This window comes from Schistocerca cancellata, chromosome 5, assembly GCF_023864275.1.
Source record: "Schistocerca cancellata isolate TAMUIC-IGC-003103 chromosome 5, iqSchCanc2.1, whole genome shotgun sequence".
Lineage (NCBI taxonomy): Eukaryota > Metazoa > Arthropoda > Insecta > Orthoptera > Acrididae > Schistocerca > Schistocerca cancellata.
The window spans coordinates 332209469-332281557 of record NC_064630.1 but is presented as its reverse complement, the minus strand read 5'-3'; the positions used below and the strand labels follow the sequence as shown (position 1 = coordinate 332281557).

The following is a 72089-nucleotide window of genomic DNA, read 5'->3' as shown; positions in this document are numbered from 1 at the left end:
AAAATACTGAAAATCTCGGGCGACGTCCATGCGCTGTAAGTACTTTATGTAGTCCAATTTGAGGTTTCCAGACTTGATATCCCACAACTGTCCCTTATCAAATTGATTGTCTCAACTTCCTATTCACTACTGTGGTACATTGTAAATTATGACAGTGTTTGAATGATACAGAAAGTAAATAAGAATGTACATTAAATGTGTTCTACCTCGTTAACTATTCGGAACAGGGCATACGAAGTAGGGAGATTTTATTCAGAATCACTAATATCACCACCCCTCAAAGCACGTACCTTTCCTCCTGACTCACTCTCTATTTCTTGATGGAGTGTAACTCGTGGCGTGTAAATTACCCTGATTGTATTCATCCAGGATTTGAGAATGAAAGCGCTTAGCAACTTCCGCCAGTCAGTGTTTCTGGCTAATATGTGCCACACCCCCACACCCCGTTTCACAAAATAATGGAAGGAAAAAAGTGTATCACTTACGACATTCTCGCTGGCCATGTAAATCTTTAGCATTTAGCAGGAAGTTATAATTCTTTATTTCATTACTACTAATTCTATTCGCTATCCATTTTGCAGATATTATCGACGTATAATACTGAATATACCTACAAATTTATATCACTGTATTGCACTGAGTTTGCTTTTATAACTATTGCTATGATCAAGTCTAAAATAAACGAAACTTGCCGCAAAAGGCAAAGGTTCCGAGTTCGAGTCTCGGTCCGGCACACAGTTTTAATCTGCCAGGAAGTTTCATTCAGCGCACACTCTGCTGCAAAGTGAAAATTTCATTCTGGAAACAGCCCTAAAATAAAGGGCCTGACATTATCCGCTATTTCCTTAAGAGGTGGAAATGACCATATAACGGACAGTCAAATGAAAATCGAACACCCGCCGCAACGGGACCATGGAATGGTTCAAATGGCTCTGAGCACTATGGGACTTAACATCTGTGGTCATCAGTCCCCTAAAACTTAGAACTACTTAAACCTAACTAACCTAAGGACATCACACACATCCGTGCCCGAGGCAGGATTCGAACCTGCGACCGTAGCAGTCGCGCGGTTCCGGACTGCGCGCCTAGAACCGCTAGACCACCGCGGCCGGCACCATGGAATGGCTCCATTCAAACGTAATCACCACACATGATAAGACATATATCCCACTGGGAGGAGAGACGTACAGTTCCAGTTTGTAGACGAATTCACAACCGCACCTACTCTTGTACTTCCTCATCCGACTGAAAAGTCGCCAGAGATGTGAAAATCACGCGGTGAAAGATCAGGGCTGTACGGATGAGAACGCCCGTCCCGACATTGCCGATCGAAAAGAAGGCTACACCTCAGCGATTTGCTTGGGAAATACTTCAACATTCTCCCTGCATCCCTGATCTTCTATCGTATGATTTTCACATCTTTGGCAACCTGAAGAAAGACATACGTGGAATTTGTCTTCAGTCTGTTGGGGAAGAGCAAGAATGGGTGCAGCTGTGGATCCGTCAGCTGCCGACCGCGTTCCACGAAACAGGAGTTGATTGTCTCGTCACCCAGTGAGATAAAAGTCTTACCACGTGTGGTGATTACTTTTGAATGGTACCGTTCCATGGTCCCACTGATGCAAGTATTCGTTTACCATTTGACTGCAAAATGGTTCAAATGGCTCTGATCACTATGGGACTCAACTACTGTGGTCATAAGTCCCCTAGAACTTAGAACTACTTAAACCTAACTAACCTAAGGACAGCACACAACACCCAGCCATCACGAGGCAGAGAAAATCCCGGACCCCGCCGGGAATCGAACCCGGGAACCCGGGCGTGGGAAGCGAGAACGCTACCGTACGACCACGAGATGCGGGCCCATTTGACTGCCCCTCATATAAATGGGTTATCAACTGTTTTACGTTACCAGCTTTGGTTTCAAATTTTTCAGAAATCTATAGGTGGACAGTGCGAAAGTAACAGAATCAACATAATTAGGGTTTTGCGCCATTAACCATCAAGACGTTACATGCTGAATGTGTAACTTATTACTTCGTGAAAGTGACTGGTTACGGCCTTCCTCTGTTACCGTCGAATGATGTTCGTCAGCTGAAGGTAGAAATTTCTTTAGGCAGTTAATAAATGAAGATACGCATATTGTGTGAAATTCGTTCGTATGTGCACGTAACCAGGAGGCTGGGCGCCGCGTTTCTACAAGGTGAGGTGACTGACAGCTGGTGGTCGCCATACTACACTCGCCGGGTAGGCAGTTGTTCCACGGAGGATTGCGCCCCTTCTCAGAAACACACAGACCTGCAAAGAATTCTGAAGGTCGCCACAATGAATGGTGACGCCACGAGGACAGTTGAAGGGCTCACTATGTCTTTACCCTATCATGTGGAAAGACCTATTAATGTATTGAATATTATTGGTTAACTACATGAAAGCCTCAGAAGAAATGTTTTCGGTCGTAACATCGACTTAATATATGAAGTTTTATGATGAAGTAATCCCTCTTATTTCGTAGAGTCGAGCGATAGTTTGGATTTGTGAGATTTTCTGTCTGTGGAGACGAAGTCGTGCGACAAGAGTAAGCACGGCACAGAAGAATCGCAAGCTGAAAAGCGGGCTCGGTGATCGTGCTAGTGACCCTGTACCTCCTCAGCTTAATTTCCTTTCTGAGATTAGCTGAGGCAGAATTAAGGAAACACTTTAGTGCCTAACGTAAAATATTTAAGGCATTAACTTCCTATAGTAATCAAACATATGAAGCTGCTTTTTACACGATCCCTGCAAGAATCGTTGGTGGGAAGGATGGAGATTACTGGTGTATCCTATTCCTGATAACCATTATAATCTGGAACTTATCATCCGAAAAAAGTATCACAGAAATAGTATGAACAGGTACTGGGTGACCACGCTTACAACTTACGCACTTTTTTTATTTCGTGAACAGTTTATGATATCGAAACAATGTTTCCATCAAATTATAGCAGTCAGAGGGGTACGTAATTTAGATGTATGGGTAACACTCTTAACGGCCATTATAAAGCTCATGAAAAGATTAGTTCAGTAGTACAACGCTCGTTAACATTGGCGATGAAACTTTCAGATTAAGTATGCTGAAGTTGAAAGATAAGTCAACTGGAGTCTGCTATTGCAGTGTAAATACCGCCAAGCTGCGCTCTTATGTTAGGCTTCGTCATTGTATCCAACGAGAAGACAGACCCATACCATTGAAGTAAAACGTATTTCCACTGCGCCCTACTTGATTCGACGTCGGTACAAAATTATCTACGACTGTTGTAAATGGAACGATATATCAATTTCTGACTGATAATAGGAGGCTTAGGAACACGATGAAGCAAACGTCTTTTGTATATTATTATTATTATTATTATTATTATTATTATTATTATTATTATTATTATTATTATTATTTGGGTCATCAGTCTACTGACTGGTTTGATGCAGCCCGCCACTAGTTCCTCTCCTGTGCCAACCTCTTCATCTCAGAATAGCACTTGCAACCTATGTCCTCAAATATTTGCTGTATGTATTCCAATCTATGTCTTCCTGTACAGTTTTTTCCCTCTACAGCTCCCTCTAGTACCATAAAAAAATCGAAAAGCTAGATACAACAACAGAGCCTGTCATACATGAGAATATGCAACTTAACTTCACTTACTTATTTCTCTGTTCCCGAAGTTGGCTGTTACAGTTTGCTTATGGTAAAAAGAGTCAGGCCTGGTGATGTAGTGTTATGGCGCATCCCTGGAAACCGAAATGTCACGAGATCAAATATCGATCAGTCCATGGATATTTCAGTCTACCTTAAACCTAGCCTTCACCTCCCAGTGATCTGAAGATACGCCATGATCGAGTCGTTCAGATTCCAAATTAAACTGTAGGTCCCCTTTCCCAGTACAATTATTTGAGTACTTTAGGAACACGCACGTCTCCGAGGAAGAATATTGTTGAAAGGCACCTGGTCGTTGAACCACACGGATTTATTGTGATGGTAAAAGTGGCTGTAGCTAAATGTTTTGGCAGGTTTACTATATGGGTTTTCTATATGGGTTTTTCAGCCTAAATTTCCATCAGTATGCATACTCAAGAACATTCTGCTCGGTTTATCATTTTTGGTGGTACACTACGTCAGTACGAGGTAGTGTGTTTCTTACAGCACATAACACCAAATTCTAAACGTAATCCATTTGCGAAATAATTCTAACAGATAAAAAGTTTACTGTTTTAGCTGCTGATGCTCCTTTAGCACATAAGACAATAATGCTTGAATCATTTTATTCAAATAAAACGGTAGATCATTAACAGAGAACAACAATAGCAATGGGCCCATCATCTAATCTTGCGAAACACCCACTGTGATTTCGACCCACGCAAAACATTTGATACGCCTATTCCTATAGCTCTAACATTATAGCGTAAATTTCTGCCCCCTGTTTCTCAAATAAAAACAAACGCAGGCATCTGATTAATCATATATCCGGTAAAATCTTAATTTATATTTTAAAATTAAAAAAAAATTATCTGGAAAGCGACCTTGTAATAAAAATATATTATGACCATTTACGGTGGAATATTCACCAGAGCAGGCTTTCTGTTTTTACATTTGAGCTGGTCTGTGTGGAACGTGAGCTAACAATCAAAAGAATTTTCTCGTGTTGGAACTCAGGTCTCCCGTCAGTTTTTAAATCATGCCAGTATCTCCCGACCGCTCTGTCAAGGCTCTCTTTCTTTCGTCTTTCCGTCTTCTGTATACATTTTCTGAATCCCCCGCAGTTTCGTACCATTTGTTTCAGTTCATACCAGTTTTCGATTTTGTTTTCTGGGACACCAACTTTTTGTAGATCTCTTTGCGTTCTCTAAATAATATTGGTTTTGTTTTCTTTATATTTGTAAAGTGATACTTCTTTTTAGACAGCCTGTCGTTGTTCATTCCGTATTTGTGCCTATTTCACTCATATGTAATTACACACGAGGTAAAATCATAGGATCCATTAAATAATGTTCAGTGAACATTTTATCCTTTATAACGAGGTAGAAATTAATTTGTTCGTAGTTTTAATTATTGATATTAAGGATTCAAATGTTGAATCAACCTTATAGTAACAAATTCGAAATAAAATGGTAATTTACGTTGTCGTGACTGTGAGGATGATCATTAACGATCGGAACTGAAATCAAAATAAGGTGCTTCGTCGTAGCAGTGTCGGTGTGTTCAACATAACCTTGTGCAGATGGAGGTGCTGAACCAGATGTTTGGCTACGATATTTCAAAATACGAACAACTTCCTGATATGATATGATATGCTTCCTTAACCTTCTGTAATGTTAATAAACGCTTTACTTTTCTAGTAAGAGACAGAAGATCGAAGGCAATGGCTTTGACAATCACTGGTACGCATTTAATGCGGCGTGTAATACTGAAGCCTTGTGGGACTGATTGCTCCGCAGCAGTTTCGGTACAGCTCTACGTCAACCGCGGTATATGGTCGTCACAGATGAGAGAAAATTAAAGAGAAAATACAACAGCGGGGCTGCGCCCATCACGTATCGAGAAGCGAGTAATCGTTTTTTGTCCGCTCGCTTCTCAATAAACGAGATTTCATGTGCCATCCATACGGCACCACAGCATTAAAGTTTGCTTTGACGTCACAGTTTCAATTATGGACGCTAAAAACAGAAACGTAGCTTTCAAAGCTGATGACTAGATTATGAATAACAGTCTATACCGATTTAGAACACTGACACAATAATGTCAATAATGACATGTGATTCACAGTTGTGCATATACGTCATAAATATGAAATGTCGTAGCCAGTCTTTATAACTAACTTCCTCGCTCCCACTACATTAACATTGTCGTAATAGAATAATATTCACGACGTCATTATATGTGGAATGTGACTGAACTTTGATCGTATCCTCGTTATACTGGTAAAAGGGACTTCATCGTTAATAAAATAATAAATAATTATTGTCAACGACATAATTTAATATTTTGTAAAAAATTCTATCTCAGACAATACCCATGTAAAAAGATGACAATCTCAATATTTTGCTACCTATGATTTTTGTAGTAAAATCCTTCTTCTTGTTCGAACTGTTGTACTGATAAGTTGTGATTGATGTCTCGTAAAAGACTGCACTAAATTATTATTGTGTTGCTCACTGATATTTGAAAGTAGAGACTGTGTATTACTGAAATCAATCTTTTCGGCTCAGCTAACAAAGAGCGCAGCCATTAGCGCTATTGATCTACAGTGCAGTTTATTGGTAAATGCTGAATATTAATGTGTCACGAAACATTTAGAAATATTTTCAAATGTTAATGCATATCGTGACGGTGAGAAAACATTTAATATGTATTATTTATTACGAGTAAAATACAGTCTGAAGCAGAATCAATAAGTGACTGTCTTGTGTTAGTCGCCATCTTCGTGAAATATTGCAGCGGCAGTTTTAAATTGATTTTCTATACATTCTTAAATATTATTGGCTATAATTGCAATAATAATTGTGTACTAGTGGCCGAGGGCCCACTCTGACCTAATAAATTCCCGTTAGACTGTGAACATATTGTACTTCTATGAATGCAAACAGCATCTTACGTGATATAAATTTTTATCTACTGATGTATGAAGCCCGGTAATTTCCTAACAACTTTTATGAAACATTTCGACAGGAAAATACATTAGTCCAGAATGAGATTTTCACTCTTCAGCGGAGTGTGCGCTGATATGAAACTTCCTGGCAGATTAAAACTGTGTTCCCGCGAAAGGAAAAGGTCCCGAGTTCGAGTCTCGGTCTGGTACACAGTTTTAATCTGCCAGGAAGTTACAAACACATTAGTGTTGTGTACGTGTGGTGTTGTGTGACAAAACTGTTCATTTTGCTTAAAGAAAAGTGTTGCCACCTCGAGATAACAGTAACGTTAATTTTTATAAACGATCTGCAATTAGCAAAGAGTCTTTTAAACAACGGCACTGAAATTACTAAAACCATTACTGTTGTTTAGTTCAGATTACTTATCATACATTTTGCTTGTTTGTTGGTTATAAATGATTACTTATGTGAATGGTCTTAGTGACATTTACACTGTTTGACAGACAACATTGCTACACGTTCCCAGGTGGAGATTTCTGTAACAAAATAACGTTCATTAGCCCGGAAAAGCAGTGATTAAATAAAACCTCATGCTACATTAATAGTAAGTAATTAGTTTTATTGTAATCTTACCGAAATTGTACAACACAACACACGCAATTACACAATACTGCACAATATGCATGTGTATCTTACGAGGTGCGTTCAAGTTCTAAAGCCTCCGATTTTTTTTCTAGTTAACTACTCACCCGAAATCGATGAAACTGGCGTTACTTCTCGACGTAATCGCCCTGCAGACGTACACATTTTTCACAATGCTGACGCCCTGATTCCATGGCAGCGGCGAAGGCTTCTTTAGGAGTCTGTTTTGACCACTGGAAAATCGCTGAGGCAATAGCAGAAAAAAAATCAGGGGCCTCAGAACTTGAATGCACCTCGTATTGTGCCAGCGTCAAAGAAGTGTGTTTAGACAAATAATTCTTCTTGCTTAGCTCCATAGAGAAGGACGTTAATCCTCTACAACCAAGGATTTCGAAATTTCCCTTTTCAGAATACAGACAACTTCCACCTCTGTACATGTATGGATAAGTACTTCACTCAATTTGAGGTGTGAAACAATTGGAAATTTTATTGGAACTGTTATCACAGAGGTTGGAAAGTACAATTAGGTAACTATGAGTCAACCTTGTGTAACCGAAGAAACACTTCAGTTGATTGAGGAAAGAAAGAAGTAGAAAAACATATAGAGAAGTCAAAACTACCTTTGTTGAAATTAGAAACAAAGGGGTGAACGTGAAGAGTGCAAAAGGAATTCCACTGATAACCGCAGGGAAGAGAGCGGGTAGGTGAACAGACTACGTAGAAGGACTCTGCGGACGGGAGAAACTGTCTGCCGTCGTGATAAAAGAAGAAATGGCAGTCGACTGAGATCAAATGAGGCACAAGGGATTCGAAATTCTTAAAAATTGTGGGTGAAGGTATAACAAAACGACTATTCAAGTTGGCGTGTAGAATCTGTGAGGCTGGAGAAATAAGATATTGGGAGAAGTATTATCCTCAGATACGGAAGGTAGTATGGGACAGCTATCCAGCTATCGTACAATCAGATTAACAGCTCATGCATCAAATTTGCTGACAAGAATAAAAATATAAGAATGGAAAAGAAAATTCAGGAACTGTTAGATGATGGCAAGTGTGGCCTTAGTAGAGGTAAAGGTGCTAGTGAGACAAATACTCTTTATAATGTTAGCAATACTTAGGAAAAATAAAGTTCGTACCATTTGCCGACCTAGAAAAAGCCTTTGGCAAGGAAAAATAGTGCAAGATGTTTCAAATTCTCAGCACAATGAATGTAAGCTATAGCGAAAGACGGGTGATATCGTACAGTATAAACAAGCACCATATGGGAAGAATAAGAATAGAAGACCAAGAACGAGGCGCTCCGATTAAAATGTATTACAAAAGTTGCAAGACACGGATGGAGTCTTCCTCCCGTATCGTTCAATCTGTACATTGAAGTAGCAACGACGGAAATAAAAGTAAGTTTCTGGAGACGATGTAAATTTCAGGGTGATGGATATCAGTGATAAGATTCCCTGATAACATAGCTAGTTTCCAGGAAAGTGAGAAAGAAAAGCAAGACCTGTTGAATGAAATAAACACTCCATTGTGCACAGAAGATGGACTGAGATACCAAAGACAGAAGGTAATGAGGAGTAGCAGAAATGCGGTTAGGGATAAAGTTAACACCAGAAATGGGGAGTTTTAAGAACACAAAGTGAGGAAATTCTCTTACCTTGGAAGAAAAATTACGAGTGATGTAAGAAGAAGCAAATAAGCACAGGAAAAGAGAGCATTCCTCATTGACGGAAGTGTACCAATATTAAACGCTGGCCTTCTTTCAGTAAGAAATTTCTGAGAATGTACGAATAAATTAATTTATGAAAGTGAATTACGGATTGTTGAAAAATCGGAAAAGCATGGGATGGAAGCGTTTGAGATGTTGCTGGAAGATACTTAATAGATTCAGAAAACATGAGGAGGTTATGCACAGAACCAGAGAAGAAAAAATACATGGAAAGTATTAACTACAAGGAGAGGGAGCCATAGAAGGCAGAAACTCTAGAGGAACACAGTGATTGGAACATAAACGACAAGTAATTTAATACATAGGTAGTAAGTGTTGCTCTGAGATTGAGAGGTTGGCAAAAGAAAGAGAATCGTAGTGGGCCGCAGAAAACAAATATGAAGACTGCTGAGACAAGAAAAGGGAGTGTTATTTGCTTATTACTAAAAATACAATCAACAAGTCAGTGATTAATATGTGGAGTGATTTTGCAAAGTATCGGTACGTCTCCCTGTTTGAGCAGCGTAGACTTTCCTTTAGTAAAAACCAGTAACCCCTACCCCCAACCGCGATTCTTTAGAGAATCTAGCTCCCACGCATTAATCTGCTTCATAGTCTGATTACTTTACCGATGTGTTAATGTGTTAAATATTTGACGTATGCTTATGAAAAGTTTTCGTTTCAATACGCGAAACGTAATTACACTGAGGTGCCAAAAGTCATGGTATAGAGACATGCACATACATAAATGATGGCAGTATAGTGTACACAAAGTATAAAAGGACAGTGCATTGACTGAGCTTTCATTTGTATTCAGGTGATTGATCTGAGAAGGTCTCCGACGTGATTATGGCCGTACGACGAGACTTAGTTGGCTTTGCGTGTGGAATGGTAGTTGGAGCTAGGCGTACGGGACATTCCATTTCGGAAACCGTTAGCGACTTCAATATTTCAACATCCACAGTGTCGCGAGTGTGCCGAGAACACCAGATTTCAGGCGTTACCTTTCACCACGCACAACGCAATGGTCGACGGCCTTCACTTAACGACCGAGCGCAGCGGGGTTTGCGTAGTTGTCGGTACTAGCAGATAAGAAACACTCCGCGAGATAGATGCAGAAACCAACGTCGAACGTACGATGAACGTATCCGCTAGAACAGTGCTGTGAAACTTGTCGTTAATGGGCTGTGGCAGCAGACATCCGACCCGAGTGCCTTTTCTAACAGCACTACTCGTACTTCAACTGCAGTGCCTCTCCTGAACTCGTGACCATAACGGTTGGACGACAGACGACTGTAAAATCGTGGCCTGGTCAGATGAGTCCCGATTTCGGTTGATAAGAGCTGATAGTAGGGTTCGACTGTGGCGCAGACCCCGCCAAGTCATGGACCCAAGTTGTCAATAAGGTACTGTGCAAATTGGTGGTGACTCCATAATGGTGTAAGCTTTGTTTACATGGAATGGACTCGGTGCTCTGGTCAAACTGAACCGATCATCGACTGTAAATGGTTATGTTCGGCTACCTGAAGACCATTTCCAGCCAATCACGGACCTCATGTTCCCAGACAACGATGGACAGTGCGCCTTGACACCTGCCCACAGTTGTTCGAGATTGGTTTGAAGAACTTTCTGGACATTGCGGGCGAATGATTTGGCCATCCAGATCGCCTTACATGAATCCCATCGAACATTTATGGGACATAATCGAGAGCTGAATTCGTCCACAAAATCCTGCACCGGCAAAACTTTCGCAGTTACGGGCGGCTATATAGGCAGCGTTGTTCGATTTCTGCAGGGGACTTACGACGATTTTTTGCGTCCATACCACGTCGAGTTGCTGCACTACGCCGCGCAAAAGGAGGTCCGACATGATATTAGGTGTCCCATGAGTTTTGTGAGCTCAGTGTATGTTCATCTTGTTATTTTCAGGCGTTTCAGTGAAAGTATAGGCTCTCTAATTCGTGCTCCGTTTTAAGAACAGCTAGTCTTCTACATCATATATCCTTAACTATATACACTCCTGGAAATTGAAATAAGAACACCGTGAATTCATTGTCCCAGGAAGGGGAAACTTTATTGACACATTCCTGGGGTCAGATACATCACATGATCACACTGACAGAACCACAGGCACATAGACACAGGCAACAGAGCATGCACAATGTCGGCACTAGTACAGTGTATATCCACCTTTCGCAGCAATGCAGGCTGCTATTCTCCCATGGAGACGATCGTAGAGATGCTGGATGTATACGCCCTCGCTCAAAGTCCGTCAACTGCACATACGGTTCACGTCCACGCTGTCGCGGCATGCTACCAGTGTTAAAGACTGCGATGGAGCTCCGTATGCCATGGCAAACTGGCTGACACTGACGGCGGCGGTGCACAAATGCTGCGCAGCTAGCGCCATTCGACGGCCAACACCGCGGTTCCTGGTGTGTCCGCTGTGCCGTGCGTGTGATCATTGCTTGTACAGCCCTCTCGCAGTGTCCGGAGCAAGTATGGTGGGTCTGACACACCGGTGTCAATGTGTTCTTTTTTCCATTTCCAGGAGTGTATATCTTACAAAGATGAAGTTTTTGGAGTAGAGTTTAGTATATATGGATACCATTTGCAAAATGCGATGCAAGTAGAGTTTGTAGCAAAGTAAGTAATATTACGTGAAATATAGCGAGCGAAAAAGTTTTCGCTTTCATTATTTTCTGTGTGGGGTAGGGGGGGGGGGGAGAGGGTATTCAGCAAGAGGAAGTTCCGGGAAGGTTTTACGTTATTTATAAAGTTTGTTACAAGGCACTAAATGCTTCAATGCTGAATGCATAAAGTCTGGGTAATTTGCTCGCCTTGTATTACGCTGTTTTAAGACATATACACAGTTTCTGACTTTAATACTTGACCTACTGTTAAACTGCAGCGTACGATTGTACCTCTTAATGAGGAGTTTATAATAGTGTTTTATTTTTTAAATTCGGAAAGTAATTATATGAAATTCTGAAATCAAATTTTGAGTACCGCTGAAAGTGGTTATATACGCAACCTGCGACTAGCACTAGGGGCTCAATTAGCTGTTTAGTAATGTGTTCTTATGCAGTCAGTGTGTAACACTATTATCAGTATTACCTATACTGACACTATCTAACTTCTTTGTCTGTCTTAAGTTAATGTGACTTTTGTATAACCATGCTCTTTGATGTTAATATAGAGGTAAATGTTTTTTCGTTATTTGTGATAATTTATGTAATTGTAAATAATTTACGGATGCAATTTAAAAAGCACTGTGCTGTAAGAGAATGTAAAGAGCTAAAAATATAATTGTAATACTGGTTCAAACATAAGGAAACTAGGTTTTCAATCATATAAAACCTGGAGGGAAGTACCTTCGCAACGGAACTGGCTAGGCGGGAATAGAAAAGGTAGATCTGTCGGTCGAACTGCAAGGCATGAGTCAGTTGGCGGCTAGCAGGGAAAGAGAGGGCATCTTGTGAACTGAAAAAGGCAAGGAGAACTTCAAGATTAGATAATATAGCTTCGGCTGCCGAAGTAACGGGCCTTATTTTTCATTGTATACGTTTGTTAGGTCTTTACTATGAAAATCCCACATTAAGAAGAGAACTTTCAGAGCTTGTTACACAAGAACATAATTTTGCCGCGCTTTTTTCAATAGCGCAGGAGATTGAGGCTGCACCACATTCATCTCAAATTATGAGTTGAGTACTGTAAAACTGCATGGACCAGTTATATGGCTTCGTTTTCAGTAAAAATTTAATGTTCTGTGAACTTTGTGTTGAGCCACCGTATTTCATCCTTAGTCATTTACCCAGACAGGACCCTATCCCAAGTGCTATATTGAATCCAAGTATCCTATTTTACTGAACTGAAAAGTAATTATTTTCCTTAACAGAAGTTGACAAACTTTGTGGTGTTTATAAAGTACATAATTATTTAGTGTGTATAAGTTTTGAAATACTCCACGTAGTATTCAATAATGGGCAGTTAAAATATTCAGTTCAAAGATCCTTTTAATTGAAATAACAGTGTTTACAATTTCATGCGTTATGCAGTTAGCATTGTTTCCCATATGTGTTGCGAATAAAATGTTTAATCACGATCTGAACCTACCGATAAATTAGTTTCTGGGTCCCCAGGTCAGTTGTTGCGCCAAATTTAAATGGTAATTTAAATAAGCAACTAGCTGCAAATATTCAAACTATACTAGGATATAAACAAAAGATAAAATTACTTCATATTTATTTCAATAGTAGTAATTTCCTATAATTAAACTAATAAAAGAACCTCTTGTCCAAGTCAGTCGTGCTCCGCCATTTGCAAGCTTTTTACCTATACTTATCATTATCTTCCTACTGTAATGTATAGATTGTAAGCGTTATTGAGAGCCAGTGGTTGCCTAAACGCATTAATAGTCCACCATTGTAGTTCAGACCATATCACTGGTACATAACTTGCTAAATTCTGTTACTGTCTGGTATCTTAACAGCAAATAGGAGTTCAGTACCAAGTAAAGCCAACCCCAATAGTTAAATTTCTTTATGAACCGTGACGGTACTGAGTACAACTTTGTCTAAACAGGTTGTCGACCGTTTACTTGATTGCTAAAGGAACCTTGGTTCGATTTCCGTTTACTTTGCTACTGCTTTCTTTCAGTAAAAACCGTTAAGGAAACAAATTTAGTACGACACCTTTCCATTACATACAATCACGGTCACAAAACGAAAATCCTTTCACAGAGCTGACACTATCGGCACATTACTATTTTAATAGCAGTCGGTAATATTATAAGTCGTATAGTATACTGTTAGAAGTTTCAGCTACGGCAATCAGTGACGTGCCGTCGCAGCCCCTTCCGTCAGCGGCGAAGCGGTGGCGGTTTTCTATAGTGTTCATGTTTTTCCAGTCTCCTTCCGCTAACCGACAGTGGTCGACACTGTGCTGCTCTCAAAGAAAAGTAGCTCTTTTAGTTTTGCGAGCTTCCGCACTGCATTATTTCGTTACTTTAGTTCGTCAATGAGGGACCACTCCAGAATTTTTTAGTATTATTAAACATATTTTCTGTCTCTTGGTGAGGCTGTCTTCTGTGGCAGCATTATCAAATTAGCTTAACTTTTATGTAGCCTCTGAGGTATAAGCTTCGTGATCAAAAGTATGCGGACACTTAGCAGTGGACATTAATATTGCTTACATTCACCCTTCGCCTTTATGACGGCTTGAACTCTGCTAGGGAGACTTTCAGTAAGATGTCTGAATGTCTGCTGAGGGATGGCAGCCCATTTTTCTTCAAGAGCCGAAACCGGAGAAGGTAGCGATGTTGGACACTGGGGTCTGGAGCGAAGGCGGTGTTCTAATCATCCCGATCTTTTATTAGTCTCAGGTCGGTACTCTGCGTGGTTCAGAATATTTCAGGAATGTTATTATCAGCACTCAAGGGAATGAAAAAATTATGATGAAATAATAGAAATTATTCAGATAGTTAACGTAAACAAAAATTTAATTATGATGGGGAATTGAATTCGATGGTAGGAAAAGGAAGAGAATAAAATAAAAGGTGAATATGGACTGGGAAAAAGAAATGACAGAAGAAGCCGCCTGGTAGAATTTCGCACAGAGTATAATACAATCATCGCTAGCGGTTGGTTTGAGAATCATGAAAGAAGGTCGTGCGCTTACAAGAGTCCTGGAAAAATTCAGGTTGATTGTATAAGGCTAAGACAGAGATTTCTTAACTAGGTTTTAAATTTTAAGGTATTTACAGTGGCAAATGTGCATTCTGGATTGAGAATTGCGGAGTTATTGGTTATGAACTGTAGATTAAAACTGAAGAAATTACAAAAAGGTAGGGAAGTAAGGAGATAGGACCTGGATGAGTTGAAAGAGCTAGAGGTTTCTGAGAGTTTCAGAGGGAGGATTACGCAACGATTGGTTAAACAGGGGAAATGAATGCAGTAGAAAACGAATGGGTAGCATTCAGAAGCGAAATAGTGAAGGCAGCAGAGGTTCAAAAAGTAAAAACCCAAGGCCTAGTAGAAAACCTTGGATAACACAAGAGAAATTGAATTTAATTGATATAAGGAGAAAACATAAAAATGCAGTAAATGAAGCAGGCGAATGGGAATATAAACGTCAAAAAATGAGATTAGCTAAGCAGGAATGGCTAAAGGACAAATGTTAGGATTTAGAAGTATATATCACTAGGGAAAGATAGATAGCATCTACAGTAAAATTAAATAGGCCTTAGGATAAAGGAGAAGCAGCTATAGAATATAAAGAGCTCTGACGGACAACCCATCATAAGCAAAGAAAGGAAAGCTGAAGGGTGGAAGGAGTATACACAGGGTTTATACAAAGGTGATGTACTTGAGAGCAATATTATACAAATGAAAGAGGGCGTAGATAAAGTTGAGGTGGGAGGTATGATAATACAAGAAGAATTTGACAGAGGACGGAGCACTGAAAGATCTAAGTCGAAACAGGGCCCTGGGAGTAGATGACATTCCATCAGAACTACTGATAGCCTTTGGAGAACTCACCATGACAGAAGTCTTCCATCTGGTGTGCGAGATTGCGAGCTAACATGCCATAGATGTTCGGGCTCACGTGCGGTTCCTCTTCGTCGAAATGGCTCAAACTCGTCTAGGGGTTGAACCGCAGGTGTCGCATTAAATGCCCTAAATTAGACACTTATGACCCTTTGAGTAAATTGTCTGGATGATGGCAAGTTTGTGAAATACAAAGTTAACATAACATATAATATCAGTAATAATAATATCTGGAACTAAATTAATGACTCATAAAAGATGTACGCCGCACAGTTGCGATTTGGTTAGAATAATGTTTATTCAGAAAGCAAATTAATAGCGAAACTGGTCGTATTTAGAGTTACTGTTACACTCGAGCGCATATCCATTTGACACAGTTCGATCATTCACAATCTCATGGCGAAACATAAGTACGATACTCCACACGAAAAGTCAGAGTTCACACCAGGCGCACGGCTGGTCACCGCTCAGAGCCTAAGTCCAGCGACACCACACAACGCGAAATTTTCTGTTTCACTTCCTAACTGCCTAAAGACCAACTGTCCGCTTTCGCGTCTCAATCCGAACTGTACCCTTTGATGTCTCCAGCCGAACTGTAGTCTTTGGTGTCTAGACCAGAACTGTCTTTGCCCGTCTCCGGCTGCGTTTCCCGTGCGCCAAATATCCTCGCTCAACTGACTAGGGCAGTTCCCTTTTCTGAAGCCGTCCATCTGATTGGCTACAACTTATTCTACATTCCACCTTCACGTTCTAAATAAAGTAACAATAATATCCATTACATAATAAACGCTAAATTCTTTTACATAAAACCAATCCAATTTCCTTCTTAGCTTTGAATGTCACGGTCAGTAGCCTTTCTGATAAGTAAATAAAGAACAAAAGTAACTGTTATGAACTAAACTTTACAACAAATATTCTATTACCTAATGATTCAATAAGGTATCATTCTGTCATCGGTCAGTGTGTTTTGTGTGGAGAAAATGATGATCTGATGCTTAACTGAAAATACTGATAATTTAAATTTACTATATCTTTCAAACAAATAAATTTACAAAGTTGATATTTACAACATTTGTCATTGTAATGATGCGCTTCTATATGAAATGTCGGTCGTCAAGATCGGCCAAAGCATTCAGATTTTAGCATTTAGTTCTTTGTTACAAAATTTGTGAATTTCATTTTCACAGTAAATCCTAAACTATTATAGATATGATCAATATTCAAGTTTTATTGGGATCACCATGAAAATTTATGAAGGATGGCTGATTAAAATTACTGTGGCTTAATTCCCTGCATTACTACAGAGTTAAATAGTTTTCATAAATGTTTCCCTTTATGGCAGATCTTAGGTCCTCCATATTTAATACTCCTACGTCTCCTTGGCCACAAAGGTTTCTTCTGGGTTTCCCTATGACGTAGGTTCTCGTCTGTCTCACTCGCACACTACAGCGCTTAGGTCTCAATAGACAATAGACCCTGTCAGTTTCCCCATCTCGTGTGAATCTGCGCACTTTGTGGCACGTGGTCCTGGACGACAGGGTTCGTTTCACAATTCCTGTAGGCTGACTCTTTCGGCCATATATTTATATGAGAGCGCAATGCTCGTTAACTCTCATGATGAATGAGACAGGTGAAATACCCTCAGACTTCAAGAAGAAAATGTGAAAAAAGTTGGTTCTGACAAACGTAAATATTATTGAAATATCAATTTATTAAGTCATGCTTGCAAAATACTAACACGAATTCTTCACAGAAGAGTGGAGAAACTGGTAGAATCCAACCTCGGGGAAGATCAGTTTGGATTACAGAGAAATGTAGGAACACGTGTAGCAATACTGACCGTACAAGTTATTTTAAGTTAAGGAAAGGCTAACTTACGTTTATAGCATTTGTAGACTTACAGAAAGCTTTTGACAATGCTGACTGGAATACCCTCTTTGAAATTCTGAAGGTAGCAGGTGTAAAATAAGCGGAGCGAAAGGCTATTTGCAGCTTGTACAGAAACCAGACGTCAGTTACAAGAGTTGATAGGCACGATAGGGAAACAGTGGTTGAACAGGGAGTTAGACAGCACTGAAGACCCTATGTACAGATATTATGCTAGCGAGATCGCTCGTAGCCTTTTTAACTCATGAGCGATTCATTCAGTTGATTTCATGCGATTTTTACTGGTGTGTCCTGAGTGGTAGGCTTCACTCAGTAAACTATGTACCACGTAAGTGACGCATTACTAACACAGCACATTAAGAGTACGATTCAGCACAATGTAAATTCTGAATAGTGTAACTGATATGCGTCCCCATGAGCTGGTATGAATGTTGCAAAGCGAAGAGTCTCTCGTGATCTGTATGTGACGCGAGTCGTGATGGTAACTGCTAGGTACGAGTTCACATAGAACAATATCGGTTCCGGGGGCACTGAATCTGGGCAAGGCCAGCATCAGACACGCCAAGGCTCCAAAGGTGATGGCTAGTGGATCGGTCTGGATGCAGTTCAGTATCTCCCACGGTTGGTCGCTGACATGCCAAGTTCAGAGAAGGTCAGCATCGGAAGTGGCGAAGGGTCGAAGGCTACGACTGGGAGATCAGTGTGACGCGGCGAGCGAGAGCTGCGATTGATGGGCTGGTATGTGCAGCTGGCTTAAGCTTAGAGCTTGTGCATAAGTGTGAGCTTTTGCGCTGCCTGCTTGCTGCTTACTTTTTTTCTAGTGTGTGTGTGTGTGTGTGTGTGTGTGTGTGTGTGTGTGTGTGTGCGTGCGTGCGTGTGTGTATGTGTGCGCACGTGTGAGTGATTGCGTGGGGAGGGGTACGGATGGTTTGAATTCCTATGATCTCAGGCGTCCACTATATCATCTCAGGTTAGGCAGGATAGGATTTCTTTCTTCGCTTTGGCGGGGTTCTGGAGAGCCTCTGAGGTCCGTAAACCTACCACCACTGGTAGTATTAATGAACTGAAAGCGTTAATTTTGCAGAGTAAGCATGCGCAGGATTCTGTAGCGGCGCCAAGCCCTCCGCCACTCCCATGTCTCACAAGTGTCAGTTTTGTTGGTATCTCTTCGTTGATATCGCTTCATTAGTGGTGTCCACGTGTGGAGTTCTGCTGTACTGGTGTAGAGGTGCGCACTCAGCATCCCGAGAAGGCAAGTATTCTGTAGGATCTGTATCTAACCTCCACATCGAGCTGCCATAGAGAATCTTCGCCAAAACGATGAGTTTGGTGACCGTGCCTAAATCGACACTATTTAAGAAAGGCCTCTTGTCTCGTCATAGCCATGATCTTGGTGCATAGGTCCTTGACGTAGTTGTGAAAGAAGAGTAGGACGCCAAGGTACCAAATGGAGGGGCTCCACAAAAAGTCATTGTCTTGCATCCAGGGGTGATCTAGCCACGATGGCCTATTTGTGCTGAAGTGCAATGCCACTGTCTTGTAAGGGTTAAGCTTCACCTTACTGTGATGACACCAATCGTTGGTCAAGTCCAAATGCCACTGAAGTTGTCGTATACTGGTCGCACGGAGTGGACCCATGATGAAAAAGGCGGTACCATCAGCAAATTGGAACAGCTGGACATCAGGGGCCGTAAGCACGTCATCGACATAAAGGGCGAACAGAATCGGTGATAATACTTAGCCTTGGCCGGCATGGCAGTTTTTGCATCCAGTCCCCTGTTGGCAACCTCCGCAATCATGTGCGTGTTGGAAAGAAAGCTGGCGAGCAGTCTTTGGTAGCCGTCAGGTAGTGCCGTCTATTCTTATGTCTTCCACAGAAGTTACTCACGACCCCATGTCAGCCCGCATCTCGTGGTCGTGTGGTAGCGTTCTCGCTTCCCACGCCCGGGTTCCCGGGTTCGATTCCCGGCGGGGCCAGGGATTTTCTCTGCCTCGTGATGGTGTTGTGTGCTGTCCTTAGGTTAGTTAGGATTAAGTAGTTCTAAGTTCTAGGGGACTGATGGCCATAGATGTTAAGTCCCATAGTGCTCAGAGCCATTTGACCCATTTGACACCATGTCACACGCAAATTCAGTGTCAAGGAAGCGCGTGGCTATCAACCGAGTTAAGTTTAAGTTAGTAGTGATATTTGGCGTCAGACGGAGTAGTTTCAATTCGATGGATACCTTCTCCTGAAATCCGAATTTCTCGGGGCTGATGGTGTCGCCTGCAGCTAGAAGTTCTCCAATGCGCTCCAGTAGCTTGCTCGGAGTAAGTATATTGGACGGCTGTCTTGGCATAGGTGCGGTCCTTCACCTTCTTGGAAATCGAGAGCCTCCTCGCAGTCGAGCAACATCTCATATAGGCAGCCAGTGGAAGGATATCCGCAGGTTGAATGATGCGCACGTGACTCGTGGGTGTAAAGAAGTGCCGCAACTGCAGCGTCACTATTGCCTCTGGCAATTTGTGACGAGATTGGCGCCTCTGGCGACGCCTGCTGCAGAATGACTTGTGTCTGCATTTGTTGACTGTGCTATTGAGAAACCCAGGATGGGGACCCAGTATGCTATAGAATTGCTCGGCGAGTACCGACTTCGGTGGAGGAGCGCCTGAAACAAGACTAACCGCTGGTCTCGGGTGTTGGCCGGATACTGACGTTTACGATTACCCGCAAAAACGCTCGACGGTCCGTTTCAGTCAGTAAGTAAGGTCTGCGTGATCTTCGTTTAGCTGTGGTTATTTAAATTCCACTTCACAATCACATCACCAACAGTCTATGGGTCTTCACAAGGGCTAATATGTCCCAGGTATATTTGCTACTTAGGCGACATCCACTGACTAGTCCATGAAACTTCCTGGCAGATTAAAACTGTGTGCCCGACCGAGACTCGAACTCGGGACCTTTGCCTTTCGCGGGCAAGTGCTCTACCAACTGAGCTGCCGAAGCACGACTCACGCCCGGTACTCACAGCTTTACTTCTGCCAGTACCTCGCCTCCTACCTTCCAAACTTTACAGAAGCTCTCCTGCGAACCTTGCAGAACTAGCACTCCTGAAAGAAAGGATATTGCGGAGACATGGCTTAGCCACAGCCTGGGGGATGTTTCCAGAATGAGATTTTCACTCTGCAGCGGAGTGTCCGCTGATATGAAACTTCCTGGCAGATTAAAACTGTATGCCCGACCGAGACTCGAACTCGGGACCTTTGCCTTTCGCGGGCAAGTGCTCTACCAACTGAGCTACCGAAGCACGACTCACGCCCGGTACTCACAGCTTTACTTCTGCCAGTACCTCGCCTCCTACCTTCCAAACTTTACAGAAGCTCTCCTGCGAACCTTGCAGAACTAGCACTCCTGAAAGAAAGGATATTGCGGAGACATGGCTTAGCCACAGCCTGGGGGATGTTTCCAGAATGAGATTTTCACTCTGCAGCGGAGTGTGCGCTGATATGAAACTTCCTGGCAGATTAAAACTGTGTGCCCGACCGAGACTCGAACTCGGGACCTTTGCCTTTCGCGGGCAAGTGCTCTACCAACTGAGCTACCGAAGCACGACTCACGCCCGGTACTCACAGCTTTACTTCTGCCAGTACCTCGCCTCCTACCTTCCAAACTTTACAGAAGCTCTCCTGCGAACCTTGCAGAACTAGCACTCCTGAAAGAAAGGATATTGCGGAGACATGGCTTAGCCACAGCCTGGGGGATGTTTCCAGAATGAGATTTTCACTCTGCAGCGGAGTGTGCGCTGATATGAAACTTCCTGGCAGATTAAAACTGTGTGCCCGACCGAGACTCGAACTCGGGACCTTTGCCTTTCGCGGGCAAGTGCTCTACCAACTGAGCTACCGAAGCACGACTCACGCCCGGTACTCACAGCTTTACTTCTGCCAGTACCTCGCCTCCTACCTTCCAAACTTTACAGAAGCTCTCCTGCGAACCTTGCAGAACTAGCACTCCTGAAAGAAAGGATATTGCGGAGACATGGCTTAGCCACAGCCTGGGGGATGTTTCCAGAATGAGATTTTCACTCTGCAGCGGAGTGTGCGCTGATATGAAACTTCCTGGCAGATTAAAACTGTGTGCCCGACCGAGACTCGAACTCGGGACCTTTGCCTTTCGCGGGCAAGTGCTCTACCAACTGAGCTACCGAAGCACGACTCACGCCCGGTACTCACAGCTTTACTTCTGCCAGTACCTCGCCTCCTACCTTCCAAACTTTACAGAAGCTCTCCTGCGAACCTTGCAGAACTAGCACTCCTGAAAGAAAGGATATTGCGGAGACATGGCTTAGCCACAGCCTGGGGGATGTTTCCAGAATGAGATTTTCACTCTGCAGCGGAGTGTGCGCTGATATGAAACTTCCTGGCAGATTAAAACTGTGTGCCCGACCGAGACTCGAACTCGGGACCTTTGCCTTTCGCGGGCAAGTGCTCTACCAACTGAGCTACCGAAGCACGACTCACGCCCGGTACTCACAGCTTTACTTCTGCCAGTACCTCGCCTCCTACCTTCCAAACTTTACAGAAGCTCTCCTGCGAACCTTGCAGAACTAGCACTCCTAATAATATGGAGAATCTTTGGGTTCACACGAGAAGAGGACAGCCTGAAGACATCGAGTTGCTCAATAACTGACACATTTTTTCTTCTTTCTATCCATTTTATGGGCAGCATCTGTTCCAGCACCAAAACTCAAATTCCTCAATGCGCTGCCTGCTCTGACCTTAAGGACCCATGTTTCGCAACAATAATAGAAGGAATATGGGTCTGTTTCAACAATCCGTATCTTTGTGCTGTTCGTAATCACCCTTTCTGCCAGATCTTGGTGAGCCTTTACAGTGCTACTCCCCCAAGCGTAATCCGTCTTTTTAGCACATCTTAACAAGTTCCCATGTCGCAGGTAGTGGACCCAAGGTAGATGAATGTTTCCACGACTTCCAGTTCCTTTAAGCGATATGTGAAGGCTGTAACCTAACTTCGGTTTTATAACATTGTTGACAAACTACACTCTGCGGCGCCGGACCTGAAGGTGATCTGCAGCGTGGATTCAAACCGATAGTCGGTTATAGGAAGTTGTGACCCAGATAGTGTTTATTTAAATTTGATTTTAATGAGACTCTGAAATTCAGACAGGTACATTTCGACGTTACAATAAAATACAGTATTAGTGCGCTCTACAATATACAGGGTGTTTCTGTAAGAGCGTGCAAGAATTTAACAGGACTTAGAGGATGCTCCACTGAAAAAACTGGTAGGGAACGTGGGGTGGGGGAAGTCATCTTATGGAGATAATTGGAATAAAAGCACATTACTGGGTATTTTACTTTTTTATTTATATTAACTGCAGTTATTTGCAAATACCATCATTGACACAATGAACCTACCGTTTGTTCCGTATCTTCCAAATGTACTGAAATTGACGGGCATCAGCCTCGTTGCAAACATGACATCGGCGAACAAGATTCTGACGCACCCTGACAAATAACCCTGGTGTGTTTCGAATCATGTGATAGGAATCTACAATTCTGGCAACTAATTCCATCTCCGTATCAGTTGGGGTCTTCCACACAAATGACTTTAAATATCCCCATAGGAAATAATCGAGGGGATTCGGGTCAGGTGACCTCACGGGTCATGGAATATGACCTCCCATTCCAATCCAGCTACAGGAAATACAACACTGAGGTGGTTGCGGATATCCTCACTGATGCGGTGGACCGTCATTCTGTATCCATATGCACTCACGAACACTGAAGGGTTCGTTCTCCAGCAATTCATGTAAAACCTCGCACGAACCTCAAGAACAGGTGACCATGCAGACGTCCAGGTAGAATTCCTGGTAATCAGGCTCGTCCTACTTGTTTTCTTGCAGGAAATGAAGAATGTACATGTAAATAAACAACACAATGCGTGTAAACTTGTACGCATGTTATTTGTAAATAAGCTGGAAAACAGTAATGACAAAACGGAAGGCAAGTTTACTTCCACATCCCCTTAAGCTGGCTTCTCCGACCCCAGGTTCCCTGTCTCAAATTGTTCTGTTCCTTTACGTTTTTGCACGCTCTTACGGAAATGCCCTGTATATCTAGCACTAAAAATGACAGCCTACATTACACATAGTGAAAAAACAACTGACGAGAAATACACGCATTTGTTACAGTTCTGTCAAATTCTAATTAAGGGTTTCGTTTGGTAGTAGCGTTTATTTGATTGCTAGAAATATTGCAGAAACGATTGTCGCTCTTTAGTTTACAGAATATTGCAGCAAATTTTGAACAGTTACTTCCAAGAAACATTACTGTACAATAGCATAAAATTGTTTCAATGAAGAAGAAATGCTTGAGTTGTCCGCCTTGCTAACACTGCTGTTTTAAGAGGATGAAAATAATATTTTTAGTAAGGATGCAGAAAAGAAGTCCTGGACTTAGAAGTAACATATACCAATTTGACGTGAAGTGATTTGGGGAGGAAATTGCAATGGCGGGAAGGGAGATATGAGTACTGATTTTTCCTATACGAATTCAGTGTCATAACCAGATCGCCACTACGGTCTGTTACTGTGTCGTAGGTGAACATATTTTGCTCTGTATTCTATTATTGATCTACGTAACTCGATTTGTAAGTATTGTTAATTGTCTCATGAGCGCATGATACTGCAGTCTTTTGAATATCTTGCTGACATGATTTGTTTTTACTGTCAAACTCCACCTGCCATTTCCCAAAGGGTTTTTTTGTCTGACACATCATCGTCAGGGGTAACCAGTCAAAACCAGCTAAAGACCGTCAGTTCCAATCATGTACAATCTACCAAAATCTGTTAGTAGAGCCAGTGCACCTTATAAACGATGGGGGAACTTTCACACGTTATGAATTTTGAGAGCCTATGAATGCAACCTATGGGTATACAGTTAGCCATCAAAGCAGTCTGAAGACCTATCCAGGGTGACACTAGTGTTTACCCCAGAAAAAGAGCTGTAGACAGAAGCGAAGTGCACATCAGTATTTTCACGAGAGGAAAGCTGTCAAACACCGCACGTCTAGACACCGACCTGCCGTTTTAAAACACACAAGAAAAGTACATTTATCTTAAGCTAGCGGCTCAAAACGTTTCGTTGCCAGTACCCGTAGAACTATCTTCTATCGTCGTTACCATCACCACCTGCGTAATTGTGTCTGTCATCTGGCATTTCACAAGTGGACAATAATGACAACTTTTCTTTTAGACTGACGATGGCTGTTATTGTTATATTTACCGTTACTTTGTTCATCAAAGCGTCTCTTCATTATGAGCCAAAAAACGTTTTCTTCAGTGTAACGTAAGCTTTCCTAGAATATTCCAATACCTGAGCAAGAAATATATCAATTGGAAATTTCTCAATTTCGAGAGCCAAATGTTTGACATATTATCATTGCATATCGTATTCTTTGCAAGTTCGCACATCATTACAGTGTGATTTAGGTTTGAATACTATGACGCTGTTCCTAATGAAAAGTTCTGATTGTTTTACAAAACTGAAAGATCGGTCGGAGAAAGTGTTCACCTACAGTCTGGTATAGGTGAGTATGCACACGCTAACTATTGTGTTTTCGAATGCATCCCACGCTGTTAATAAATTGCTCCATTTGAAACGCTAGAAAGGACTGAATACTATATAAATTTCTGTCTTGTTATATTTATGACCTAGTCTTTGGATTGAACCAAGATATAATGTGCGATAACTTCCCCCGATCACTTGAGTTATATTAAGGGATATAAAGAGTAAAGTTGGTGCTCTTCAACTAATGCCAAAAGTCCGGCTTTTCTAAACCTTGAAATACAGAATGTACAGAAAAACACAACGTTTAATATGTTGTGCGGAACCATAAATTATTTTTCAAGAATGATTTCCTATACAGAAATGTACTGCTTAACTTTATGGGATGTCGAAGTTTGAGGATGGTGGTGTCAAAATTTCGTAGCACTGTGCTTCATGCTGTAATTAGTTGCACCATTAACCACGTTAGTGAGGTGAAGTCAGTAACTGTGGTGAGGGAACGCTTAATATACTGAGTGGAGCGGTAGGCTAAACATTTTTCAAGACAGATCCCTTAGAGGCATACACACGGTGGAATGCATGCATTTCTGTGGTCAGTTACAGCGTGAGCTAGGGAAGTATTCACCATAATCTTTAAATTACTCCACAGAAGTCAAGAGGAGTAAGATCTAGAGAACGGTGGCCATGGGACACGATCTCCTCTACCAGTTCATCATTTGGGCACGTTGTGAACTTGTGATCTAGGAAAATTGAGTTGGAGTGAGTTGGAGCTCAGTCTTTTTGAAGCTACATTATCCGAGACACACACATTGAAATTTCATCCAACAGGGTATGAGAAAAATGAGGTAGATCGATCTTGTCAGTCTGACATTAGATACCAGCCAGCAATTTCGTCACAAATTATCACAGCCTATACGATCGCGGTGAACCTGTGGTCGTTACTTCTAAAGGCGGGGAAATTTTCATCTTCCAAAATATGAATGTTATGCGAATCCATTATGCCGTCCTAACTGAACGGCCACTCGTCAGGAAATAGCACCAAATTCCAGTGGTGAAAGCACTGTACGAAACGTATTTGTGTGTAATTCACTCCTGTTGTGTGGACTTTCTGCATCTGGTATGGATATACGAGGTCAACACTGCTCATGTTAGCACGGCATGTACCTCCGCTTGTACCACATAGCGAGTGCCGATTTCGCCTCCCAAGTTTCTAAATGTTCAGGTCAAAAGCAACAGTTTGAACTGAGAGTGAACGGCAGGCATCCGTTTTTGCACCTAGTACTTTACAGAAATACGAATAATTGATAAAGTAATCAAGAAACCTTCACACTTATACACGACAGTCTTACTTTAAGTACATTCAAATATAGCAAAAAGGGAAAACACACTTTGCTTTACATATAGACCGTACTTTTAAAGACACTTTTCGAAATAGAAAATACGATACTTAGTTGTCACTTTATGGCCTCCCTTGATCTTCCTCCAATAACTGCTCCGAACATAGAATGATCCGGACTATTTCTACAGGGAAGCCTTTGCGGTACCATTACGCAGCAGCCTTTGCTGTCGCCATCAGCTGTGCCGTATAGAAGCAGCATTACGACCACTTCGATACTTATGTATCGCTACATGCCGTAATGCTGTCAACAATGTTACTGCATTCGTACGTAATGCAGCTATCCAGTTATGACGAGAACGGAGGACCATAGGAAGGAACAACACAAGCGCAGAGAGGCTGTTACGCGTAGCCCGTGAATCGACGCCAAGCTGATTGCCAACGTGTTGCAGAATTAACTAGAATATCAAATACGACTCCAAGAAACATGACGCACACTGCTCAACCTTCCACGCTCGGCAGGGCCCAAAATATCAATTTCGACACAGGGTTCTATCTTGAAAAATGAAATTTGCCGTCCCAATCGTTTCTTGTGTTTGTCCTATACACCCGGTACTTCATTACTGGCGAGTCAGAACGAAAGTAAAATAGTTCATTCCCCCACTTCTTTCATTACGAACTAAAGACAGAAAGGTATCCATGGAGTTTCCGGGCCGTTCGTACTCCTTAAAATGTTTGTTGACATTTGTGTATGAACACTATCCGCACCTACATCTGTACTTTGAAAACCACTGGGAAGTGCACGGCGGAAAACATTTCCCATTGTACCATTTATTAGCGCTTCTTCCCATTCTTAAATATCTCAGTGTGGTCTGTGAGTCGTCCACTCTTGTCTTCGCGGTGCCTGTGGGTGCGATATTTGGGACGTCTCTCATATTCCTAGCTTTCTCTGTCAATACTGGCTCTTCAAACACTGTACGATGGCTTCTGAACAGTCTGACAGCTGAGATTTTTCAGCATTTTTGTGACGCTTGCAGTGTTACGTTTAAAGTCAATTGAAATTTGCATCAATTTAGAAGAAACCGGTTTTTTAGTTGTATACTTTTTGAAGTTTTCACCATCAGGAGAAAAGATACATATGCAATATTTTATGGAGTCACGTTAGTATTTACTCTGCGTGAACCTTCTAAAGTAAATATGCTACAATATCGCGGAAAAAAGATAACCGCTCTTTTGCTGTCTTGAGTTTTCTAGCCACTCACTCTCTCTTCAGATATTTTATACACTCATGTAAGTTTCGCTCTGTATGCTAAATTAGTTTAATAATTACTATTACTGTCTAAAACCTTGCCGTGTGAGTTATTTCAGTTTAAACACCTAACTTAATTCTACATATATACTAAGATAGTATCTGTTCTTTCGGACATGTGCGAAAGAACAGATACTATCTTAGTATATATATAGTTAAGGCTCACCGGCCACTTGACCATCTTCTTCTTCTGTGCGAATGCACAAACAGTGCCCGAACTCTTACGGGAATCGGCAACGCGCCGCGAGTAATGAGTATAATGGGCGGGGGCACTACGAATGTAGTGAGGAACAATACGTTGAGAATGTGGGTTTCGCGGGAGGCGTGCCAGAGATAAATCCCTGCAGTCGCGCTATCCTCTCTGTCCTCGGTGGTTCAGATGGATAGAGCGTCTACCATGTAAGCAGGAGATCCCGGGTTCGAGTCCCGGTCGGGGTACACATTCTCATCTGTCCCCGTTGACGTATGTCAACGCCTGTAAGCCGCATAGGGTGTTCATTTCATTGTAACTTAATTCTTCTCGTGTAAATATTATGTGTTTTTAGAATTTTATTTCAGGCTTCAAATGCGAGAGGTTGGTAACAAATCGTTCGACGGCAAACGACTCAACGCTAGTGGTGTTCTCTAGTCTCTTATTTCTTTAAATGAAACTAAAGCTTCCCTGAGATACATTGTACCAATCAGTCTTAGGTAATATATATATATTTTTAATTGTACTCAGATGATACGTCACCCGCTGTCTAACAAAGGCGTCAGGCAGTCTGCTGACTGGTCTGATATAATGTCTGCATATACAAAACGCAATGTCATGACAGACTGTCTCATCATTGTCCAGCCCAAACCGCTAAGAATATAAACTTGAAATTTGGTGAGGATGTTGATCTTATAACGTAGGTGTCATTTAAGAAGGGATTTTTCGAAATTCCACCCCTAAGGAAGTTAAATAGGTAATGGAAGGCTTTTTGAAAGTATGTCGCTGTTAGGCAGCTCTGAAGCTAGAACTTCGAAAACTGGTGTTTGGTTTCTCAGTCAGCAATAAAAAAATAATTGTTTAAGCATTTTTTGAAATAACGAGGTAAAATAGTTGGTGAAAGTTTTCTGAAAATAAATAATTATTAAAGAACTATTACAACATTTTTGAAGCTACTATATGATAAAATATGGCATTTGACTTCTGTGTTAGAATTTAAAAAAAATACATGATTCAGTATTTTCGGAAATTCGACCCGATAGGGGAGTGGTATAGGGGACTGCAGTTATTTCATGATGAAAGCATTTTCACAGCTAATTCTACGAAAATTTGCATTTGGCTTCTCCTTTACAAATAACAAAATACGTGTTTCACAGGTTTTGTAAATTCAACCTCTAAGTGAGTGAAAGAGGGGAAGAAAATGTTTAAGAAAATATTTCGTTATATTCAAAAAAATTTAAAGTTAAATCAATTCCAACTGGTATTTCACTTCTCTGTTAGATATAAAGAAACATGTGTTAGGAAATGCCAGATTCTATGGAAATATCACCATAAGAAGCAAAAGGCACGGTTAACAAAAACCTTGGACTCCAACTACCACAATCGCTTTTTGGTCAGAAGTGCATTTGGATAAGACCATAGCAGTAATTAGCGGAAAAGTTTTAAGGCATTGCAATTCGTGAACAACCAAAAAAAAACGATTAATGAAAAACAAAGAAAACTTTGGAAACCATTCAGTCTACGAGAGTCAATCAGCAGGCGCCAAACTAGTACTAATATAAGAAGTGGGAGCCTTTGAGGTAAAAATTATTAAAGGAACGTTATCTACCTCTTTTGCACTGCACTATAACATATACTAAATAATACTCTAGCCCCCTATCTTCAATGACGCCATCTTTTGTGGAAACATACGTCACCCAAAATTTAAAATATAATGCCTCAGACTCTACTTTGGGTGAAACAAACCATTCGTGCTGCCGGCCAAACCTACATGTATAGCATTTGTAGACTTACAATAAGCTTTTGACAATGTTGACTGTTGACTGTTGAAATTCTGAAGGTAGCAGGAGTACACTACAAGGAGCGAAAGGCTGTTTACAATTTGTACAGAAACCAGATGGCAGTTATAAGAGTCGAAGGGAATGAAAGGGTAGAAGTGGTTGAAGAGGGAGTGAGACAGGGTTGTAGCCTCTCCCCGATGCTATTCAATCTGTATATTGAACAAGCATTAAAGGAAACCAAAGAAAAATTTGGAGTAGGAATTATAACTGAGGGAAAAGAAATAAAAACTTTGAGTTTTGCAGATGGAAATGTAATTCTGTCATAGACAGCAAAGAATTTGGAAGAGCAGTTGAAAGGAATGGACGTTGTCTTGAAGGATAATGGAATGTGGTCGAATTAAATCAGGTAATGAGTGCTGAGAGAATTACATTAGGAAACGAGGCATTTAAAGTAATAAATGAGTTTTGCTATTTGGACAGCAAAATAAGTGATGATAGCCGAAGCAGAGATGATGTAAAATGTAGACTGGCAATGGTAAGAAAGGCATTTTTGGAGAAGAGAAATTTGTTAACGTCGACTACAGATTTTATAGAGTTAAGTGTTAGGAAGTCTTTCCTGAAAGTATCTGTCTGGAGTGCAGCCATGTATGGAAGTGAACCATGGACCATAAACACTTTAGACAAGAAAAGAATAGAAGCTTTCGTTGCTACAGAAGAATGTTGAAGATTAGATGGATAGATCACGTAAATAATGAGAAGGTACTAAATAGATCTGGGGAGACGAGAAAATTGTTTTCCAATTTGACCAAAAGAAGGTATCGGTTTATAGGACCCAGCGTAAGTCATCAAGGGATCATCAATTTAGTACTCGAGGGACGTGCCGGAGTAAAAGTCGTAGAGGGAGAGCAGATTCAGAAAGATGTCGGTTACAGTAGTTATTCGCAGATGAAGAGGCTTGCACAGTATGTAGTAGCATGGAGAACTGCATGAAACCACTTTCGGACTGAAGCGCACAAAAACAACGTCATGGAATTCATGTATAAGAAGAAAAGTACTCATGTTATATCATGGAGAATAAGTATAAATTTTAGAAGATAACAGTTGTCACACAATAATTTTTTCTCATTTCCAGTTCTGTTACGTCGCTAAGTTGCTTACGCCGTCGATGTCGTCATTCGTTTCTCCTGCTCATCGTCAATAATTTTAACAACGTTAACAACAGATTGTCTGTTAAGACAGTTTCCACTACCACTTTCCTCATTGCTTTGGATCGTAACAAAGTGCACTTCTTTTTCTAGTACGTGTCTACACCCAGTCACATGACCAGTCCAGTTCCTGTTGTGGCTCTGTCGAGTAACGCCTACTCATTCGTTTCATACTCCGAAAGCCGTCGTAGGGTGTACGCCGGAAGGTACTTGTTGTACAAGTATCACTGTCTTTCCCGCATATCCCTGTTCCATAAGCGAATGATGCGCAGCAAGAACAATAGTTGAGAACCTCCGTATAAGCTCTAATTTTTCTAACTTCCTCCTCGTAGTCATTTAGTAAGACATATGGGGCAATCAGTGCAAAAGGAAATCAAGTCACAATAAGAAAGTTTTGAGAAAAATAAAGTTTTCGCTGAATAATTAATTACACGAAAAGCCTACAAAACTTAAAAAAATGTTTGAATGACGGAAGATATTTTGTATAATGTATTCTCATACTGAAGAAGGATAAATTTAAGTGTTTTTACATACTACGTCGAATAAAAAAAGTAAAAATTTTGGACGTGATTCTTTTATGCACTGAAAGTATTGTACTTGTATCTTCCTCTTTATTCTTGTCTTCATGTTTTATTGAGGAAACAGTAAATAAACTACACTTCTTGAAAATATTATTATACTTTTATTCCCTGTGTCTACTTGTAAGAAATATTTCCAAACAGGAAGTTAGGCAATTCACATTCAAAGAAAAGTGTATTCATTTTCATCTGCTTGTTCCTGAGAAGCTGAGGAAGCTCTAGGGGCAATGTCACACGGTAGGTTCTTGAAAAAGATAATGATTCACAAGCGAAATGTATAGCAGTAAATCCTCCATGCCCCTTTCTTAGTTTTTGTTACTGGTCGACCTTTCGTATGAAGTGTGGCTTTGGATGGCCAGGCTTCTTTCTTAAATAAACTTCGTCAAACTGCACACCGGGATACAGAGTCTGCTTAAACATCAGGGTCAAAGAGAATTCTGTCTCATGATGCAACCATCGCATAGTCAGCCAGTTGATGCCATAATTATCAACCACTTTTTCTGTTCGTTACTGAAAACCCCAAGTTTATGGATAACGTCCGCGAATTTCATTTTAGTGACCTCAACGCTTTTTTTGTTTGTCTAAATACTCGTACATCCATCCACCATTTGGAGTTTAAATATGCGAAATTTTCTGACAGGCTTTCTGCATTAAACCAAAATTACTACCTTTAGGCAAGTAAGAATGTTCAGGTACCAAGAATTTTTAATCAATAGACTTCAAGGTCAGATCTTTCCACAGCTGTGTGAGAGACATTTACATTTTAATCTTCCTGTTTTGGCTGATACAAGAGTCTGAATATAATATTATTTTTTGTTTTGCGGAGGTCACACTTTTACAGATCTTACTCCAATCCTTAAGAAATATTTTTTTCTTTGTCGCATTTCGAAGCTGGCAGCAGTGTAATAGGCCGCTCTACAGCCTACAGAAAAGTTGAAAAACATAATGAGAATGTAAACAAACAGTAAAAACAGGCGATAAAACAATGACATTGTAAAAACTGTAAAATGGCTGAATTTTGTGGAATTTAAAATATAAAAACATGGTGTTGACGATGCGGATGAAGACACATAGCAAGTAGACAGGCATAATTTAAAAAAAAACAGGGCTACAGTCTGGCTTCTGTTCACACGAGATAAAAAACACAACTACGAAAGTATGGTGGCTGTTCGCAACACTGACATGGGATGCAGAACACTGAACATTCACTTTAAACAGCACTACAGAGACGACACAGCGGCAGATGGGGGCGGGGGGAAGACGTGGACCGATGAGGGGGAAAAAAGGAGGGAGTCGAGGAAAATGGGGACAGCCGATGGAGGGAGAGGACATAGAAAAAAGGGGCGGCAGGGCGGACGCAGAAAGAATTATGGAAGGCAGTGGAGAGGAAAGCAAAAGGACTCAGGGCAGAGAAGGAGTCAGAGAGAGGGTAGGCAGGGAGAAAACAGAATGGAAGGGTGGGGGAGAGGGAGCCCAGGAAAAGGACAGAGGGAGGAAGGGGCAGGTGAGGATCATAGTTGATAGGAGGGTAATGGACGGAGAGGACATCATCGGGGACAGGGAGTTGATGGAAGCCACCTTGAGAAAGGAGATGAAGGGAGTAGAGGTGGAAGGTAGAGGCGAAACAGAGGTGAAGGCACTGCAGAGGGCAGGGGTTGGAGAGGAGAGGAGCAACCAGGGGATGAGGGGGATGCAGTCGGTGGGAGGTGTAGAGGACGCGGATACGTTAGGGGAAAAGGAGCAGATGGGGGAAAGGAATCAGGGCATACAGGATTGCCATGGGGGATGGGAGATGTATATGCAAGGCGAGGTGGAGTGCATGGCGCTTGAGGATCTGGAGGGACAGAGAATATGGGGGGGGGGGGGTCAGGACTGGCATAACAGAGGATGGGATGGATTAAGGATTTGTAGGTGTGGAGGATGGTAAAACAGTTCAACCCCCATGTCTGGCCAGAGAGGAGTTTAAGGAGATGAGGTGACGGTCAATGGTGAGTCCAAGGTAAGTGAGGGTGGGGCAGAGGTTGAGAGGACGAGTGCAGATGGTAAGGGAAAAATCCAGGAGCCAGACGGAGCTAGTGTTATGATGTACGAGGATTGCCTGGGTTTTGAAAGGATCGATTTTAAGGAGCCACTGGTTATGCCATGTGGCTAAAAGATCAAGGTGATTCTGAAGAAGGCGTTGGGACTGTTGAAGGGTAGGAGTGAGGGCAAGGAAGGCGGTGTCATTGGCATACTGCAGGAGGTGGACTGGAGGGGGGGGGGAGGGGTTGGGGAATATCTGCTGTATATAGGAGGTAGAGGAGGGGAGAGGACAGAGCTCTGGGGCACACCCACAGAGGGATAGAAGGTGCAGGAATCAGCGTTATGGAGGGGTACTAGGAGAGGAATGAGGCAATCAGATGGACATACTTGATAGGAAGTCTGGAGTTTAAACAGAACACCGAGATGCCATACATGCTCGTATGCCTTTTTGATGTCTAGGGAAACAAAAATGGCGGAGTGACGGGAGTTAAGCTGGAAGGAGAGGAGGTGAGGGTGGCGTAGGATTTTTCCCCCTTTATTGTTACTTTAAACCTTTACAAAGGTAGACCGATGGCGACCTATCCACACCGCTCTTCGGCCACAGAAAAAAAAAGAAATATGAAGACATAAAAACAGATGTTCATGGAGGATGAAAACAGGAGATAGACAAATGAAAAAGAAATGAAGTCGTTCACGGAAGACACTGGTCGCACAGGGAAGTTCAGCTCAGTGCACAGACATACACAGACAGATGTACACGTGAACGTAGGAGCACAGACAAAGAAACACTGTTGCACTAAGACGAAGAGAAACACTAACACAATGATGGCGATCTTTGGATCACTATAAACACACTGTTGCACGAAGAAAAGGGGGAGGGGGGATGCCACAGGGAAGTAGGGAGGGTAGAGGGGAGAAGGATGGATGCCAGGTGGAGATAATATGGGAGGGAGAGCGGAGAGGGTATGGGGGTTTCGGAATCCCAGAGATGGGGGAGGAGAGAGGAGGGAGGAAGTGAGAAGGCAGGGAAGGGAAAGATGGTGCACTGGAGGAAAAACACAGGAGGAGGAAGGGGAGGATTAAATCTGGTAGGAGGGGTAGATGGAGGGGACGAGGGAATCATCTGGGAGGGGAAGTTGGCAGAAGCCAACTTGGGCAAGGGTACGGAGTGCGGTAAGATGGAAAACGGTAGGATGCAGATGTACAGGAGCGGTAGCGGATGGAGGTGGGAAAGAATGGGAGAGACAAGCAGGTGAGGGGGATCAAGTTTACGGGAGGTGTAAAGCATCTGTATCCGTTCAAGGAAGAGGAGCAGGTGTGGGAAAGGAATTAAGTCTTCGAGGATCCGCGTGGCAGATGGGAGGCATACGCGATAGGCGAGGCGGAGCGCATGGCGTTCCAGGAAGGTGTAGGAGTTTGTCATAAGAAATATTTGAAGCAACTCTTTTCCAAGATCTCATACCGGAATTGACTGAACAACTCCACCTTCTGCCAACTCCGATCACTAAATTTCAGAAGGAACGGAATATACACGGTGGTCCATTGATAACGACCAGGCCAAATATCTCAAGAAATTAGCATAAAACGAAAAAACAAGAACAACAAATCTGTTCGAGCGTGACGGGGGAAAGCCGAGGGCGCTATGGATGGCCCACTAGATGGCGCTGCCATAGGTCAGATTTCTAGAAACTGCAAATTGCACCCCCATTATTATTAGATATTCGTATAGCACGTAAATAAATAGGAATGTTTGATTTGGAGCATTTTTCGCTTTGTGATGGATGGCGCTGTAATATTCTCACAAATTTAGCAACGCAACCAACAGCACTGTGTGCAATTCATTACTTAAATTAGGTATGATAATACGCTTTTCCAGTCATAATAATTACGCGAAAGACATAATCTTGTTAAAATGGAAAGTTTAACAGTCGCAGAAAACGTAGATATGATGTTTCTTTATGGCTGTCGTGATCAAAATACTGTATCCCACCCATATCAACCAGCCGGTGTGGCCGAGCGGTTCTAGGCGCTTCAGTCTGGAACCACGCGACCGCTACGATCGCAGATTCGAATCCTGCCTCAGGCATGGATGTGTGTGATGTCCTTAGGTTAGTTAGGTTTAAGTAGTTCTAAGTTCTAGGGGACTGATGACCTCCGATGTTAAGTCTCATAGTGCTCAGATCCATTTTAACCATTTTTTGATCAAAATTCCCAAAAAACTTGTGCTATGTATGATGATAGTTATCCTGACAGACTGCATCCAAGTGTCCGGACCTTTCATCAGATAATTAATGTATTTGAAGAAACCGGAAGTGTTCAGTCAAAGAAGAATAAGCAACCAAGAACTGCAACAGATGAAGATGCCCAATAAGTGCTTTAGCTGCAGTTGAGGCTAATTCGCACATCAGTAGCGGACAAACTGAGCGGAAATCGGGAATTTCAAAAACGTCGGTTTTGAGAATTCTACATCATCATACATTTCACCCTTGCCATATTTCTATGCACCAGAAATATGGATTGGTCGTAGAAGCACCATACCATGGCCTGCACGTTCACCGGAGTTTACGTCTCCGGACTTATTTCTTTCGAGAAAATTGAAAGACACCGACAACGGCTGTAAAACATTCGTCAGCGCATTGTCAATGCATGTGCGACAAATTCTGAAGGCGATCTACTCTCTGTTGCGAGGAATTTCGTTACGCCTATTGCCAAATGCATTGAAATTAAAGTACATCATTTTGAGCATTTATTACGTTAATGACGTTATTATGACTGCTCACGCAGTAAGAGCATGCGTTCCCATAATTTATGATAAGGTCACAAAAGGAAATGTATCACAATGGAACAACAGAAATAAAGTCCAAACGTAATTACTTTTTGTGTTTTAATTTAAAAACCCACATTGTTACTGAAGAATACTCAGTGTTGTAGAACACTCAGTATAATGTCGTTTATTGAAACTGAACTACACTTCTCGAACAATCACTATATACACACAACGAAACAAATAACATGTAGACGAGTATTCATCAAGAGGTCCGTCGGAGCTGGTCCTAGCTCGGCGAGGAACTGGCTGTACTGCTTCTGCGCTGGCCTTATAAAGCAGGTGGAGGTTGGCGGAGTACTCCAACTTTCCCTGTGTCTGTGAGGCGACCTCTGCAGAAAAAGGTTCGCATTAGTCTCTAGCAAGTTCTGTTTATTTTGAAGAATTCCTCATGGTTGCGCCTGCAAGTGCTTGTATATGTTATATGGTACGCAGGGGTGTCATGAGTGTAGTCTGCCTGGCAGGGGCCGTCTGAGACAGACGTAACAGTTACCAACTGTTCATCTAAATGGGTAAGGCATATTATAACTGTTGGAATATCACAGCGCCTTCCATTACAAAGCGATACCAATGTCCCATATCAAACATTCATATTTATTTACGGACTATACGAATATATAGTAAAAATGGGGGCATCTATTTTTAAAAAAATAGAGTTTCTGTCAGTTTGACCTATGGTAGCGCCATCTATTGCCCCATACATAGCGCCGTCTGTTTTCCCCGTCATGCTCGAAGAGAATTGTTTTTCTTGTTTTTTCGTTTGATGTTAATTTCCTGAGATATTTGGCCTGGTCACTATCAATGGTTTACCCTGTATCTTCTTTCTCTTCTTCTTTAAGTTCATTGTTGCACTATGGCGCGTTAGCAGGAAGGCTATTACCTGGAACTCCAAAGCCGTTCTTTGTTGTGTTCTTCTGCCCACAGTTCCGCTGCCGTCGCCTAATACTCCCGTTCCACTTCTCGGGATGTCTAGAACGTCCTCTTCTTCTGCTCCCTACGCCGTATTGATTGCATACATCATTATCAGCTGCAGCAAAAGCACTACCTTCCTCAGCTGCTGTCCTCTCCTGCATTAAATGAAAAGTGTGCTCATGTAACATACAATGACTGTGATAGTACCATGAAATATTATCATAAATTTAAGCTCAACAGCCTAGCCTGGTTACTAATTCGTTAGTTAATTCACACCTATCAAATTTAGAAAGTAATTCATACAATGTAGGCTTTCACGGCCGGTGTTGTCTTCAGTTGAAACTTCCGGGCTGAGAGGCCGTGATCGATGTATAAAATTTCCACCTGGCGTTTCGTCTCCATCTGCGGGAGACATATTCTGAGGTCGTCCGGCTACTGCCACTGGGGCACCATGTACTCTCGCATTTATAGACCGATTGTGAGTGCCGTAGGATCTCCAACACAAGAGGTGGCCAGATATCTCGCCTGCTTTCTGCAACCACACATCGTCAGAACGGACAGTTACATTAAAAACTCGGCGCATTTTATTGAAAAACTGAGGGAGATTAACGTCAGCCAAATGATATTCTTGTGAGCTTCGATGTAGTGTCATTGTTTACCATGGTGCCTGTAAATGAAGCTATTTCATATATAGCAGATAATTTTTACGACTGACATAGTGGCTTTATTTAAACACTGCCTGACGACAACTTATTTGCAGTATAACAACGAGTTTTACGAACAGATCGATGGGGTGGCGATGGGAAGCCCTCTCAGCCCAGCTGTTGCCAATTCATTTATGGAGATCTTCGAACAGCGAGCGCTGCAGACTGCCAGTAAAAAGCCTGCTAAATGGTACCGCTATGTTGATGACACATTTTTCGTGTGGACTCATGGTGAAGAAGAGTTGGATGTCTTCTTGGTGCACCATAACAGTATTAACCCGAAGATACAGTTTACGATGGAGAAAGAGAGCAACGGTCAACTCAATTTCCTGGACGTGTCGGTAATTAAACGGGTGGATGGGACGCTGGGCCACAAGGTATATAGAAAGAACACTCACACGGATCGATACCTCCACAAGGAATCTAACCATCATCCTAGGAAAAAAAGAGGTGTCATGAAAACCTTGGTGGACAGAGCCAACAAAATCTGCGAGCCCGCTTACTTACAAGATGAACTGAATCACCTACGGTCAGCCTTAATCAAAAACGGATATACCAGCAAGGAAATTGATCGAGTCCTCCATCAAAGAAGAACAGAAGCCAGAGGTCCAGAGCAACAACGGTCACCTACTGGAAAAGTTTTCCTACCGTTCATTAATAAGGTCACGGACCGTATCGGGAAAGTTCTGGCCAAGTATGGGATCGAAGCAATCTTCAGACCCACCAAGAAGATTAAGGAATATTTAAGAACTGTAAAAGATGCCCGACATCCCCTAGCAACACCTCGGGTATACAAAATTCCATGCAGTTTTGGACAAGTATATATTGGAACAACGAAAAGAAGTGTAAACACCCACTTAGCCGAATATATAAAAGAAACTGTCGCTTAGGACACATCGAAAAAACGGCCGTAGCTGAGCATGTTTTTCGAGATGGGAATCACGAAATTAAATTTAATGAGACAAGCGTTCTAGCACGAACATCCCATTATCATGCTCGCATGTGTAGAGAAGCAATAGAAATTCACGAACACCATAACAATTTTAATAGAAAAGAGGAAGTTTTAAAGTTGGACAAAATATGGATGTCGACGTTGCGCCAGAAGAATGACAATCGATTACTCTTAATCGAGAATGATGACGCTTTCCAAAGATAGGCATACCGTCGGCATCACGTGACGAATGGTGGTGCCCTCTATGCGCTCTATAAATGCGAGAGTACATGGTGCCTCAGTGGCAGTAGCCGGACGACCTCAGAAAATGTCTCCCGCAGATGGAGACGAAACGTCAGGTGGAAATTTTATACATCGACCACGGCCTCTCAGCCCAGAAGTTTCAACCTTAGAAAGTACTTATTAGCTTACCTGAGTTAGAACGCTGATATTGCGATGCATTATCTATCTACATCTACAGGTGAATCACTCACAGTTATCGGTCCGGTTTAATCAGAGCTCACCCACCGGAAAAAAATGCAAACTCTGACAATGGATATGTTCCCATTTTCCTCTGAACAGAAAACGGTTTCCCTCCATGCTCAACATCGTTATCAATCCTAGAATAGTTATTTATAATATCTGGACATGAATCTTCTAAGCTCTGAAAGCAACTTCACATATAGTACACAAAAGTCAAGTACGTTCAAAACGACCTAATACGGACTTGATTCCCTTGCGCTCTGAATGCCCCAACGATATGGGAGGAAGTAATATTCTACTCGTACCTTCTCCGAACGTACGCTCTTGAAATTTCGACAGCAAGCTTCTCCCTGATACACAACGTTTCTCTTGCAATGTCTGCAACTTGTGTATTGTTGATTAATTCCGTAACGCTCTCGCGTTTACTAAACGATCCTGTATCTCTTCCTTGGGTCTTCTGTACCTGTTCGAATCACCCAATCTGGTAACGGTCCCAAACGGAGTGATACTCAAGAATCAGTCGCACAAGTGTTTTGTATGTTACTCCTTTCGCGGATTCCTCACATTTCGATGATGTTCTCCAAGTGAGTCTCAGCCTAGCATCTCCTTTTCATACAATTATTTTATTCGTTCTACTTTAGATCACCACAGACGCTAAAGGCCCTACTCGCGCACCAACTAACCGATCGACTGACCGACAAATTGGGCCTGTGTAGCGTTTTTACTTGTCGGGGTGTGTCGGGCGGGCAGGACCACACGATAGCCAACCCTCCTCCACCATCACTTCACCCAAACAATTGTGCCATGTGTAGCGCTGTCGTGCCAACCGCCCGAAAAAAGTTCGTTTTTTGTAACTGTGCTCGGGATTAAGTACTATTCTACAGAGTGCGAGGCGGACGAAACTTTGACAGAGTTTCTGTAGAAATTTAAATACTGGAGGTAATTGCGTGCGAGGAGCATACCAACAGAGATGCAAGAAATGAAGCATTTGTTTCGTTTCTTTACGAATCCATAATGGTTTATGTGGCACATTGACAAAGAGTAAAAGATGCATAGTTTATGTGTAAAAGTCTGTCGACCTTCTGTAGGTTTTACTTCCGGTACTTATTGACAGTGAAATCTGAAAACCGATATACAGACATATTAGATCTTAGATTTAATTTCGGCCAAGCTGCGGGGAGTGGCCGCAAGGTTTGAGGCGCCATGTTACGGACTGTGCGGCCCTTGCAGCCGGAGGTTCGAGTCCTCCCTCGGGCATGAGGGTGTGTGTTGTTCTTAGAATAAGTTTAAGTTCGTTTAAATAGTGTGTAAGTCTAGCGACCGATGACCTCAGCAGTTTGGTCCATTAGGAATTCACACACACTTGAACATTTTTTAATTTAGGACAAATATCGGCAGTAAAACCTAAAAACCGAAATATAGTCAATGGACGTTTACTCATAAAATATACTTGCTTCATTGTTATAAGTTTTAAAAAAAGGTCAGCCTATATCCAAACCTGTGGGATTCTTTTTTACAGTTCTAACAGTTGTAAATGCTTCATTTCTTATGTATCTGTTGTATTTATTAGGTGGTTTGGGCCACCACAATTAGTCTTTCTTCTTCTCATCTGAAATGAGGTTCATAAACTTATTGGGACATCATTTACGCTACATACAAAAAAGATTAATACAGTTTATATAAACATTTTTTGTTTCATTTATTTTGCATTTCCTCAGCAACTGTAAATCACTTTGAAGGTTTCAAGTATCGTTTTAGATAATAATTGTGGAGATAGATCTGAATTTGAGGTCTTAACTTCTGCCAATGGCTAGAAACCCTAATGTAATTAACAGCCTCTCCTCACAGCTTGCAGCCTCTCTCATGGCTATATTCTTAGATAATTACGAAAATCATCAGCTCACAGCTCCTTAAGTGACAGAGCGTGAGTAGTAATTTCTCTCTTTGTAATATTCACTTCTTTGCCTATACCCTTCTGACGGCTTTTTTAGGGCTTGTTACCTCTAAACCAGTCAAGGAAAACCCCAGTTTTTGTTTCTGTATAAAACCGAAGGGGATCTAATAAAACATAAGCTCAATGAACTTATGATACATCATAACAACAGGGCGGCGCTGTGATCGCTGAGTACAGTCCTTCGGGAGGTGTGTAGGCGACACAAAATTGGTCGGTCCATCGATCGGCCGATAAACTGGTGTTCTACGGGTATTTCTGTTTCCAGCGGTTTTCCACCAACAGGGTAGTCATTGGCTTCCTGGCCCGGCTGGCTCACACACCAGTGGACCCACGCGCCGCACTGAGGGAGGTATTGCGCAGGTCTCGACGCGCAGGCCTAACTTCGCTTCGCTCCGCCTGTGTCCGTGCTGTTTGCCCTGCGGCCCTGTTTGACGCTGCCGCCGCCCATACCACTGCATTACCGCTGCTGCATAATGGAAGGCGAGTTTACTCTCCGTCGGCAACGAGTGACACGTGAATTTGCTGCCGACGTGCGTCACACGCCAGAGTCCACAGGCGCCGAGTGATGCTATGGCGATAACGCTGGAAGTTAAACGCGTTCGCTACACGGAGGAAAATTCGTACTCTCTTCACTTACGAGCTCGGAATCGTAAGAACGTAGATGGATGTGACAAGAAATGCGGACTTCAAATAACTGCGATAGTAAAGCTACATCTTTTTATTTTTCTTACAGCTTCATGTGTGTTTCACGACAACGCGACACCTACAGAACACGTCGGAGTGCCGTGCGCAGCCGAGTCTTCTCGGCGCTCCGGCTTCCCCCACCACTGCGCTGTTGCGAGCAGGTGTATAAATGGGACGACTGTGTGCCGAAGACTGCACATTCTGGAAACTTAGAAAGACGTGTTCGCAACGCATGCGACCACAACTAAATACTGTAGCATGTAAGGACGATTTCATCACTGTTGTTTATTTTCAAATTTTTATTTTTCTGCTAAAGCAATAACTTCTTTATCTAGCTAAATAAGTAAGACAGTGATCAGAACTACAAAAAGTCTTACATACAGGCGATTAACATTATCCTGTGATGTTCAATTATTTACACACATTTCGGTATTACTGTCATGTAACATTTCTGTAACTATGGTTAATGACTGGGTCAAACGCAAGGTGTTACACAGATTAAAATCTATTAAACCTGAACAATGGCATCTTGAACCAAACACTGAAATAACTCTAGCAGCTTAACTGTGCAGTCGAGGATGCTTTTGCGGTAACATTTTACATAAATCTTGTAAATTCCTGGTATGGATAAGCAGGTCATTGAGCTGTGTGCTACAGTGTACTTCTATCAGCTCAATTATCGAAGTAATGAGATACATCAGCAGCCAAAAGCCAGAATGGTCTGACAGATGAATCGAAATCTGTCTTCTATTGTACAATATCTTGGGATCTCTTTGTGAAATCATGACGAAATGTTCAGTTGCTGAGACTTAGTCAGTCATGTTTAGTCCAAAAATGACTGGCTCGACTCCCATGTCAGAAATTAGAAGCTGATTTTTCTCAGGATCACTTCTTGTTTGATACCGGCAGTCTCGTCATCCATATCTGTTATTAAGTAATTCTTCACTTGCACTAAGACATTTACGGAATACAAATAATCGGTGATGGCTACCATGAAAGATTTTATAACCACTCTGAAACGAAATGAAACGATCGCATGGAACTGTTGGGCGGGAGGCCCCATTCGGGGAAGATCGGCCGCAGTGTTAAAAGTCTTATTTCAGGTGACACCATATTGGGCTATATGTGCCTCAGTGAAGATGAGGGCAACACAACGCCTAGTTTACGAGTGGAGAAAATCTCCAACCAGGCCGAGAATCAAACACGGGTGTGGTAGGCAAGCGCGTTACCACTCAGCTAAGCTGGCGGACTTACGACCGCTCTGCTTACCCTTAACTCAGTTTTTTCCCTAATGGCTGCCTTCAGTTAAGCCAACATATCCTGTTGTTTGTCGGAAAAAAATTGCAACTCACTGTCTTCGTGGCTAGCGTTATAATGACGTTCCAAGAAGTGATTTGTTTTCAGCTCATAATAGTACGATGGTGTATTAAGCACTCGCCATGGCCTTCAAAAGACGCAAAAAGCAAAGCAATACCAATTCGTCACTGAACGATGTGGTTTCTCCACATTTTCTTTTTTTTTGGAGAAATGCATAGATGCCAGAGTGTCCCTAATGAAGAGGGTAAATCTAATTTAACGTACGTAGTACTGTTAGGACACTGCTTGGCGTATGGCGACTGCTTTGTTCTTGGGGTTCCAACTGCCTCCGTTTTCCTCTTCCTCCTCACCACTCAGACTCACTCACAGCTACACTCCCAGTGCTAGACAGGAGCGGGTTCAGGCCTGGGCTAGCCGAACACCTGATGCGTCCATATCTGGAGACAGCACGAAAAGAAACTACATACAGATATACGTGCGCGAAACAACCCAATTTCATTGAAGCACACAGAAATCACTGTTGGTAGGTGCATGGTTCTCCCCCTCACACGGGACGATTTTCCTATTTCCTGAAAAAATGTGTCACGTAACTACACTTTTCCTTTCAAGGTATCTCGACTGTTCTTAAGAGGGGCATAATTCTATTAACGGATAAATTAGATGGAATGAGGCGGTGTGTCGGCTAAAATGCTGAACTTGATTCTGGAGGAGAAAGGGGTAAATTCCCACTCGACCGTTTCTCTTTGAAGTTTCGCATGCTCAAATTTAAGACAATCGTCAATGTAATTCTGAAGTACTGAGGAATGATGAAGTGTGATCAAAGTTCTCTGATTATTATTATTATTATTATTATTATTATTAAGCATTACAATCCATGAAGGCTTTTTGCTGCAGAATGGACAATGTTGAACCACTTTGCTCTGTCTTTACAAGTAATTTGCCACTGTCTGTCATGTCCTAGTTTTCTGAGATCGTCTTGAATATTGTCCAAGTATCTCATGCGTGGGCGTCCAAGAGGTCGTCTTCCGGTGGGAATCTCTTCAGTCACTTTCTTGATGGTCCTGTTTGGTGGTGCTCTGATGACATGCCCTATCCATTTCAGTCTTTTGGCTTTAATTTTGGCCACTATATCGGAGTCTTTATATAATTTGTAAATTTCATTGTTATTTAGCAATCTCCATTCATCACTGATCCTATCTCTTATGGGTCCAAATATTTTTCTCAAAATTTTTCGTTCAAATACTCTTAATCTGTTTTCCTCTTTTTTTGTGAGAGTCCAGGTTTCAGATCCATAGGTGAGTACTGGTATAATCAATGATTTGTATACTTGTAGTTTGGTGTTCCTAGATATTAACTTACTTTTGAAAACTGTCAAGAGACTATAGTAGCATTTGTTAGCCTTCTGAATTCGTGATTCTATTTCAATTTTTATGGAGTTGTCAGAGGTTACTATTGTACCAAGGTAATTAAATTCATTTGTCTTTGTGAAAGCTGTGTTATTAATTTGCAGTACATTATTATTTGATGGATAGCGGGATAAGATAAAGTACATTGTTTTGTCTGTATTCAGCTGGAGGCCTGTGCCATTTGTGGCTTTAATTAATTGTGCTGTAAGAAGCTTCAAATCATTCTCACTGTCAGATAATAATGCAATGTCATCGGCGTATGCTACAATGTTAATTTTGCTTTCCAGTTGTGCTCCAATTTGTAGTAGCTTTACTTTTTGGATTATTCTATTGATTACTATGTTAAAAAGAACTGGTGAGAGTGAATCCCCTTGTTTGACTCCAGTTTTAACCTCAAAGTCTTCAGAAAGTTTGCCAGCTACTTTTATTTTGTATTTTGAGTTTAAAGTGCAAGCTTTTATTAAATTTATCAATTTGTTAGGGATGCCAATCTGCCTCATGCACTTCCATAAATATTCCCTGTTGATACTGTCAAAAGCTTTTTTAAAATCAATGAAAAGCATATGTACATTTTGATTGAATTCATATTTCTTTTCACCCAACATCCTTAGGACATATATATTGTCAATAGTCGATCTGTTAGGTCTAAATCCACATTGGGCATCATCTAGGGAGTCTTCAACGTAAGGGCTTATCCTTGCTAACAGTATATTTGTCAGAATTTTATATGTTGTGTTTAGTAACGCAATTCCTCTGTAGTTTGAACAATTTGTTGGGTCCCCCTTCTTGTATATAGGGCACACAACTACTTCTTTCCAATCATGTGGGACCTGTTCCTGCTTCCAGATGTTGGTGATGATTTTGTGTAAGCAGTTTACAAAAGGAAATTTACTGAGCTTCCATATATCTGTGTCTATACCATCACTTCCAGGAGCTTTATGTCTCTTCAGCTTCTTGATGCTTTCTTTAATTTCTGCTAAGCTGGGCTCTTCGTCCGATGGGTCAGCAGTAAGATATTCATTGTCATCTTCCTGAGAGACGCTTATAGTTGGAGCATTTAGTAACTCATTAAAATATTCCTTCCATCTGTTAGCAATGTCACTTCTTTCTGTTAGCAAGGAGCCATCTGGGTCTGTTATGAACTGTCCATAATTTTTTATATTCCCACTTTTAAACATATTTATGCTCTTGAAAAATCCTCTGGAGTCTGTGGTACGGTCATTCTCAGCTCTTTTTAATTTGTAATTCATAAAATCCCTTTTCTTTTTCCTAATGAGTTTCCTGGCATGTTTCTGTTTCTCTTCAAAAATAAGTTTGTTTTGTGTTATTGGTTTTTGTAGGAATTTTTCCCTTGCTAATTTTCTATCTTCGATAGCGTTCGAGCACTCGGCATCAAACCAGGGGTTCTTAGTTGTAGTAAAATGTCCCAAAACTGAGGTAGTTGCTCGTGTGATATTTTCTTTCAGAGCGTTCCAGGCTTGATTAGTATCATCATTGTTAATTTTACTTTCCACTTCAGGTTTGTGTGTTTCTAATTCTCTAATGTACTGGTTGAGAATGTTTGGGTTTTTCAGTTTCATTGTATTAAACCTAGGAACACCATTTAATTTAGTTCTCTGATGCTGTAGATAATATTATAGTAAATATTAAGATAGGTACTTGACAAGGTATTGACACAATTGAAAAGGGTAATCACAGAAGTAGGGCAGACAAATGTAGGTATAAGAAAGATAATTACAAAATAGCTGTAGTTAACAAAAAGAACTCAACAGTCTATCAACGGAAGAGGAAAATAGAAATAGATACAACAGAATGAAACAAAATTCTATAAAGCACTTAGAAATTAAATCAATGGGAAATGTAAGCTAGCTAAAGCGAAATCATGTCTGAAACAATGAGGAATAAATCAAAAAGGATGTGCGTAATAGAGGGGCGCATTCTCTCTTTCCAAGCATTTACCCCACTTGCAGGGTCTGCTGGTTAACCGGATGTGGCATGTGAATTGTAAGGGGTGCCCGGATGCCCTCCCTGTTTCCACTCCATACCCCTGGGAAGGAATTAGTATACCCCAACTGTCTGCGTCTAGTGGAATCTATGGAAGAGTGTGAATATGTTCAAATGTCTGCGAGCCTTGTAACTGAGGCGGAACGTGGGGACTAGCCCGGTAGTCACCTAGACCGATGTGGAAAACCGCCTAAAAACCACATCCAGGCTGTCTGGCATACCGGTCCCCGTCGTTAATCCGTCGGGCATATTCGATCCACGGCCGGCGCGGCTAACCGAGTCCAGAAAGCAGCGCGTTAGCGCTGTCGGCTACCCTGGCGGGTAACGGAGGGACACATTCAGCGTATAAAAAAGCTAAAATAATTTTCGAAGATTTGGAAAGAAAGGTGTCAACATTAAAAGTGCAAAAGTAATTCCACTTTTCAACGCAGAGGAGAGCGCAGGCCGGCCATTGTAGCGGAGCGGTTCTACGCGCTTCAGTCTGGAACCGCGCGACCGCTATGGTCGCAGTTTCGAATCCTGCCTCGGGCATGGATGTGTGTGATGTCCTTAGGTTAGTCAGGTTTAAGTAGTTCTAAGTTCTAGGTGACTGATGACCTCAGATGTTACGTCCCATAGTGCTCAGGGCCATTTTTTGGAGAACGCAGATATAAAAGACGTACTGTGTGTCGATTTGGGGGACGTAGTAGCTCCAGCTATGGTAGAATTGTGATCAAAGAAGTTAGAAGGGATAAACAGCGTTCCAGCGGAACTTCTAAATTCATGGGGGAAAGTCGCAACGAAATGATTTCCCGAATAGCCAAAATGTAGGCATCGACAGTCAATGTCTCCGCCTAGTAATTCGTCGTTGGGGAATGTGCGAAAAAATTGAAGGGTGAATATATAGAGAACCCTCATCATTTTATAGTCCCAGCTAAATGTTTTTGAGGTGATCATTAAAACTTCATGACTATCCCTTAAATACTTCCCATACGTCATTAACACTAAAATAAAATTGAATTACACAAATACGTCAGTCAACTTGAATCAATTTCTTACGGGTCGTTTGGCTGGAAGGTATAGAAGTCGAGCTGCAGGTCAGTGTCTAGGTGCACATAACGAGTGGCTCATAAAACTCGCATCGGGGATGGCTGCTCGCCAGGGAGGTTTTTACGGCGCTGGGACAGGAGGAGCCGGCTCTCCGCCCTCCGTCGGCTGCCACTTGCTGGAATTGGTTCCGGCCGCGGCGGCGGCGACGCCATATCCGGCCGTCGCCAAATGAGCCACAGCGACACAGCCCGCTCCCGATGACGTCACGCGACCACCGACCCTACTGCCGGGCTTCGGCCGATACGATCGCCTTCTTCACCCTGCGTTCGAATGCCTTTGTCTGTTGTCGTCGACGAAGACTGCTCAACACTTCGGTGTTAAAGACAATTCGTGCATTGCATCTTTTAGTCTAAAAAGAGGACGAATTCATTTAAGTCTTCTTCGTGTTTTTGAAGGAAAACGTGATCAATAACATGAGTTCTGTCTTCAGTTATTCTACGAACCGGACAAACTTTAGGAATACCAGTATGTGAGAGTGAAGGAACCACAATGGATCTTGACGCTCACTAACAAATACAGAATGATATAATTCTCATTTCAAATTCAAAAAAATTTAGAAGAGTCAGTTTAATTTCGTATGAAGTAATGCTTTCTCTAAAATGTACCTCACATATTTTTCGATATAACATCAGTTAATCAGGTGTGTGTACTTTCCTAACAGCCACAACTGTGAAAACAACAACAGATAATGGTAAGCCAAAGAGTTCTCCACGACGTCAAAAAATAACTTTCACATGTAAAGTAATTACAGTTGAGTGTAGAATATAGCAGGAATAAATATCACGCAAAAAGAAAGGTATAAGTCTTTTTGTGTGATAGGTTAAGCATTTATTTCAAAAAATAATTTCATAACCACATAAGCGGTCGCCCGTGATAAGCGGGAAATCCAGGTTCGACTCCCGGTCTAGCACAAAATTTCATATGTCACTAATAGGTAATATATCTATGCCTAACACAGCTCGTGTAAATATATTCCGATTGAGCCAATTAATTTCGAATTAATTTCAGGTAGCTCTCAATCGTCATTAATGTCTGTGATTCTTCAGTTTCTTCCAGCGTATTTGTTGTCTGAACAGCCCACAGGTGTACTGCCAGTAGTAAACCCAGGGATTGTTTCATTAATGTCTCTTCTTCCATACATACAAATAAAACATATAGTGTACTCATTTTTACATGAAAACGATTTTACAGTAATAATTTTTTTAGAAATATACCTTTTTCCATAAGGCAGCGTCACCTGCGTCGTGCAAAAAAAGCAAACAATTTAATTCCGTCGAGTACCGCCTGAGTTCGGTTAAACCGGTGTACAAAGCCTGCTGTGCTCAGACTGCGAACAAGTTACGAGATATCAATTGCCTTTGACAGTTGTCAGCAGTGATCCGCATCGCCTAAAGATGGGAGGACGTAAGTCCAAAGCCGTGCCCTGCATCCACACTCTGGTTCCTACAGTTTTCTCGTTCTCCACCGCCGTCTCTCTTGCAGCAAACAAAGATGAAACAGATCGATCAGGATCCTAAGAATGAGGTACTCACATTTATATACAAGGTGTTACAAAAAGGTACGGCCAAACTTTCAGGAAACATTCCTCACACACAAAGAAAGAAAATACGTTATGTGGACATGTGTCAGGAAACGCTTACTGTCCATGTTAGAGCTCATTTTATTACTTCTCTTCAAATCACATTAATCATGGAATGGAAACACACAGCAACAGAACGTACCAGCGTGACTTCAAACACTTTGTTACAGGAAATGTTCAAAATGTCCTCTGTTAGCGAGGATACATGCATCCACCCTCCGTCGCATGGAATACCTGATGCGCTGATGCAGCCCTGGAGAATGGCGTATTGTATCACAGCCGTCCACAATACGAGCACGAAGAGTCTCTACATTTGGTACCGGGGTTGCGTAGACAAGAGCTTTCAAATGCCCCCATAAATGAAAGTCAAGAGGGTTGAGGTCAGGAGAGCGTGGAGGCCATGGAATTGGTCCGCCTCTACCAATCCATCGGTCACCGAATCTGTTGTTGAGAAGCGTACGAACACTTCGACTGAAATGTGCAGGAGCTCCATCGCGCATGAACCACATCTTGTGTCATACTTGTAAAGGCACATGTTCTAGCAGCACAGGTAGAGTATCCCTTATGAAATCATGATAACGCGCTCCATTGAGCGTAGATGGAAGAAACTAAAATGAGCTCTAACATGGAAATTAAGCGTTTCCGGACACATGTTCACATAACTTCTTTTCTTTATTTGTGTGTGAGGAATGTTTCCTGAAAGTTTGGCCGTACCTTTTTGTAACACCCTGTATGTATATAGTACGTAACGGGTATAAGTGCAGATGTTTTTACATTTAGTACGTTAATATGTTACATATATCACTGTGTTGGTTGCTTTTTTCTCTTCCCACGAAACTATCACATAATTTACTACCAGATTTTTTTGGAACGGTCGTAACAGCACCACTAAGTGGACTACACGTGTCAGTATACGCTAACCATTTTGCATCCACCATCCACCTGTCCACACTCCACCACCTGACCTGTTGCCCAGGAGAAAATAAACATGAATGGCTTGTTCTTTCCACATGTACTCGTAGGTACTAACCAGTCTAAAAACATGCTACTCCTAATAGCTGCAACCATTAGTCTGCAAATGAAGTAAATACTGACATAATGTTGCTCAGTATTCTGTTCACAGTCACCAATAAAAATATTTGCTTTTATACCTATGGCATCCTAACGTCTTTTCACAAAAGCAGGTGTTGTTAGATTTCACTAAAACCCGAATTCTGGGTAGTTAAGAAGAAAAAAGTCAAACGCGGATCTAGAACGACGAGATGATGTCAAGCTATACAGCCAGAACCTCTCTCCATTTTAACCTAGGTGTGGAATCGGAAACGGGATTCCGTATTATTCTGTCCAGCTATATTTCTGTCAAATATCCTGATGCAAACCAAATGGGCACCTGAAAAATTTGGAACTGAGTGAAACACATATCCATGGAGACAGCTGGAGTAAGTACATGTTGCGGTTAATCTAAAAAAAAATGCATCAGCACAATAGTGTGAATTAGAGGGCAGGCCGTAAACGCTGACAACAAATTAGGAGAGCAGAACATCTCCTCGTACGTTGCCTGATGGACTGCTACCCAGAGGGAAGCCGAAGATGGGAAAGTCCGAGGCAAAGACGTTGATCATTTGGGGTGGGAGTCACAAGTCCAGCCAGCCTTATACACCTAAAAAAAAAAACACACACACTCCGACGGACACTGAGCCAACGGGCCAAATTTGCGTTTAAAGTGTATATGTCCTATTTAATACAAAAATTGATCTTTACGTTAAAGACATAGGCGAAGAGTATCGGTTCCCAACTCTCATCTGATTTTTTTACAGCCACGATTAGTTTAAAATTACAGTAATAGTTGACGTAGCGTGACAGGCTCATGATTGGCTGGTTCAAAAACTTCAGTGCGTGAGTTGGTCGGAAGATGACAACACTTCTGAAATCACATCCTCCTGCACTCTCGAGAGGGTTGGACATGCATGACATCTTCCTTTACACTCCTCAGTTGATGGATAATTTTTGTCTGCAGCGTCGCACATTTGTGAGAAGTTGACTGTCCGGTTCCTTGTTCCATGGCCGTTGGTTTTCCCTGTCCAGGAACAAATAATAGTAAAGACATAAACAGTGCTCCTGGAACGTTAATCGAAATTTATTGTAGATGGGATGTGACAGTTGTAATCAGAAACAGTCTCATCCTGATTCAGCGTTGTTTATTCTGGGTTGGGAATCCAGTGGTGATCTTTGCATTTTTATGAGTTCTCGAGAAAGTTATTGCAAATGCTTATGCAGAGAGTTTGCTGTATCCACAGTATTTGAGCAACAAAAAGCAGATCTCGATCTACTGGTTAGCGCAAGCTATGGAAACCACAAGCACAATATAACAATAAGATTTTAAACCTCTACTGTACATGCCTTTGGCAATCTTAAAAAGGGAACGTTCAGATTCACTGATGTCAGTGAAAGTATGGACGAGCTGCAGATCATTGTTAAAAGGAACGGTCGAATAAACACATAATATGTACTGAGATTAAACTGAAGAAAACCGAAAGTAATGAACAGTCACAGAAATGAGATTATCTACGAACTTAACATCAAAATTAAGGGTCACAAAGTAGACGAAATGGAGGAAACCTGCTGCCTTGGTGCCAAAATAACACATGATAGACGAAGCAGGTAAGACATAAAAAAGCAGACTCGCACAGGTAAAGAGGGCATTCTTGGCCAATACACGTCCACTAGTATTAAACATCGGTCTTAATTTGAGGATGAAAGTTCTGAGAAAGTACGTTTGGAGCACAGCACTGTATATAAGTCAATCATGGAATGTCGGAAAGCTGTAAAGGAAGAGAATCAAAGCGCCTGAAATGTGGTGCTGTAGAAGAATTAGATAGACTGATAAGTAATATGGTTCTCCAAAGAATCAATGAGGAGAGAAACATTTGCGAAACATTGACAAGAAGAAGGGACAAGATGATAGGGTATGTGTTAAGACGTAGTGATTTGTCTTCCATGGTACATGAAAGAGCTGTAGAAACTGTAAGGAAAGACAGAATTGGAGTATATCCAACAAATAAGTAAGGATGGTGGGTCCAGTGGCAACTCTGATAAAAAGAGTTTACCACAAGAGAGGAATTCGTGTCAGGCCACATAAAAGTGGTCAGAAGAGTGACGATTCAAGAAAAAAGAAGTTACACATATGACAGCCGGTGCAACTTATTTGCCTTCAGAGATTTTCCTTCAGTGATCACGGCCGCTAATGGTGGGTAAAAAAGAAAACTCGTATGAAATTGCTGCGCAGGGTAGCCGCGTGGTCTGGGCGCCATGTCTCGGTTCTCACGGCTCTCCCCCGTTTGAGCTTCGAGTCCTCCCTCGACCATGGGTGTGTGTGTTGTCCTTAGCGTAAGTTAGTTTAAGTTACATTAATTAGTGTGTAAGCCTAGAGACTGATGAACTCAGCAGTTTGGTCCTATAGAATCTTACCACAAATTTCCAAAATTTTCCAATTTCGAATGAAATTGTTGCCTAGAAGACGCAGAAGTGTGGGTTCAGCCGCATAATTGACAATGGCTATCTTCCTCCGAGCACAATGGTTCTTTTCCTCGAGATGTGACAGAGTTGCTTCTTAAGAGTATCTGTTGACATTAGGTGAGTAATGGATGTGTATCTTGGGTGGAATCACGTTGGTGTCGTCTGAGAGACAGAGAAGTGAGAAGATGAATCCATTTGACTGCACATAAGTTTCTCCATCTGGTCAACCTCGCTGACATCCGTCTTTTGTAGGATCAAAAATCATATTCTAAGCCCAAAACTTATGACGTATCCGGAGGAAAACAAGAATCTATCAAAGAATCAGCGTGGATTCAGAAAAAAACAATCGTGTAAACACAGCTTGCTTTATTGGCACACGACATCTTGGAAACGGTAGATGCGAAGGTGCAGTTAGATCCCGATTCTCATATTTCCAAAAGGCGGTCGACACTGTATTGTATCGTTGAGAACTATCGAAGATACTATCATACGGAATATCTTTGCAAAGAGGAGACTGGCTCGAGAGTCACTTGACTAACAGAAAACATTGCTGGCTAGTGAATATTTCACAGATACGAAAGTAAGATAGTGTCTGTTTCAGGTGAGCGTAACAGGACTTCTACTATTATCAAAATATACAAACGATTTATCAGATATGATCTGCAGCAGTGTAAGGTCGCTACCGATACTGTTATGTACAAGGAATAATTGTAAATAACTGCTGAAAGACTCGGGCAAAATTTCCACTTTGTGTAATTAATGATATCTGTCTTTCAATTTGAATAACTGTAAGACATTGGACCGACGGTATATGTTTCAATATTAGTGATGAACATCTTGAACGCATAACATCGTATAAGTATAAAGGCTGGCCAAAACTATAGAAACACCGCGAGAAACGCATACTTCAACACAAATTCACAGATAACAGCCAAGATTCCAGGTTTTGCTGTTGATTTTTTACCACGAACGGCATCTGTGCAATGCCCTCAGTATGTTGAAAGTGTGTGTCGCAGCCAGAACATTCTGTGTCGTTGTGGGTGCATTATGCCGGAGCTAATTCGAGCATGAGCAAATTGTTTGAACTCGTATCGTGAGTGCTTCTGTAACTAAGGTAACTGAACTGTTTCGTCTTTCAAGAGGCATAGTATCGAAGATTTACATTGCATTCGGGGAAAGCGGAAAAACATCCGCTAAGTCAAAGCGCGGACAAAAACGCGTGTTGAGTGATCGCCACTGAGGAGGATTGTGGCGAAGAATAAGAGGACGAAAGTTACAAAAGTCACTGCACAATTAATGCCGCACTAGAGAACTCTGTCAGCATCAAAACAAGACGAAAGGAGTTCCATAAGCAGCGAATTGCAGGGAGAGCTAGAATTAAAAACCACTCATCAGAGATACAAATGACCTTAACAGGAATCCCTGGCGTGGAAGCTATAGAACCTGGACTATGCAGAAATGGAAGAAAGTCATTTGGTTGGATGAGTCTTGTTGCACACTGTTTCCAACTTTTGACCGAGCTTACATTCCAAGACTGAAACAAGTCGGAGATTCGGTGGTGATTTACTCACCCATATCGTGGTGTTCCGTGGGCCCCTTGGTGACCTTGCAAAGATCACATTATTGCCAACGATTACATGACCTTTTTGGCTATAGGTCCTTCCCAAGGTACAACGTTTGTTCCCCAGTGGTGATTCTGCGTTCCAAGAAGACACCCCTTGTTAACACAGCTCGCATTGTCCAGGACTGCTTTTCCGAGCATGAGCCTGAATTTCCTCTTCTTTCCTGGTTATCACAGCCACAAGAACTCCATATTATTGGGGCTAAGCGGTCAGTCTCGGAGAGGAGAGTACGTCGGCGCTGTCCACCTCAATGATCTTTCTTGAACATGCCACTATTTTCCAGGAAGAATGGTACAAGATACCGTTGAAAACCATACAAGACCCATATTTAGCTATCCCGAGACAGTTGTTTACTGTCTATAATACAAATACAATCACCAACGATTTTTATTTTACGATTTCCATTGCCTACTTTGGCCCAAATAAACAACTACTCGTCGGTATTTAACTTCCTCTTCTTTCTTATCTGGCACCAAAGTACCGTAAATGATGTTAGCAAATATACCAGAACTCTCTATTATCTCCAAGTCTTCCACATAATTATATTTCCGTCAAGGAAAGCTTCAAGGCCACCATACTCAGCTTGACTGCCCCAAACAACAGCAAGAGTCAACCAGGTACTACCTCCAAAGACTTCACAAGTAAACTGCGACGTCAGTCCTCGAAACACATTTGGACCTCCAATAAGCTGCTGTTTATTAAATTGCCTACACCATATGAGGCATGGTAATGCGTTTTCGGTGTTCCCATATTTTTGTGCAATCCTTGATTTTGTGGGTAATGCTAAGAAGCAAAATGAAATGGGATAAACAAGTAAAATAACCAAAGACGGGACTCTAGCCCTCCAGCGTAACATCGCTGCACCGCAGGTGGTCTATTCCATGCGTCGCAGGGTCTGCAACTGCGAACGCCGCCACTGCAGTACCCAGTATGCGCCTCGCCAACAGCCGGCAGCAGCATCACTCCAAGCAGTCGCAGTCAGCGCGGACCCATACATTTCCGCATGATCACGTGCTCGAAAACAGATTTCACAGTACCCTGGTGCCTCAACAGTATTTAGGCTGACGTACAGCTTCTGCTAGTCAGTTCTTAGAGGACGAGCTCTCTCGGCTTTAATCGCTAGCCCATTTCCTCAGTGAGGCGTTCTCCTGGAATCGTCCCATGACCTATCGTTCGACGCCGGCATACCTGGCTGGTATCTTCGCCTCCGACGCTATGTGGAGCCGCCAGTAGTCGTGCTCTAGTTACGCCGTTTGGCCTCTACTGCGTGGGCCTCCGGGAGTTAAGTATTTCGTCGATACACAGTATTTGCGTAATTAGAGACAGTACTTTTGACTCGAGTAATTGTGATTGGGTTTTTAGTGGCTGACATTTCACCAGACTTATTTTTTTCTCACTCACTTCAAATACAGAGAGTTAATTGTGACCTATTCCTTGTGTTATGTAAATACGCTCCAAAAAAGGAGACTCGAAGTTTTATGTTCATTTGGATAAACTTGCTTCTCGTTGTCTACATGGGCTTTAGTTTCTCTAGCATGGACCACTTCGAAATCACGAAGAGGGAATAAAGGATTTATCGTAATGGTTCCGAGGAAATGCAGTACATCTGTAAATGAAACTGCATGTAAGAGGCTACACGAGTTCTAGAGTACTGTTCCAGTGTTTGGCGTGAGCGTTACAATAGACATCGAACGAATTCAGGAATGTGCTGCTAGGATTGTAACAAGTTGTACGAAAATGTATCAGAACAGCCCGGAAATCTTAATGGAGAATCCGTGTAAGACAAGTGACGTAGTTCACACGATATCCCAAGGCGTACATTTAGGAACTTCTAATCGAAGAAGACCGTGGGATCATTACCCTGTCACCGTTCCGTATCTCACGTAAGGATCATGAGAATACGAGAGATTACGGTGCGCACATAGGCTGACAGCTGAACTTTGCCCTCTCTCAGTACCCCCGCTATGTACTGCTTGTTGAGTGTATATGCGGATCGGTACCTAAGGGGTCGCCGACAGTGGCGGCTACATGTGTCGGACAGGTCTCCATCGACAGTGTTGCATACCCCCATTCTGTGGGGTCCTGTTGGGAGGGAGGGAATGCAATTTAATCAAGGATACTGGAGGGAATTCTTATGATCAGAAACTTTCCAATACTACATGCCAAATTTTAATTGGTATTCTCTCATAAATATGATTTTTTTATGTTGTGTAACTGCGGGAGAAAGGAGATAACCTATCCCTTCCAAGCCCGGTTGGTACTTGACGGTTCAACACAAAAGTTTTATCTCAACTACAGATAGTGTTGAGGATCAGTGGACAAAGTTCAAAACCATTGGAACAACAACCGAGTTAGAAAACTGCTACGGAAGCAAAGGGAACTTCACAGCAAACATAAACATAGCCCTAGCATTGCAGACAAACAAAACTTACACGAAGCGAAATGTAGTGTGAGAAGGGCTATACGAGAGGCTTCAACGAATTCGAAAGTAAAGTTCTATGTACTGACTTGGCAGAAAATCCTAAGAAATTTTTGTCTTATGTCAAAGCGGTAGGTGGATCAAAACAAAATGTCGAGATACTCTGTGGCCAAAACTGTACTGAAACAGAGGATGACAGACTAAAGGCCAAAATACTAAATGTCTTTTTCCAAAGCTGTTTCACAGAGGAAGACTGCACTGTAGTTCTTCTCTAGAGTGTCACACAGATGAAAAAATGGTAGATATCGAAATAGATGAAAGAGGGATAGAAAAACAATTAAAATCGCTCAAATGGCCGCTGCACCTGATGAGATACCAGTTCGAGTTTACACAGAGTACGCGAAGGAACTTGCCCCCCTTCTTGCAGCGGTGTACCGTAGGTCTCTAGAACATCGAAGGGTCCCAAAAGATTGGAAAAGGGCACAGGTCAACCCCGGTTTCAAGAAGGGACGTCGAACAGATGTGCAGAACTATAGACCTATATCTCTAACGCCGATCAGTCGTAGAATTTGGGAACACGTATTATTTCGAGTATAATGACTTTTCTGGAGACTAGGAATCTACTCTGAAGGAATTAGCATGGGTTTCGAAAAAGGCGATCGTGTGAAACCCAGCTCGCGTTATTCGTCCACGAGACTCAGAGGGCCATAGACACGAGTTTCCAGGTAGATGCCGTGTTTCAGGACTTCTGCAAGGCGTTTGATACAGTTCTCCACAGTCGTTTAATGAACAAAGGAAGATCATATGGACTATCAGACCAATTGTGTGATTGGATTCAAGAGTTACTAGATAAGAGAACGCAACGTGTCATTCTCAATGGAGAGAAGTCTTCCGAAGTAAGAGTGATTTTAAGGAGCGCCGCAGGGGAGTGTTGTAGGACCGTTGTTATTCACAATATACATGAATGACCTTGTGGATAACATCGGAAGTTCGCTGATGATGCTGTGGTATATCGAGATATTGTAACAATGGAAAATTGTACTGAAATGCAGGAGGATCTGCAACGAATTGACGCCTGGTGCAGGGAATGGCAGGGAATGACAAGTGTAATGTGCTACGAATACATAGAAAGAAAGATCCCTTATCATTTAGCTACAGTATGTCAGCTCAGCAACTGGAAGTAGTTAATTCCATAAATTATCTGGGAGTAGGCATTAGGAGTGATTTAAAATGGAATGACCATATAAAATTAATCGTCGGTAAAAGAGATGCCAGACAGATTCATTTGAAGAATCCTAAGGAAATGCAGTTCGAAAACAAAGGAAGTACGTTACAGTACAATTGTTTGCCCACTGCTTGAATACCGCTCACCGGTGTGGGATCCGTACCAGATAGGGTTGATAGAAGAGATAGAGAAGATCCAACGGAGAGCAGCGCGCTTCGTTACAGGATCATTTAGTAATCGCGAAAGCGTTACGGAGATGATAGATAAACTCCAGTGGAAGACTCTGCAAGAGAGTCGCTCAGTAGCTCGGTACGGGCTTTTGTAGAAGTTTCGAGAACATACCTTCACCAAGGAGTCAAGCAGTATATTGCTCCCTCCTACGTATATCTCGCGAAGAGTCCATGAAGATAGATTAGAGCCCACACATAGGCATACCGACAATCTTTCTTTCCACCGAAAATACGAGACTGGAATAGAAGGGAGAACCGATAGAGGTGCTCAAGGTACCCTCCGCCACACACGGTCAGGTGGCTCGCGGAGTATGGAGGTAGATGTAGTAAATCCATTATCATAATAAGTACAGAACACGAACTCCTCCTTAACTACGCAAAGAAGATCAAATTACTTGTGCAAGTCGTCAATGACATTCATTGGCGAGGCGAGTGGAGTAACTTCAGAGCACAAAAACACCTCCGAGAAGACTAGTGCTCCCAGAACTTCCATGGCCTCGTTTGCTCACAACGCGTTAACGCTAAGGGGCATGTCGGCAGGGCACATCTTAAACCGTCTAGGAATAGTTAATTTGCTTTCTAAGGCTGGTGTGGAGGGTAAAGACAGAGAGGTATAGACACACTGTGCAGCCACTTTAATGTGACCACTTGTCAAAGACGTCAGTGACAATCTTTTACACCGCTGGCCGCTACGAGACGTTCAGGATGAGAGTCTGTGAGGTTCTGAAAGATACTGACAGGGATGTGGAGCCATTCCGACTCGAGTACAATGGCCAGCTGCGCTAGGTTTCTCGGTTGAGGATCCATCGTGCGATCGATCGCGGTCCATCAGATTCTCGATTGCGTTTAAATCTGGGATGTTTGGTGGCCAGGGGAGTCGGGTAAACTCACCCTGGTGCTCTTCGAACCACGCTCGTACTCTGCGAGCTGTGTGATACGGTGCATTGTCCTGCTGACAGATTCCATTCTGCTGAAGAAAAATAAATTTCATGTAAGGGTGGACATGATCCCCAAGGAAAGACGCATACTTCTGTTGATCCATGTGCCTTCTAGAATGATGACATCGCCCATGGAATGCTGCAAAACCGTTCCCCAGACCGTAATTGTTGCAGGATGTTTGCTTTCAGACGTTTCACGCCTTACACGCCAGCGACCGTCTGTACAATAGAGCACCCAATACGTAAGACATACTTCTAGGTGTTTAAGCGATGCCGCCGACGAACAACGGAAGAGCATATGTTGGTTTACATGGGGTTTCAATTTAGATGAACAGAATACTGTTATCTACAGGCACAATGTCTAACAACCCATCTAACATTATTAATCAGACCACATAAGGCTTAATATTGAATTCTTTTTAATCAGCATATCGTACCAACAGGAACTCGGGAGCAACAAATTCACTGGCTGGAGAGGCAGTTATACACACTATACAAGGAGCCTGAGGAAGAGGAATCTGCATTTTGTAATTATTTTAGAAAGTCGAAGCACCAGTTTTTCCTTTCGTTACTCTCAATTGCACCCAGAACTACTAAAAGCAACGCAGTGTTACGAGCTGCCGTAATATCTCGTGAAAAATTGATTTCTTAAAGTGACGTTTAGTCGCCAGTCCAGTAAAAATTTTTGTGCAATAGGCATCTCTCTCTCAATACTTTTCCTTTCAAGACTTACAGACTTTCTTCACATTTTGTATTTGGCCTTTAATATTTCAACTGCCTTATTTGTACTTGGGCTAGCTAGTGAAACCATATAAATATTGGCCACTGATGCTTGCTAAACTGTTTCACATACCCAATCCAGAGAGCTACTTAACGGTAAATAGGCCTGCCCCAAACACATATTTAATCAAATTGTTGTAATACATTACTTGATGTGTACATCACAAAAAAGCATGTTACCACTGTTGTAGCCTCTGAAGGTTTCACTCCATTTCTTTATGAAACTTTACAAATGCCTGACAACATACAAATAAATTCCACTTACTAACCAACCTAATACTACCCACAGCACTTTTTTCGTTTCAAGTTGCAGCCATAATGCAATCAATTTCTTTGTAAAATATTAAATACGGTACCGGTATGTACAAAAATGCACTTATGGATGGCGAGTAATTTAGGAGGCTCATATCGTACAATTCAGAAAACTGCCTCACTGCTTCAATTAATTACGTGGTCAACAACGGACGGATGACGTCAGCCGTCGAAATTTTCTCGCCTACAAACGTGACGTAAAGTGACTGGACGGCCAGTGTGGATGCCGCCATTTGAAATGCATTGCAGAATGTATTAAAGGGACGGGACGGAAAGGGACGTGACGTGACGTGACGTGACGACCAGTGTGACTTTATAGTTGATTCCTCGTCCGTCACGTCTCACTCCAATACTCAGTTGGCAGAAACTGGCAAAAAACGTTAGCTTTCGACCAAATATTATGTTTTCTTCAGCACCCGCTTGGCGACCTTTGAGATTTTACGAGAGGACTTCAAATCGTAAGTCACACGTTATTATGGTAGGCAAAGTAATTATACTGGACGCTGCACTACACCTCAAAGTGATACAGATAAATGACACTTTTTTTCAGAATAATCACCAAGTCTGTAAACAACCGTTGGAACGTTCTACCAATCGTTCAGTTTCCCGACGATGCAAATTCGCTACTTGGTCACGGAGCCATTCAAGAATCGCTGGATGAACTTCCTCATGACTGGAAAATCTTCTACTGCCGCGAATCAGTTCGTCGACTGCCTGGACGCTTGCGTCTACGGTCGATGTCAATGGCCGTCCTCCCCGATCAGCATCAGTCAAGTCTGTGCTGCTCTTAGTCCAATTGTAGGCACCATACCACTATGGCTGGACAAGACATTAAATCTGATCTATACGCCGCCAGAATTTCGCGAGGAATCTGTGTGCAATTTAGACATTTTGCGGACAATAATCGTACTGTCCCGCATTCTTCAGCTATGGAATACGTTTCCAGTTGCCGCATCATTTCTAAAATGCGGCAGGGAGCTGGTGTTGAGTGGAAAGGTACTGAGCCATAATGAATTTATTACCGTTTCTAAAAACACTAATCACTTTATTTTTAAAAGCAAACATCCAAGAATAAGCTCGCAGCTCGTAGCCTAGTGCCTAACGTTGCTGCCTCTGGATCACGGAGTCGCGGGTTCGATTCCAGGCCGGGTTGGGGATTTTTCCCTTCTCGGGGACTTATCTTCATTCATTCCTCATCATCATCATTCTCATCATTAGTGATTGTGGCTGGACTGGACTGCATGAAACAGCGGAGTGTGACAAAATTGGGACTTTGTACGGGCGCAGAACCGCGCAGTTTAGCGCCCCACAAACCAAACATCATCGTCATCATCCAAGAATAACATTGACTGAAAGACTAAATTTCAGTAACCAGCTGATGGTAAACATCTCAAAAGAGCAACAGTATAAAATCACTTCCTTTTTCTTAAAAATAATGTTAAATGAAGTAAAAAAATATATTTAAACTACAAACAGCAAAATATATGATCAGATGATCATGTCGCAAATATCAACGATCTGCTATTTCCAGTAATTATCAAAACGCCATTGCCTTCGAAGTAGCCAAAATGACTGACAAAAGTAGTTCCAATTTATGATGAGAGAGGCGGTGGCAGACGCGACGCTAGTAGCAATAATTCCTTCTCTACTAACATAGGACGGCCGTTGCCGCTATCACAGTACTAGAAAACCTTCGCTAAAACGTTTAGTCATGGTACACAGGTATCTTTAACAAGGTCACAGTTAACAAGAGAAACAATCGCCTAGCGCCTATCCTGTAACACAGAGACAACTCGTTAATTATTTAGTAAAAATTAACTTACTACAAATGCAGAAATTCTTCTTTAGGTTTTTTTTTTGTAAATGCAAACAATTTAGTAAACATCTCGAGCTCGTGATACGAGCCAACAGGTGACATAGAAAAGCCTCAGAAATAAAGTAGCTAGATTCAACAGTTTTCACAAACTATAAAGTAGAATTCGTAAATCAGAAGAATTTCATCTGCATTCTATACCCTCGAGATTCTAAAATCAGTTTGGAATAGTGACAGCCACAAGCCCACACACATTGACAGAATTGGACTCAAGTAGTAACAGGCAAAACCTTCATAAATAACACATTTATATATATAACAACGGGAAACCAGGCCACGGAATCAAAATAGCCACCACGCGACACCAAGTGCCGTGCACACTAATCGGATGCTCACCGTGATTTCTCGTAAAATCCCGCGCCCATTGACGAACGTTTGCTTAGAGAGCGCCGAGAGAAGGATGTAACAAAGATTACTCGTGGTCGGAAACCCACGGGTATCAAACAGCAGACGCTACTGCGTCCAGTACTTGCAAAAGTCAGACCGGACTCCAACCTGGCACCACAATAGACACAAACTGCTTGCAGTTTCAATAGCAGAGGACACGCCGAATACTGTGCGTCATGCCGAAGTAGTTTTCAATGAGAAACGGTCACGGCTGCGACCAACACTCGGCCCCGCCAAACCCGCAGTGAGCAAAAGCAACACTCTCACCCACGGGCCGCGTCAGACGCTTGGCCACGACAACACGCCGCCTCAATTGCGCCCGTGTCACACTCTCCCTTTCTACAGGTCGCCGCAGCCCTTAACTACCTTCTCCTCCGACCTGCCTCTACCGGCGACAGTAACGCTCCATGCGTTCTTGCGGCCAGAGGGATTCCTAATCCGCGGGAATTACGCGAAATTAAACGCGGGCACATGGCACAATTTCACTTGCACACTGTAGTGCACATATTTATCACCAGCGAACCCGGAAATGCTTCGCAATTGCTAAATTTGTGTGGGATTTTTATACACGTCGTACTCTCCTTCTCACCGCCCCCCTATATCTGTTCATCTTCTCCCTCACTCTCCATCTCCTCCACCCTCTTCGCCATGTCCATCTCCTTGTCCCTCTCTAAGTCCATTTCATCCTCCACTCCCTTCCCCCTCCCCTTCTCTTATCATCTCTTCTTCCTGCCTCTCTCAGGACTTGAGCCTTTTCTATTATTATTGGAAACGAAACCTTGATTTGGAACTGAAGTCGATTAAAATGTGTAGGTAAGTAAGTCAGTTTGGGTGAGAAAGACTACACCTACTGGACCTGTGAGAGTAGTAGCTTTAGTTAAAAAAAAAAGACTTTCACCACGGGGGGCATCTGAAAAGCGTTGTGTATGGTGAAACAGTTCCTGATGTACCGATCCTTCAACAGTGTGTCCACGATGCCTATGATGCTATTCGGAGAGAGACCACTTTGATCATCTTTGATAACGTGGATGCGATGCAGATCTGTACTGTGTTACAGAAGAGTTTGTTGTCGTTGCAGGCTCACTGTCCATTTCCGGTCACATGTTTATAGAACCTATTTTCCTAAATTCCAGTCAGGAATCCGTCCCTGTAGTTTCTCACGTTGTATAATATATCTATGTTTATATGTCATACACAGAATGTCCCAGAAATGGTGTGAAAAACTTCGAGGGGCTGTAGAGGGTGTCTTTAGGAAGAAACCGATCATAGGAACCCGTGTCCGGAAACGTCATCCAACGACGCTACAGAGCATCGAAGTTACAGGCTCTAGTGCCTGCCACTAGAGTACCCCTTTTGCATCAAACGTGACTTTGTACGCTGACGGAACACCTTGCACTGTTGTTTGTTATTCATTGGTAGCCGCTGATGGCCACGATCGCCAGTGGAGAAGACGGAGCTATCTGTTGCGTAGACAGGCCTCGTCTCCTACGAATGCGATGCTCAGGTGGCTTTGTGGATGACGGTTTAGAACACGGGTTTCCATCTGCATTTTAGTTTTCTCCTATATACCAAAAACCATTTGGGATTTTAGAGTATTTCAGGCGAAAAATGAGCTAAAAATGGAAATCTATGTCCGAAACCGTCATCCACCAAGGCAACAGAGCGTCAAGGCAACAGAGCGTCACATTCACAGGAGACAAGGCATTTCTACACAGCAGCTAGCTCTGTCTTCTCCACTGGCGATCGTGGCAATCAACCGCTATCACTTCATAACAAACAGCATTGCGAGACTTTCCGCCTACCGTCCGTCAGCGCACAAAGTCACGTTTGCTGCTGAAGTGGTGTCCCAGTGGCAGGTGCCGGCGCCTACAACTTCACGTTCTATAGTATTGTTGGATGACGCTTCTGGACAATTGTTCCTCAAGGCACTCTCTGCAACCTCTCGAAGTTTGTCGCTACATTTCTGCCACACCCTGTATATTAGCAAATATGTGCACTATGTCCACCCGAACGTTTACTAGAGTATTGTGAACAAATCTGAAATAATTTATGTAGTAGTATAGATATTGCAGAAGAACTGTGTCTGTAGGAAATCCGGTCCATGTACCCTCTTCTGACCGCGCATCACTCGTGTTGCACAGTGGTCTTAGCTTGGGTCGATATTTTTTGACTTACTTTCTGAAGTCCCCTCGTACAGTACAGTTGAGAAAGAGCTGCAAGGACTCCGCAGGGGAAGACGAGCGAGATGTGAAGGCCGCAGCTGTGTGAAGCGAGCTCACTGTTGCCTCACACAACATGTTAGTCACAGACGTCAGTTCGGTAGCGGTCATATGTTGACGGAGCTACTTGGAAGGAAACAACGCTGTAGAAATGACACTGTACCAACAGCGTGTGTTTACAGTCGTAGGCGTTCTAGCGTAGGCAGAACATCGGAACACGAGGAGTACGAGAACTACCGCAGCTCTCGTTGGTTGTAAGGTAAATGCAGTAATTGGAAATCTCTTGCCAAATATTACCAACTGGGACAAACCCTACCCCAATGCCAGCCCGCCTGGCGTTTGAGTGGAAAGACCCTGACCCTTAAATGAGTCACTGCACGAACAGCCCGTGCTACCTTAAGGGATAGGAAATGAAAAATAATACCAAAAAAATCCCCGTTAATTCTTAAAGCGTCGATCTTTGTTTCTTCGGTCAATTTTTGTACCCGTCGTGCGTCTGCTATCGATGAGGGCCTGCCTCGCAGAGCCCTCGGTACGGGTTTTGTTTCACGCTAGATCTCTCAACCACTACCGTAACCTGGCTTCCGGAATATACTCGTATCGGGTGGTGGAGATGCCACGGCTCACTGAAAGTCCCTGTGGGTATATTGTCTTCAAAGAAGAATGGACTGGGGATAAAGGTGCTTGTGAATCCACACCACCTAGTCACATATGGCGACTGCAGTGGTTCTTCGATCAGATTACGTGGTTTAACAGTACCCCAGCACACAAAGCCACGTTTGCTGCGAAAGAGGTAGACGTCACTTCACCCTTTAGCGTAAAATTTGTCTCCTCACTCCACAGATTATTGCCCGTGAGACGCCCGCTAAACCCGCTGGGCAGAACAGGTGATTAGGACTGTGAAAAGGGCCAAATAAGGTGTAGGTCAGGTTCACTCAAAATCGTAATTTATTGTAATTTAATAACACCTTTAAACTAAAACGGCACATAGCCGAACCTTTAGAACTGTGTGTTTCAAAAAGGCAATTATTTCAAGGCTGAAGGCCTCGAAACAAGAAATCTTAAGGCAACAAGATAAATCTCACGTGGTAAAAACATGCAGTTAAAATTGCAAATAAAATAATTAACATAAATATATACGCAGCGAGGCTGAGAGCCTCAAGGCAAGGGTGAATAGACAAACATAAGCATGATGCAATACAAACGGCTGAAGGCCCACAATAAAATTTTCAAGATTTTAAAATAAATAAATTACCATAGCCTTCAAAAGGCAGACGCCGCAATGCTTTTTTTTTTTTTTTAATAAGGCCCATAACCGATTTTCCAAAATTCAAAAATACTTAAAATCCAGTAAAAACAAGAATTTTTTAAATCATTGGCTATGATAGATTATAAACAGACAACTAAACACCGGTAAGAAGGACAATAGAGAAAACTGCACTCAGAAGCCTCCAGGGAGGTCGGTCTGCCCTCGTTCACTTAGGTGAGGCAGATGGTGAGCCCAACTACACTTGATCCGTCAGAACCCAACCAGCAGACAGCCACGGACCGACCGACACAAGGACTTGTTTGCCACCAATGAGAACTCAAACACAAAAAGCTACGAACGTGATTATCCACAATGAAATATGTATTAGCTGTCAAAACTACACACCATATTGGACAGTGACAACAGGTGAGGAAACGACGCTGCCTGAAATCACGTTAGCTGTCAGGGCAGGTAACCGGAACACTAATGGCCACAAGGCAGAAAATTCCACTGGTACACTTGAATTTGAAATACGATAATATAGTTAACTGCACCCAAAAGGAACACTGCCTAAATTTGTCAGTGGCCAGGGCATGTAATCAAAACACTAACGGCCACAAGGCAGAAAATTGCACTGGTGCACTTGAATTGTAGTCAACTAATATAGTTAATTGTACCGCCAGGCGGCTAAATTTCAGCAATATAAACACTCGGTGTTGCTCACAGGAAAACCTCCCCAACAGCGAACCACCGAAACGAACCACACAACCTGAATGGACGTGGCTTGGCTAGTTGAAACCACTACTCAACTTTGACGTCCTGCTTCGGTGAACCACGAAGCTGGTAGCGATCGAACAGCTCCACAGACGCTCTGACATTGCACAGGGACCGTCAGCGGACCCAGGCGACTGAACCGCGCGGAGATAACTTATCTGGTGCGCAGCAATCGACAGCCTCCTCTCAGAATACCAACAGCATCTAAAATAGTCGTCAGTGGAAATAACGCCAACTACACACACAACCTGACAAACACTTGCACGAAGACCTGAACGATATCCAACAGTAACTAAGCAAGGACGAAGACAAATCAGGAGTCGATGCACACACACACACACACACACAGCCGACTCATGAACGATCGGTGAGCGAAAACGCGTCGTCCGGTGGGACCGACGATCCACCAAGACCGTGGCCCGGCTCAAGTGATGCGTAGCGGCAATGGTCGGGAGAGCCATGTCGACGTAGACCTTACTGCTCCAACCCGACTGCACTAGTGCAGCATTGCAACTCCCCGACTGGCATGTCCGGACTGCGCTCCGGACGCGTTCAAACTGACTGGCAGACCCGAACTCGCAACTCGAAATCGCAAGCCGAACTGAATTACGACAGACAACGACTGGGAAGTAATATCAGTCGAGCAAAGATACTACGAGGGGGGATATATCGATACACGCTGCTAGCGCCGGTCACGGTCAGGCAAAGCAGCAACTCAGTGACAGTAGTAATTTAATTGACGTAGTGAGGTGGAAGTACGTTAAAACAGGGTGTAAAATACGTGATGGCGGGAACACGAGCCATGCACGGCTCAGCCCGGCCACGCGTCATCAACTTCGATCCATCCCAAAAACCGAAGACCGAATTCAGAACGCTGCTGCGGATCAGTTGCCGCACCGTCTGGATATTTTACGGGTACCACAGTAAAACAGAGTGCAGAACTTTCCATACTGTTGACCACGGGATGGCCAATTCTCCTGACACTGCACGGGCATTAGCACTACCCGAAGTACGTGCTGCATGGTCAGTTACAGCAACAGCAGCCTCGTCAATAACTTCGACTGGGACAGAACGCCTTCTTCTTCCAGGTGCAGTGCGAAGCTCATCTACGTCTTTGAATTTCATCATCATCTTCTTTAAACCGTTTAATGACATCAGGTTTCTCCTCAGATCTTTCAGACAGCGATACTCCCTCAGTGCAGCATTGTAATTGCTGCCCTCCACAAAAAACAGTTTTTCTAACAGTGTACGATCTCTCTTGTCGATAGCCATACCGTTCACTCACGTTATGGCTTGATAAATGACTGCGTGAATGCACACTACCATACATACAATGTAAAGAACAAGATTTGCACCTGGTGGCCACAATTGGATATAGTTTGTTTTCCAGCGTAAATCGGTGCCGTATTATCACGTCTACTAAATTTCACGCCGGCCACTGTGGCCGAGCGGTTCTAGCCGCTTCAGTCCGGAACCGCGCTGCTACGATCGCAGGTTCGAATCCAGCCTCGGGCATGGATGTGTGTGATGTCCTTAGGTTAGTTAGGTCTAAGTAGTTCTAAGTCTAGGGGACTTATGACCTCAGATGTTAAGTCCCATAGTGCTCAGAGCCATTTGATCCATTTGAACTAAATATCAGTGCCATATGATAGTTGCAGCCCACGCTAGGGCTCCACGAGTAGCTGAACTTTAATTACAACCACGCGGTAAATGTAAATGTAAGACCCCAGACCACGTTTAAGGTAGCATTTCGGAATAAGTGTTTTGGCGAGAGCAGTGGGTGACGAGAGCGCCTGTCCGTGCTGCCGGCAGGGATGTCTGCGGCGAACATGAGCGACGCGGCGCCCGAGGAGGCGGCGGGGCCGGACGCGGTGTCCCCGGTGACGCTGAGCGCCGACTGGAGCCGCGTGGCGCGCCTGCTGCTCGTCGCGTCGCTCGCCGTCGTCGGCAGCGTCGGCAACGTCTTCATGATCAGCGCCGTCATGATCGAGGACCACCTCAAGAAGCGCGGTGAGTGCGCCCGCTCGCGCCTGCCGCTCCGCGCCTCCAGCCTTGCCGGCACTACAAAGAAACTACTTGCAGCTTGTAACTTTCCTCCGTACACTCGCACCGACATTCAGTTTCGTATGCCACTCGTAGTCTTATATTTTAATTGCATCTGTTAAAAAGGAACCTTTCATTAATATGATTTTCATTGGTGGTATAGCTATTATTGCAGATTACTCTGTTGAACTAGTTACTCGATGAACAACTTCAAGAATTTCACGTACGAGTTTTATTCACTGAAAACACTTTCAATAAGTGCACATTCACAACTACAAGGGAAAATCTCAAAACTGTGTGCCATCATTACATATCCGCTTGATACGCTACAGACTTCTGCCGATGGCAACATACAACCGCGCTCCTTAGATGTGGCGGCCTTCTGTGTGCCGCCCTTCTTTAGTCCCTGTTAGACGCGCACTGGCGGACGAATTGTTGCTTGTAATTGACGTAGCATCAAAGATACTACATCACTGGCCATTAAACTTGCTACACCACGAAGATGGCGTGCTACAGAAGCGAAATTTAACCTACAGGAAGAAGATGCTGTGATACGCAAATGATTAGCTTTTCAGAGCATTCACACAAGGTTGCTCCTGGTGGCGACACCTACAACGTGCTGACATGAGGAAAATTTCCAACCGATTTCTCTTACACAAACAGCAGTTGACCGGCGTTGCCTGGTGAAACGTTGTTGTAATGCCTCGTGTAAGGAGGAGAAATGCGTACCATCACGTTTCCGACTTTGATAAAGGTCGGATTGTAGGCTATCGCGATTGCGATTTATCGTATCGCGACATTGCTGCTCGCGTTGGTCGACATCCAGTGACTGTTAGCAAATATGGAATCGGTGGGTTCAGGAGGGTAATACGGAACGCCGTGCTGGATCCCAACGGCCTCTTATCACTAGCAGTCGAGATGACAGGCATCTTATCCGCATGGCTCTAACGGATCGAGCAGCCACGTATCGATCCCTGAGTCAACAGATGGGGACATTTGCAAGACAACAACCATCTGCACGAACAGTTCGCCTACGTTTGCAGCAGCATGGACTATCAGCTCCGAGACCATGGCTGCGGTTACCCTTGAGGCTACATCACAGACGGGAGCGCCTGCGATGGTGTACTCAACGACGAACCTGGGTGCAACGAATGGCAAAACGTCATTTTTTCGGATGCATCTAGGTTCTGTTTACAGCATCATGATGGTCGCATCCGTGTTTGGCGACATCGCGGTGAACGCACATTGGAAGCTTGTATTCGACATCGCCAGACTAGCGTATCACCCGGCGTGATGGTATGGGGTGTCATTGATTACACGTCTCGGTCATCTCTTGTTCGCATTGACGGCACTTTGAACAGTGGACGTTACATTTCAGATGTGTTACGACCCGTGGCTCTACCCTTCATTCGATCCCTGCGAAACCCTACATTTCAGCAGGATAATGCACGACCGCATGTTTGAGGTCCTGTACGAGCCTTTCTGGATACAGAAAATGTTCAACTGCTGCCGTGGCCAGCACATTCTCCAGATCTCTCACCAATTGGAAACGTCTGGTCAATGGTGGCCGAACAACTGGCTCGACACAATACACTCTTGATGGACTGTGGTATAGTGTTGAAGCTGCATGGGCAGCTGTACCTTTACAGGCCATCCAAACTCTGGTTGACTCAATGCCGAGACGTATCAAGGCCGTTATTACAGCCAAAGGTGGTTGTTCTGGATACTCATCTCAGGATCTATGAACCCAAATTGCGTGAAAATGTAATCTCATGTCAGTCCTAGTATAATATATTTGTCCAATGAATAACTTTTTATCATCTCCATTTCTTCTTGGTATAGCAATTTTAATGGCCAGTAGTGTATATAAGGGCTACTGTAACCTTATTAGCTGCCTCTGCCTTATGCGCTCCTACACACCTTTATAGCAGTTATCAAGAAACAAACCAGTCATCTAACTACACAGACTGATTTTCAGAAATGTATGATGAATTACACCGGGCAGAACGTACTAAAAGTTGGAATATAGCCATTCGACTCCACAGAAAGCAAAATTCTCGCCGATTGATTGTAGCTGGGTGCTCAAGTTTCTCCCAACTGAGTTGGCGCAGTAGATGAGGCTGTCTTCCCAAATGCACCGTCGTCTTGTGTCGAATCACCACCAGCACCAAACTTGCTGCACCATACCACAGTGGCGGTATTCGACAGGCATGCTGCCGCATACACATTCTTTACTGTAGGATGGATGTCTTGTGGCGTTCGCTCTTCGGGAGCAAAGAAAAGAATATCCCGTAATACATACCTCAATCAGTTGAAAAAATAATAATTTAGTCGATTGACCGATTTCGGGCAAGTAGTGTCAAATAATGCGAGAGGCGTGAAGAAGGGCACTAAGTGCCCGAAACCAGTCAAGAAATTAAATTTCTTTTTTGCAACTGGCTGCTTATTATTTCATTACATACGACTACAGCAGCTGAATATGGATAATGAATATCAGTCTCCAATGTACATTACCTGCGATTGGTTTTATGTGGCCGATCCACTTAAAGTCATTGCGTACACATACTCTTAAACATTTACCGGGTGCGACTGCTCGGAGTGATTGTTCGTCAGTAGTGTAGTCTTACATTAATGGGCGTTTCCCCATAGTTATGCGCAATACTTTAGATTTGTTTATGTTTACGAACAGCTGCCAATCACTGCACCAAACGTCGGTCCTCTGTAAGTCTTTCTGCATTTGAATACAATTTTCTAGCTTTGCGTTGTCTTTGTAGGTAAGTGTCATCCGCGAAAAGCCTCACGGAAGTTTCGGCGTCATCTACTAGGCCATTTACATATGTTATTAAAAGTAATGGTCCTGTAGCACTTCATTGTGGCTCGCCCGAAGATACTTTTACATATGAAGATTTCTCTCAGTTAAGTTATGTTGGGTGTAAAATATTCAGTCCAATTACAAAGCTGATTTGTTAATGTTTTATAATTGTTATTTATTTTACCATTTTTATTGATTTAAAACATCCTCATTGGTCTGGAATGAAACACATACATAGTTTTGGCTTGCTTCTAGATGTATAAACAGTTCGTTTTAAAACGCGGGATGTCACAGGAGGAATGACCAATATTCAGCAATTACAGAAACAATCATTCGAAGCAAAAAGTATAGCAAACATGGACTTTAAAATATATATCTTAAGAGCTATAAGCACATCTTTATCTTCGATACTGTGA

At 42.7% G+C, this 72089-nt stretch overlaps 1 non-coding gene across 1 annotated transcript; it reads right to left on the bottom strand.

The window, feature by feature from the left end:
- Positions 1 to 20610: 20610 nt before the first annotated feature.
- On the bottom strand, positions 20611 to 20685 carry Trnas-cga (transfer RNA serine (anticodon CGA)). The gene has a single exon. It is a non-coding gene; the product is annotated as a tRNA-Ser (tRNA).
- Between the last annotated feature and the right edge of the window lie 51404 nt (positions 20686 to 72089).